Raw genomic sequence first — 72,089 nt, 5'->3', positions numbered from 1 at the left:
TTCTCAGCAACTTACTTGTTACATCCTTTTCTTCAATAGTTCCTCCTGCTCCTTTGATTTGATTAAGAGTTTCCTTTAACCTTGTACTGTATTGGATTATGTTCTCACCTTCATTCATTCTCATGGATTCAAGTTGTCCTCTTAGACTGTCTACATTTGCTCTTTGTACATGTTCATCACCATCATACACAGATATAAGCTTATTCCACATAGCTTTGGCATCATTACAACCTTCTAGATCATTAAACTCTGAGTCGGTCAATGCTGATGTTATTTCAATCATTGCTTGAATATGTTCTTGTTTTCCCTTTATCTCTTCCATTGTCATCGGGTAGGTGCTAGGTTCAATGTAATCATTCTCCAAATAATATGTTGCATATTCTCCAATTCCTAATAAGTGCAGCTTCATCCTTTTCTGCCATGTGGAGAAACTTGACTTGTTCAACTTTGGTGCATCCCTTTTGTACATCTTCGGATCTTTCCTCAAGTTCCTTTAAACTTTACTTTCAGAGTTCTAGCTCTGATACCAATTGTTAGTTAGATGAGAGGGGGGGGTGAATTAGATAATCTCGCAATACAAACTATTCATCAGATTCAACCTCAGTAGAATTTACTTGATATGCAACTATGACTGTAAATTATTCAAACTCAAAAACTGATAAACTTGAAACATCAAAACACATATAACACCAGATTTAACGTGGAAACCCAAATAGGGAAAAACCATTGTGGGATTTCAAACCCACTAAGAAAATATACTCTTCTAGAGTATGCTTGGTTAAAAGCCAATCTTGTTAAAGATTACATAAACACATTGCTAGATGTGACCCGGTCAAGGGATTTCCCTCAGATCTATCAGAATCTTGCACTTTGTTAGAAGTGACCTTGTCAAAGGATTTCAAACACTCATTCAGAATGTTACCTTTCTAGAGGATTTACAAATAAGACTGTTAGGTCCACTCGGTTAAGAGATTTCGTGTCACTTACAAAAATAAATAACAATAATAAAATATATCTACAACTTCACATCTAAAATGTTAAAGCATACTCTATGTGCTCAAAATAATCTTGTCATAAGACTTATCTTCCTCCTTCCTGGGCTTCTCAATTTGTTCTTCAATCAAATCTTCAATCTTCTGTACTCGGTAATCACCTCTGCAGTATCACTGCTCTTCTATTTGTCTACATCCTTTGTTCATCAACTATTCTTTATTTATAAGCAATTCCTAACCGCTTAATCTCCTTAATCACATTTCCCATGATTAATCTTAGCCATCAGATCTTCAAACTTGACTAGGTTCATTGAATCCGTCGAACTGAAAAACGTTTTATCTTGCCTTGAAACTTGTATTCCTTCCTTGGTACTTGTGCTCGGTTATGACCGTTCAATCTATGCTATAGATCCAACTCTTGAATTTTCATTGTCGTTGATCCTTAACAAACTTCTTGCACGACATTCCAATCTTCTATAAATCTCCAGCTCATTGGTATCCTTCATTTAATAATGTATTTATTCATCCAATGCATTCTGTTACTGCTCGGTTGATACTCGGTAAATACTGAACTTTACTCGGTAACATCTTTCTTCTTTAACCGACACTGATAACCTTGGTGTTTATCGACTAGCTCCTTGCTCGGTAAAATAGAACAGTATCAAACCTTTACTCATTCTGTTACATGAAATATTTTCTCCTTCTTATTCAATCTTCTCATACACATGTATAGGATATCTAAACAATCAAAATAATATAATCTCATCACTGTCTAACTCGGTAATAGTTGCCCATTGAATAACTTATTACTCCCCTTCATTTTCACATTCTTTCTGTGTCACTTACCGACATCTTTATACTCATCAAAACATACTCTTTAAGATATGGCAACATCATACTGAATCGGAAAATCAATTGCTTGACATCAATGACAAAATAATATTATTAAGACAGTAATCATCCTTTATCAATTATATCAACAATCTCCAAAAAACTTATTGCAATGCCAACAATTCATACAAACCTAAATTTGAGGAACTACTTAAAAGGTTATTCACAACCCTCTTCACACACTCGTTTGGCTTGAGCCTGCACAATTTGCAAGATTCACAGAGTTACGCTCATGTTTCTAGGTCATATCTCTTACAGCTTGGCAAACTTGGAGCACCTCATACTTCTCTACTACGAGCACTTGCAAATTGCCATTAATTATTACCATTTGCATTTTTCAAAATATCTTTAATTTCCTTGCAAGATAAAATCATTGTAATATGCTTTGTATGCTCTATCTTAGTTAAGCTACATGGGTTTATGCTTTACTACATGCTCTGTTTGGATGGTAGCTAGGATTGTCTTTCAGGGAAATTATATTAATCTTCTACCAATGGGAAAGAACCTTTGCTTCTCTCTTCCAATGGTGTTTGTTTTTCCTTGCTTGGAAGTGTTAAGAGCGTTGAAGGTTACCTTAGGTGAACAATGGCTCATGGAAAACTAGACGGCTCCTCCTTCCATAGTTGTCTCCAGATTTGTATCAAATGTCATGGATTTATCTTATTCAGTATATTTCTCCAAGTTTCTCATTGGGTATTTTGTGCACCCAGTTTTATTCTTATGGAAGGAAGTAAACACTCAACTAGAAGACTACAATTTCTTTGTTGGTGATATGTGGGTAGGTGGTTTCCTCTACTACCTTGATTTACTTCATGATTCAGTCTCCAGATCATTTTGGGTGTCTCTAATGAATGGTCTCTGATACCTATCATATATGCCTTTCTTCTCATGGATGCAAGCTCATCAAAACTCCATAGTTGTTCTCGGTGGCTATGACTAAGTTTCATGCATTGTCGGAGCTATTCACACACGTGGCAGTGAAACCCCATGGTTTTCCTGAACCTTTTCTTGCCCCTGCAAATATCTCCTCCTCTGCAAGAATCCACAAATGGAGTGGAATAGTCAATTTTTTTAGTCGTAGCAGTCGACAATGATCCTTTTGTAAATTAGCGACAAGATTGGGGACTTCTCATTGAATTCGACCAAGATATCAATGGAGAATTTTTGTAGACAAGGTTTTGGGCTAGTGTGAAGCTTATCGGTTCCTTTTTTTGTCCACAAATTTTGTCATGGGAAGGCAATAATACAAATATGTCTTTTGATAGTATTATGAAATTGTGAAAAGTTGTGATCTTAATATCTTTTAAATTTCCTCGTTGTATCTTAAGAGTATCTCAATCAAACTCTTCATATAGGGCTAGGGGGTATAAGGGAGTCTATTTTTGCCCTCTTCTACAATGAGGGTATGTTTTCCTCCTGGATTGTAAATATTTTATTATATTATTAATATATGTTATTATAGGTTTTGGTCTTTTGTCTTTAAAAAAAAGAAAAAAAAAGGGATCATGCTCATTTTTTTTGTTTTTCAAGATTTGTCCACTTTAAAAATTTGTATAAAGTCATATATTTATTAAAAACTAGCTAAAAATTAGGCATAAACAACATGGTGCTAGTTAATTTTTCACTGAAATGATTTTTAATATACTAAAAAATATTGTGAAGGAAAAAGTCTATATCTAAAAATTATTGACTAGAATTGCATATATATGATTATTTACCCAATGCTATACCAACATATCCATAGAAAAATATGAGTTCCTTATGCTATCAATATAATTAAACGCACTAAAAAAATCTTGTTCTAGTATCATAGGTATTTTTTTTTGTTGAAAAAGGTGTCTCTATTTATAAGCATCTCGAAACCTCACTTGTCCTCCATTATACCTATCTTGATATTGAGAGACTACTTAGAATCTAATTGAAGCCCCATATTTTGCCTAAAAAGTAATTAGTAGATGATATTTTAAGTCCTACATGAAGATCATTCATATTGAACTAAAATACCCTCTTTTCTAAACATAAAATCCGCAAGTAACATATATGTAGGGTGTGCCTACATGAATTCAAAATTAACACAATTTTAGTATCATATGCTTTGTTTGTAGATCAAAAGACATTTCTAATTATTTTTTAGCAATTCATAGATTTGTGTATAGACATCTACAAATTATGAGGATTAGAGATGCTTGGCTTGATTACATAGGAAGGACATTCTCCTTGCCACAAAATCTTATCAAAAGAAAGTACTATAATTGATTTTTTGGATTAATCCTTTTCTGTTTTTAACAAGCTACATTTATAAGATTTGTTAGATAGTTCAAATTCACACACTTCCAATAAATTAGGAATTCGGGTCTTATTAGATATTTCTCACCTTTACCCTCTCTCACTCTTTTTGACTAGGGACATTATTACTTCCTCACAATTTTACTTGTAGACATCTATAGATTATGAGGATCAAAGATGCTTGGTCTAATTTCATGAAGAAAGGTTCTCTTTCTCACAGTCTCTCACCTTTCTTTCTTGATCTCAGAAAATTATTACTTCCTTACAATTTACTTGCAAACATCAACAAACTAAAAAGTTTATAGATAATTAACCTAATTGAATAGAAATGTGTTCTTTTTGTGACAAAATCTTCTTAAAAATAAATACTCAAAAGTATAAATTTTCAAATTAATAATTTATTCTTCTCTCATTATCATTTACAAATTTTGGTCACTAATAGAAATCAGTACTTAGATAAAATCATTTCTCTCTCCCAAAATTTACTTCATCATCATTTACAGGCTTTTTTTTGTTGAAGTTTCAAATTTATCATGGGTTTCATTGAGACACAGTCATTGTAAACGAGAACATCTTGGAATCTACTAATGATCACAATTTGATCAATTATAGAAGAGTAGATAAAAAGATGATTTTTCCCTTCTAAAATAACCTCAAAGAATCATATAAAACAATTGAACCAAAATACATGAAATACAAAAACCTACTTAAATATAAACAATTTCTTTCTCCAAAACATACAAAAACTGTTGGGCTTCATATTCCCATGGTTGTTTGTCTATATAAATGACTGAGTGCAGTCATGTATGTACTGTAGAATTGATATTGGTTAATAAGAATTCTCCCTGCTTTCTGGTGGACGTAGCCACTTAGTGGTGAACCACGTTAAACTTCGTGTTATGTGTTGTTATGTTTTCTTTTCTGTTTTGTTTTCTCTATTTTACTGTTGATTGTCATGTTTTTCTGCTCGATTTAAAACTAACAAAAACTACATTAAAAAAACAGCATTTTTTTCAAAAAAAGAATGAAGTCTATTTTTTTTAAACTTCTTCATAGTCATAACCTGACACATAGAACGATTTGAAACTATTCTACAAAACCAATCTTGAATGTGAATATAATGTTCCAATTGACATCACTTACAAATCTGAAATATGGATATTCCAATCTATCATACAAAGAAACATTGACTATTTAAAAAAAAAATCACAATTTTATTAAACCTCTCGAGAAAAGTATTTTATAAATAGTCAATCATTCAGATAAAATATCGACATTTCAGACCAAATTGGCCTCTCAAACACTCAAAAAAAGTTGAAAATCAAATTTCTTGGATATAGACAGGAAGGCATCATTATTATGACATTGCGAGGAAAACAAAAGTAAAACTTGTGGATGGAAAGAAGAGTTGGTGGCCATTTTATCGCATTCAGCCACCGCCATAGAATTCTGGTTCTTTTCTTATCGCATCAAGATAACAATAATGGACTAAATCAAGATAACAATGGTGGATTGGATCAGATTTTAACTTTGGGTATCTTTCATTAGATAAGATTTAGCTTTGGGTACCTTTCATTCTGTCAAATTTGGAAGTTAAGAGTTATAAAAAGTTAGATATCGTACGCTCCACGATTACTATTTATGTTTTCTTATCATCAGAAAGAAGAGTCTGAGGGCCCTTCTTTAGAATAGGCAAAGTTTTAAGGTACCTCTTGAAGCAGACAAGCCCAAGGTATCCATCATCATCACTATCACCCATTTTAACCACATATTCTGCTACCGTCATGCGATTCTGATTGTTCTTATCACAACAAGATAACGATGGTGGACTAGATCAAATTCACCGTGGGGTGTCTTTCATTCTCTCTAATTTGGAAGTCAAGGGTTACGATTTTATGATTACTTGTATGTACGACTTCATTTGTTATAAGATTTAGTGGTCGACTTATTATTCATTCCATATAGGTAATGTTGATGAGTGAAGCATAACGATTTGTTGGGAAGTTATTCATAACAGTTCAATTCAAGCATGTTTAATCGTGGAGTTTCTCCATGGTTAAGCATGTCAAGTTGACATACTTACTCATAGAGTTTTTTCATGGTTAAGCATGTTTGAGTTGAGTAGTACTTGGATGGGTAACCTCCCAAGAAGTTCTGTTGTTTGACTTTAAGAAAACTCTATGGTCAAGCACACTTGAGTTAGAATAGTACTTGGATAGAAAACATGACCTTCCTAGTGCTACTCCGGCTCAAGCATGCTTAACCATGGGTTCATGCAAACTCATTTGTCATGACAATGAATAGTTTACTTAATATTCATGTTGCATCTAGGTGACACTCACTTTGGTGAAGCATCAGAACTTCTTGGGAGGTTTTCTATCCAAATACTACTCTAACTTAAGTTTTCTTAACCATGGAGTTTCCCCAAAGTCAAGCTGCAGCAAGACTTCTTGGGAGGTTACCTATCATAGTACTATTCAAGTCAAGCATGCTTAGTTAAGATTGCTTGACTTCAGCAGTAGTAAGATGGGTAATCTCCCAAAAAACATGTTGTTATTTGACTTTCTTTATGATTAAGTAGACAATTCATTCACATAACAGAAAACTTCACATGAAAAAAAACTATTTTATTGAATCTTATATTATACACCTTACAATTACAATGTTTAAAATAAACTTTGTATAAAAGTTTTAAATTCAAACTTATAATTAAAGTTTTGCTGCTCTAAGTCGCCATGGCAACTGTCATGTTTAAGTTTTGCTGATTATTTACCAATTTTATACGGGCAAGAAGTCCCAATTTATGAATGTTCACCCTCTTGTATTTAACTCTTCATCTGTCCATGCTGATCCCTGCATATGCTGAGTTGTAGGATAGTATTTTATTTAATATAGTAGTCTTGGTTGTGTCAATGTCAAGGATCTCTGTTTAATGTTGTATGGTGGATGCCACCTCATTTTGTTCTTCTTTTACCAACCCTAGTACCTTTCATGTATTTGGCTTATAGTTCTAATTTTGATTTTGGCACAGCTTTCACTGTCATGGAATATAGCTTTTGGTAGGCTCTTTCTTATTCAATTTATTCAATGGAAAGCTTGATCAAAAATTAGTCCCACATAGCTGCTGATTTAAGCTTCCCATAGCTAAGATGATTTAATAATATTTTTGAAATGATTAATAGTTAAATAGTCAATAATACTTTTATATTAAGAATTAAAATATTTTTCTTGTTTCTATTAGTCTGAATAGACCTTGATTTTTAAAATAATTGATGTTAAGAATCATTCAAATTGAAAGCTATTCACATGTGGATGCCTCTTTCTATGATTGAACTAAAAAACAAAACCGTCTTTATATATAAACATAAATTTAAGTTTTTATTTTATTTTTGATTTTACTTAAAATATCAATAATAGACAACTAGTTTCTATTAGACCTTGACTAATAGATGAGAATATGAAGTTTAGGAATAGACTTTTATCAAAAAAAAAATTAAGAAGAATAAGACATTACTAAAATTGTAATTTGTGTAAGATCATATTAAGAAAAGTTGGATGCATGTCACAAGTTGTTTGTTTTATATAATCTTGTCATTTAGTTAAGGATGTAAGCTTATATTATTTTAGAAGTGTGGAAGATGAAGGGATGCCATAATGGGTATAATTGGAAAACAATCAACCAATGCCATAATTGTGTAAAATAGGGATGATTTTATTAGTTTTGTGTAATAAAAATTGAAGGAAATTGAGTGATTTGTGATACAATCACGTGTTTTATGGAAGGTCTTGGATTTTTTTGTGAAGGCAAGCCATGGAATGAAGTAACACCATTACATCATTATTCCATCAAACTTTTGAATCCTCTAGATTATATGTCACTCCTTGAGAAGCAACGATCCTCGCCAAATCATTATAGAATAAGATGCTGACATTTGCTAGCAACTTGAGGCTTCATGAACCATTTTTCATACTTTAGTGAATTGTTGATGAAGAATCTCTTGATTTCTTGTGCATTTGACCAAGATATTAGTAGAGCTTTGATCTAATTTGATGATCTAGTGAAATGAGTCTCTTGATTTCTTATGTAATTAACCATGATATCAATTAATTAACACTATAATATCTCTTGATTCTCTCCTTCATGATATTCATAGTATGGATTCAACAAATTTCATCCATTCTATTGTTCTTTGCTATATTTTTATTTTCATTTTCTAGGAGACATAATTAGTTATTCTAGACTAATGATTTTATCATGATAGCCTAGTACTTTTCCTTCAATAAATTTTATTGATGATGCAAATTTTGAAAATTTTGAAGTATTGTTAAAAAAAATGTAAAAACAAGAACTAAACTTCAAAACCATTCAATCTTCTCTAAGATCAATATTTGATGCATCATTTTAAATTTATTTTAGTTAGCAACTTGAAATCATCATGCCATTAGGTAGAGTATCCACATTAACTAAATGAGCCATATTATCTCTGCAATTATAAGCAAATCAAACAAGACATTGACCTAGCATGCAATCAAATTTTGTACTTCAAATAAGTTTTTATTACTTTTTTCCATTATGATATTAATTAGAGAAATCTAGGTTGTTATCTTAGTAGGCCCTCTCCTATTTTATATTTTTAGGCTTTGAGAGCCAATAAAAATAGAAGGCAAAGATCCCTTATGCTATATGATATTTTTTTATTCTAAACAAATTGTCAATCTAGCAATGAATTGTCATTGTGCTATTGGTTGGTGATGAACACCATTGAAATGATAGGTCATTCCTTTCCATAGTTCCAAAATAATAAAGATATAGAAACTTTCAATCTTCTTTAATATTAATGGCTTACATAATACATTGAAGTTGTTGGTTTAACAACTTATAATTACAAACATAGTTCCTAAAATCCTCATAAGCACTTTAGTGATCCCACCACTTGTTCGAATAAATATGAAGAGATAGTTGACAACATTACACATCACAACTATATTCACTTTGTAGAAAGTTATAGTTAGATAACAATATATTGTTATGTCATTTGTTTCAAGGCAATACATGGTGGCATGTTTGTAGGTCTCAATCCTTGATTTCTAAAGAAAATTTTAACCAATAAGGAGGGGTAGATTGATGTACATAAGAGATACATGGTATTTTTTCATTAATTTTGAAAATGATAAATTAGTGGAAGAGATATGAATGATCTAGGCTATATGACAACATCCCGATCCACCTATTTTTTCACAAGTCTCCATAAAATGACTATAGTCCCCCAAAGAAAAATTAACTTGAGAAGTGCTACATCCAAAGACTATATAATTCCAATAATTATAGTAAGGCTCATGCCTAGCACAATAGTTATTAGTTAAAAACTAATCCATAGAGCTACTCATTTTAAATTTTAAATTTTAAATTTTGGTGTTGTTGTGTAGTAGTTTTAGCATGCAACGACTATATCCCCTATTTTCTAATAGGACATTTTTTTGGTTTTCTCTTGGGCATTTTTTCTATAAATAAGAGCTCCATCATTTGCAATTACATGAATTGTGATGTCATAAGAGATCTATAAATTTTAACTTTGTTGAGTATTTGTCAAGGGTCATAGCCTTCATATGTTGGACTCATTTTACATATTATGTGAATTGTTGATTGTTCACTATCAACAAATGAAGAGATGAATTCATGATCATTTCATCCCTCTACTTTGTTTATTTGGGAACCTTTTACTTATGTCATATATGTTTATAGGTTTTTTAATTGTGATTGTTAAAATACATTCTTTTGATAAATGAAACTCAATCCAATAAATAAACTTACACTATTCATTTACATTAGTGTTAGATTTCTAGTGATTTCTTTCTTTTTTTTCTTATTATAACCAAGAATAACTAGGTTTCAAAATCATAGAGGTAATTCACAAAGCAAGTACCACACTTGTGATCTTCCCATTTCAGTAGGTTTGCATGAGATTTTTATATAAATGAATGCTAATAGCTTTTACATGCAAAGTGGGACCCAAAAACCCTCATAGCTCAAATATATCCTAAAATCCATTATAGCTATATTTTGACCTTATTTTATTATAAAAGGCCCAAAATTACATACCCATATGCTAGTTACTCTACTCATAATTATGCCTAGAAGAACGGTCATCCAACTAGTAGCTTCACCTCAATCAGTGGCAGCTCAACAATTTCTTAATTTTTTTGTGAATTAATAGAAACAATCCACAAATTCCCCTAGTTTCTTTGATTAATTATGAATATATTAAGGCTTTCAAACCCCTTCTAAAATTATATAAGGAATATTTTAAAAATCCACATACACCTTCAAGTTATTATGAAAATATATACATTGCATTATTATAGAATAAAATATGGCCTATATGGTTAATTGCAAACTTGTTCAAAGGGAAAGGCTCCATAGCTTGGTACCAATCACTAGCATTGAATTCTACTGCTACATGGGATGAACTCAATGATGCTTTATTTGAAAATATGAAATATAATAAGGAGACAATTCCTTATAGTTTCAATAATTGATTACTATGAAGGGAGCACCAAAATAATTTATAACTAATTTTTATGCAAAGGGTTCAATAAAGAAAGAAAGGGTACCTACTTTTATATGAAATATAATTTACATATATTTTATTTTCTACTTCAAAGTTTAAATTCAAATATTTTAGTGATGATTCAATAATTGGGAGGACAAACACTCCTTGCAACATATGAGCTAGTAGTTAGAGGAGAGGCTATCATGATAGATGCAAGGAGGCTTCCTCCAACACCACACATGCCTATAAAAATAGATTACATTAGAAAATATTGATATTCTTCCCAATTAAATTTATCTTTTTGAAAATACAACAATAAACATATACTAGGAAGGTACATATTAGAAAAATCAAGGCCATGGGCCCTAGTTTCAACCAAATATATTGAAAACTAGCCTCATTTTTAGAATTAAGGTCAAGCACAAAATCAATCTAACCTATATTTTTACAATCAAATTATAGTAGTGGATGTACTATTACAAAATAGTTGTACATAATCGAACCAGAGACATTTTTTCAAGACAAAAAAAATTGGTGGAAGATACCAGTATTTGGTGTTTCCCCTCTAATGATGCTCATAGTTTCAAAGTAATTTCCCCTTAGTAAAAATATACCATAAAAAGATAAGTTACTACTGGATAAGGAGTTCCAACACTAGAAACACCATTTTCAATGATCAAGAGAAAAATATAGTCTTAAGAACTCAAATGCAAGGGATGTCTCTAAAAAAGAGGAAGAAACTACCTTGAAACATGCATCGTTTTCATGGACTAATGGATAGGAAGTATGCTAATATAAGCAACCATCTTGAAGTATCTCAAAGAATATATTCGGAGCATAGCTACTACCACATGTTCAAAAAGTCAATTTGTTAGATTAATTCAGGTTACCTCATGAGAGATCAACCTTTTGATTCACATAATATGGAAGAATAATTAAAGAAAATAACCATAAATATCTCATTTTAAGACATTTTATCCATCTCTAAGTAAATATTTTTTCTTTAGGAAGCTTTAAATATTCTATAAAATCCACTTAAAATGACAACTTAAGTCATTTATACTAGAAAGAGAATAATAGATCAACTTAAATCTATTTCAACTAATCAATATACTCCTTTTCACAATCCTAGTGTAGAGATTAGTAAAGAAAAATCTACATCCTTTTACTTAACATTGATAATTGAGAAAACAAAATATTACATAGTTTTATGATTGACTTTGATGAAGCACCATGGTCATGCTAAAAATAATCATTGATATGTTAGGACTAAAACCTACAAACCTATGGAAAGGGGATAATGCAACTAGATGGGAAGAGATTCCAAACCTTAGGCATCATCAAGTTGTTGGGATTATAGTTCCATCAACCTTGTAAATCCCGTGTAATTTAAATATTCCTAATATTGTTTCTAATTCACTCAAATTAGATAGAGTTTCACCAAAAAAGGTAATTGTGTTTTTATTCATATGGTAAATAATTATTTACTGGCCTTAGTAATTATCCATTTACCAGTAGGGAGTTACTAAGTTAAATTTACTAAACAAGCGTCATGGTAACGGTAAAAAAGTAAAATTGCAATATCTTGGCACCCACCTTGAGACTAAGCTAACTTCCTGGTTGTTATGAAAACTATCATAAGTTGTAAGAGCATATATGATAGCTATGAAACATGTCATAAGATTCTATTATGACTATGATAGCATCTATGATAGAATCTTTACCATTTTTGTCTTTAGACACCCATGCATGGAAGATACCTTATGGCAGTTACAAGAGGATCCATAACTGGTTATTATTGGCTTGAAAATGACTATCCAAATGTGGTGGAATAAGGATTAGGCCAATTTGGATGTATTTCTTCATGATTGCATGGTTTTTATTTAACAAGTGCTTGGAGGTGGAATTGTATTTAGTTTTGTTCAAGTTTTCATTGTAGGGGTTATGTTGTTGGATTGGAGATTGAAGAGGGGTTAGAGTGCATATATTGTCATTAGATTTTGTTGATAACATAAGCTATTATTTTCTTCTTTTGTGGAGTTTTTTCTTGAAATGGTTTGCGTGTTAACCACTATGTTATGTGTTCAATTTTTTATTTTATGTTTCCAGATCATTATTGCTAATTTAAAAAATTGATATGGTAAACGCATTTAGATTTATTTTATAGTTAGTTTAAAATCTTATTGTTGATGTTCACCTTTAGTTTTCTAACATTTGGTATCAAAGCCTAGACAATTCTATGTTTTGGGTGATTGGACGAAGTTTTTCAAGCTATAGTGGGAGTTTTTGGTCGATCTATTTGTTTTCATAAATTTTAGTGTTGAAACCATGTCTGGATATCCTTCTCATTTTGACATAAACAAAATTAATGGAATGGTATATGATTTATGGAAGCTAAAAAATGACAAATCTCTTTGAAGAGAGAGATCAATGAGGGATTATAACAAATGAAAAGAAATCAAAAAAATGAGTGACGAAGATGAGAGAAGATGGATAAAAATTAGCATGGTATGTTTGTAGATTGTATCCTCTTGGATGTGTCAAAGGAAAAGACTACATATTATTTGTAGAACTAGATAGGTAATATCTACCAAAAAAATCCTAGTAAAAAAACTCTACTTGAAATGAAAGTTATTTTCTCTTAAGATGAAGGAAGCTAAAAAAATAGTTGAGCATTTAAATTCATTTAAATTTATTGAGCCAACTAGCCTCTACAAATGTGAAGGTTGAAAAAGAAGATAAATGTATTAGGAGTTTTCGTTCTTTACTTGAGCGATGAAAAAATTTCATTCTTGTTATCACTATTAACCTTGAAGATATAAAGATGGATGAACTTATTACAAAATTGTTGCCTACATCCAAAAATTATAGAATTCCAAGAATTTTCTTAAAGCTCATGCCTAGCACAATATTCATTAGTTAAAACTAATCCATAGTGCTACTCAGTTTAAATTTTAAATTTTGTTGTGGCCATGTAGTAGTTTTAGCATGCAACCATTATATCCCCTATTTTCTAATACGATAGTTTTGGTTTTCCCTTGGGAATATTTTCTATAAATAAGAGCTCCATTATTTGTAGTTAGATTGTATTATGAATTGTGATGTCATAAGAGATCTATAAACTTTTACTTCTCAAGTATTTTAATGGTCATAGTCTTTGTATGTTGGATTTATTTTTTAAGTATTATGTGAATATGTGATTTCTCACTACCACAATAGGAAATTGTAAACTTTAAACCTTATAAAACTATTAAAAGTGGAACTTATATCATAAGAGGATTATGGTACCCCTAGTGTTAGAGTCATGGCCATAGTACCCTAGAGTACTAGAATCCAAGCATTTTCTAATGAGCCAAATATTTCTTTGATTATAAATAACCTAGCCCTCAACACAAACCCTAAAAATTAATATAATCTTCTTTTTAAGACAATTCACCCTCCATTATTCATAACACAACATTAAGTTTCAAACATGGCAACCTTGATCAACACATAGGTATTCTACAATAAAACCATTAGAAGAGAAACAACACCCTTTAAGAATTGAAATCGTGCAATCCCTATAGTTTTTACTCTCCTTCCCATTTTCCTATACATTTCCATTGTTCTCTATTGAAAAGGTATTAGAAATCCTCTTCTATGACCATAACCATGAAAAGTATACCTACATCTTCAATTGCTACTACCCCTAGATCTAAATTCATTTACCATATTTTATAATCTTATATTATGATAATTTTCATGACTCTTTTGATTCCATTACTTGCACACAATACCTTGATTTAGTTTTCTCCATAAGGTCTTCTCTTTTTATGCACCATTGTGGTGCACACACCACAACCACTAGGCACCTAAGTTTGCACACACCTCTTCCATATATAAATGTTATTATTGTTATAATATACCTCCTATCAAAATTACCAATGTAGTACCCCAAACATTATAACCAATATTTCTTATCCCTGCCTAGAAGTAGGTACAAAGGTAAAATGAAGTGATGGAGAAATCTTGGAAAAAAATAGAATTAATACATCTAGTCACAAATAAGTTGTCAAAGTTATAGATCTCTAGTTCTCAAGATATATTTATCTAGGAGGACCTTACTAGCCATAATTAGGGTGGGGTGCACTAGTGTCCCTATCACAAAAACTCTTTCAAATTGACCTTAGGTTAATCATAGAGCACCCCTAGTCACTATATAGCCTATTTTTAACATCAAACTTCAAGTTTATCAAGTTCTCACACATTCCTTTTGCAATTCCTTCCTAATGACCATTTCTATTTAGACTTCTTAGTTTTATGACTACAATTTATCTTTTACTCTTGTGCTAGTTGCTCATATACCAAATTAATTGCATGTTTCTATTACTACAATAGTTATCTAATCTATATGTTAATTAGAACATTAAAAATAAATAATATCATATACAATTACTTAAATAGGATAGACACTATTATTTTTGTTCTTTTTTCAATATTATATTGAGCTAAAAGTGGATCAAAGGGGATCACATCAATTTCCTTCATGCTATCAACACTAGTATATTAGATATCTTAAAGATGTTTGTGATAGTATACATCTCTCAATTAATTATTAGAAATTCTAATAATTGTTCATATAAATTGGATGTCATTAAAGGAGTTTTTGTATTTAATAATAGTTAAATTATTTTGCCATCCACCAAGGTTTAAACGCTCAAAGACGCATTTGAGTCAAAGTTCAACTCATGAATGAAGTTTTGATGGATTGCATCCCCTACACATGACTGCTTAGTCAAAGGAGGCTTGTAATTTAGATGTATGCTTACTCAAATTGTCGTAATCCACTATATTAAGATAGTGATGCCGACATCTATATATACTGATATATTTCCATAGAAAAATATTATATTCTCGCAAAAACATTGACATTTCAGAAGATTCTCATTATAATTTTGAAATAATCTGTTTAGAAAAGAAAATAACTTTGAACTTTAAATATTGACAAACAAAGCATATTCAATTAAAGATCCCTTACTTTTATTTGTGGAGTTGCTAACTGTAGAGTTGAAAAAGAACGTACGCTAAAACAAAGATTATTTATACTCCCAATTCTAGTGCATATTCACGTCCTTTTCACGTGTTTCGTTGCAATGCACGAAAAGATGATTGTGAGTGATTTGCTTTTTATTGATAACACTAGGCCATTTTTTTATTAGGGAGCTTTGAATTTAACAAAACTTTAAAGGAAATGACATATTATTTTAATGTTCCATGAAAGAATGCTTTGTAAACAATTATTTCCTCTAATATATATAGAGGAAATGAGGGGCTGATTATATGTAGCACATGCTTTTGAATTGGAAACAAATCTTTAAAAAAGAGAATAAATTGTTTATATGTGAATTAAATAAAGAGTTGAGGATTTCTAGCACATTGTTTTTGAATTGGAGAGTTGCAAAAACTTAAGTTGTGAGTTTAAAATGAAAGATTAATCATGTTTTGGAAGTATGATGTTTGTTTATGTTTTGGAAGTATGATGTTTGTTTGGTAACATTAGGACATGTTTTTAAGTGGACAAATGAATATTTTGGGAATAAAGAAATTTGTTTATATATGTAGAAAATGAGGAGTTAAGTAAAATTAATAGAGTTTTTAATTGAAGAGTTATAAAAGAAAGTGTTTTGATTTTTTGTTGAGGTCTATCATTTCATTTAAAATTTGAGATAAATTCTTATTGCAGTTATAAAAATTAAGGGCTAATTATAAGTAGCATGTGTTTTCATTTTGGTAATGATTGATTTGGAAATAAGAAATTTATCTATAAGTGTAATTGAGTGTAATCGTCAAATGCTTTCAAATTACAAAGTAGTAAGATATTTTTTTACTACTGTGAGATGAGGGGTTGAGCATAACTAGTACATGTTTATGAGCTGAGAATGAATTCTTTAAGAACAATATGGATATGTGGTTGGGCATAGCTAGTACATGCTTTCTATATGGAAAGTGGTAAAAGTTCTTTTCACAAATCTAAATTAAGTGATCAAGCATAACTAACACATATTATTGAGTTACTATTGTGATGTTAGAGCATCCAGAGGTGTAGGGAAATCTTGAATCGCCAAAATAAATGTTTAATTTTAATTTTTGTTTATTTTGAAAAATACTCATGAAACTTTTTTTCTCTAAAAAGTCTTAAAAAGGTTAGTGTAATGGTGGAAAAACTAGGGTTTCATTAATTAAGATAATAAACCACTAATTTTACCTAGGAGACCACTACATTGAAAGAGGGGTGAATCCAATAGATCTATCAACAATCCAAATAAGGAAAGGGTTGAAATTCTGATTAGATTCAATGGTTATTTATTCGTTGCCCTCTTTCTTAGTTGAAATTGAAAGGTAATTGAGAAATTAGGGCAAAAAAAGAGATATTTGAAGATAGACAATTATAACAAACTACTACTAATGTCCCACAGAGCCACAAACTAATATTTGAGCAAAATAAGAGATTTAGAACATGTTCCCAAAAGTTCGGCCTGATTTTTCAGGACCAGGTAATATAGATTCGCCCTGGTCCTCCAAATTTTGCTTCTTTGAAAGTTAAACTTGTTTTCCGTTGTCAACCTTGTCGGAACCCCTAAGTATAGCTCCCAAGACTATTCCCTACACACAAAAAGAGAGAAGAAAGTGTTGTGGTGAAGCAGTCACCGGTGAGGAGGAAACTCAAAGAGATTAATCTAAACCGCTTAGCAAGAGTAAACACAACGGAAACACGATATGATGGAGGCAATGCAGAACAGATTGTTTTATTGCATAAAATTTGATTACATCCAACTAGTAACAATCGGGTTACAACATACCGGCTCACAGGCCTAGTAGAATAGGTCACAACCGGGACATTGAATCATACGATCTATCTTCTACGCATAGTCTAGCTACTTGATTCTCTTATTCCTTCCATTCTAATGCATAATTACAAATATATATATATATATATATATATATATATATATATATATATATATATATATATATATATATATATATATATATATATATATATATATATATATCGATCCAAAGGATCCATTCGGCCCAAAAGGGATCAAAACCCGAAGAGCAAGACTTAATGTGCAAAATAAACAAGGTCAGCCTCCACCAAGAGATTCCTCCAGAAAATCCAAAGGATGAAATGTAGATCGCGGGAAAAGGTTAGCTACACACCAAGGAATATCGGAATAAATGTCAAAGGCTCCACAAGATTTGGAATGGGTTCTAGTAGATCACCAGAATAGGTCCAGGCAACCAGTAACAAAGGAACAACCGGTAACAGGAAATTGTTATGGAAATTGGTAGCGATATCTTGCCGGAAAATGATCCAAAAGCAATGTGGTCTGGAAACAAGAAAGATGATGAAGTCTTCAAGTAGAATCCAACTCCACAGGATTCGGTGAGCCAAAATCGAGACACGCAGAAAGGAAAACTAAAACTGCAAACATAAAACAAAACAGAAAGGAAAATGTTTTTGGTTGATGCAAAATTGCTATGAACCGAGGATGCTCCTGCATCATGTGGATAGGGGTTTCCCTTAGGTCAAACCTCGGTTTATGAATTAAGCTTGAATTGAATAATGTAAATATTGTTCAAAGTAAATACTAGGAGATATACCTCAAATCCATAATTGTTGATGGAAGGATTGATGATGCAATGCTCTTTGAATGTAATCACCAATGTTGAATATAAAGGAATGACAAACATATGAACATGAAAACCCAAATCACACACATTCTTCCATGAATATTGATGTAACTTTGCTCCATAATGCTTGAAGGATGAAATATTGCATTGAATCTCTGAAAATGTTTGATGATGAATGCACAAATGCTAAGTATAGAGTCTTAGATCTAAAATGAATTGATATTATGTCTTTATATAGGCTTTCCTTGGTAAATTACCAATTAGGCACAACTCTAACAGTCGAGTGTAGCCACGAGGACCGAATTCCATCAGGGAGAGAAAGAGCCTACCTCGTTTAAAATCAAGGCTTGTTTGAGGGGGACCAGGTTGTTTTGGGGAACCTTGGTCCTCCAAAAATAGGATGAGTCAATCATGAAATAGGAGAGGACAACCTTCAAGATGGGGCCCACCTAACAACATCAATAGGTAACATCAAAGTTGGAGTAAAAGGGACCAAAATAGACCCAGGGGGAATGAAAATGGGACATGCTAAAGTAGGATACAAAAAGGAGGTGTGAATTGTATCAGTTATAATTTATGACGTTACATTTATCCCCCTCTTTAATGAGGGTATGAGCCTATGTAAATACTCACGGTAAAGTAGAAAGATGAGAGAGGAGAATAAGTAGAAGTGAGATCACTAGGAGATAAGACATCACTAATTTCAAGAAACCAAGTCCCTAATATTAGGATCTTAACTCACACAATCATATACAAGGGCACACAAAACAAGGCAAAGACAAAAAGTCAAACAAAGACGAACAAAAGACACTCAACACAAGGGGGTTAGTACTAAAAATAAAAAGGCTCCAAGTCAACTAGTTGAAGAGACCTCGATAATCAAATGTCTCAGCCACTAATATCCTTCTCAGAATGTTATCACAAGAACACAAGTGGTCACATAAAAAGAGAAAGAGAATGCATCAAATAATGAACCATATTCCACAAATAGAAAATCTATGAGCTTATGGAGAGGAGAAAAGAGAGAACATGGATGCCATAGGCTAGCAATTTATGTTATTCTAGGTGATCCATGAGAAGAAGAGCAAGAGAGGCCATGGAATAGACAACCTAGCAAGCTGTGTTATGCTAGGTGACCCACAAGAACATGAATACTCACAAGACAACAAGTTGTGTTAGGTTGTATGATTCATGTAAATGAGAGTCGAAATAGTCTAGCCAGTTGTATTATGCTATTTCCACTCTCTGAAAAAGAAAGAGTTGAAAGGTCTAGAAAGTTTTATTATTCTAGTCAACTCACCCTACTACATAAGTTGATGTTTGGTTTCAGGAGTCAAGCATATCGTATAAGAATTTTTGGTGTAGCTTCGAGCTTGAAACAACCTATATAAGACATGCAATAAAAACAAAATATGTCTGGTTTCAGGCATGAAGAATCTCATATAAGACTTGTTGGTCTAGTTTCAAGAATGAAAACCTCATATAATACATATAAAAGGTTGTGTCTGGTTTTGGGAATGAAGCATCTCGTATAAGATTGGTTGGTCTAGTTTTGAGAATGAACACCCCATATAAGACATGCAAAATAAAAAATATAGTACAAAGAGGGCATTATGTATGCCCCCACTTAAAATATCAACATAAAGGTATGTTGATGTCTTAAGGAAGCTAGAAACAAGGATACACACCTTCAACACCAAGGAGATATCCGTTATGCAACGATGTACATAAATCCAAGCTAAATATATCGTACTCTTAGAAGAAAGAAAAAGATAATTGTAAAAGATATATCTTGCAACAAGTGTAAAGGGAATCCTTTAGAGGATAAGGAGGAAGAGATCTTTGCTTAAAGATATCTACCTCCAAGAGGAGATTTTGAACAAAAATAACATCAGTGACCAAAAGGAAGGAGAACAAAAATTCATACCTTCCTCCCATTGCTAGGAAAAGGAGATTCTTGATAAAGGATAACACACTTTTGACCCAAAGTGAAGGGTTTGTTTATAATAGATATGCATTGCTAAGTGAAGAAGAGGTTGTACACAAATACACACACCTGTTGCATAAGAGAGAATCCTTCAGAAAACAAATAACTTCACACAAGGAATAACATCGTACCATAAGCAAACACCACTCAACAAAGGAAAAGTGGATCTTTAGAAAGGATAGGAAAAATCAATGCCCCCCAATCATAGGGGCAACGAGAAGGATTACACAATTTTTAAAGAGAGATTAAAGATGTAGCACTTCAAGCAAAGAAAATATCATAAGAAAGAAACACATATGTACTCACATGAATGAATATTCAATGCAAGAAAATACATCAATATATTCAAGATACAACTCAAAATAAGAGGTGATCTTTGAAAAGGAGAGAGGATTGAATATATTGTCTTGTCTCCTCAAGAAAGGAGACAAGGATGAACTACGTTGTTGTCCAAATATGAATGAAAACTAAGATGCATCACCACACATGACAAAGATCCCCCAGTAAGGTTAAACTACTAGTTCCTAGTGCCATCGGGTGAGGAGCAACATAATAAAGTGAATGGAGTGTTAAGGCACTACTTCACCAAGAAAAATTGCAAGATCGTTTGTAAGAGCTATGCGAGCTCAATCATATTGGTCTTGAATAATTCTTTAAAAGATTTACAATTTCCAAGAGAATGAGAATAACAACAATAAAAAAAGAAATGTTCATCACCATCTTTATTCTTATTGTTATATCTTATGAAAAGAAAAGCAACATTCTTATCATACTTCAATCTTCAAAATATTCTTGTAGCTAATTTGTCTTAATTGTCAATAGGGATAGGTCGTGTCTCTTGATATATAGGACAACGTGTGTTAGAAGGAGAAGGATTGTTTTCTATTATTTTGAGAGTTCCATTATCAATGAGTCCTTGTTTTTCCTTTTCAAAATTGGGACATTCATTTGTATTATGGTCATTATTTTGATGGTATGTGCATAAAGTATTATTTGAAGAAGCACCTTTAGATGGACAATAGAGTTTATGTCTTGCAAGATACTCCTTAAACCTTTGAATTTTAATGAGATAATCCATAGGTGAATGATGAGGATGTCCTATACCTTTGGCACTAGCTTTCAAAGGAGGGTTTATAGGGACTTTGATTCCTTGTTCATATTTTCCAAGTCCTTATCCACTATAACCTTGTTTTGAGACTATATTATAACCACTCCTATAAGAATGTTTCAATTATGAAGAAGGACCATTATCATAAATTTCTTTAAAATTTGTAGTGTGAGGGTGCATGGAGGGATCAAAGTGATGATTAGATGAAGAAGGGATATCCTTTGTAGGGAATTTCTTGTTTCTAATATCATTCATGTCCTCTTTGATAGGCTGGGAAGGAGGGTTTTTGTCATCTAAAGCCTCATATTTGTTTAATATTATATGAAGAGATAGGTCATGAATGAAATGCATAACATCATCTTGTCTACAAATATGTTGATGATTGAGATAAGCTCTAGGAGATTAAGGAGGATCTAATGAGATTGATATACTAACATTTTTTATCTTGCCCCTCTTGCACTAGTTAGAGTATGCATATGAGAAGAAGAGGGTTTCATGTTGCTCTTCAATGCTTTCTCTCGATTCGAGAGATCATTGGTAGGACTATTGACTCTTTCCACATTCACATTAGATTCCCTAGGAGAGGTACAAGTGTTAACTTTATCAAAGTCATCTCTAAGATTATCATTGTCCATGAAAGATTTTATGCACGATCTACATATGTAATGCATTGTCTTAAAAATATCATCATAAAACAAAATACAATATGGAAAAAATCTTTGAGAGATGATTTGCAACTAGGAAATATATTTGAAATTCTAAAGATGCAATATCCAAGAGTACTTTGGATGAAAAAAAGTAATGTAAAGTGAAGGAAACCATTATCCAACACATGATTTTGATAAATGTAACTAAGTAACAATGTAATCATATGTGAAATAGAAAACCAATCAGATTTAGTAAATTCCATTATGAGACACCCAAATCAGATTTGAAAACACAAGTGAAAAATTATGCAACCCACAAGTCAATTTTAGAATGATAAATTAAGGTTTTAATGAATTTAACCATTAAATTTATGTAATTTAATTACAAATATGATTTATGACTGAAAAATTTAATGTTTAAATGTCTATGAATCAAATATAAGACCATAAAACAGAAATAAGAATGCAAGAGTCGGGTTCACCAAAATGTAATGGTTGAAAAACTAGGGTTTTACCAATTAGGATAATAAAATCACGAATTTAACCTAGGAGACCACTACATTGAAAGAGGGGTGAACCCAAAAGATCTAGACACAATCCAAATAAAGAAAGGGCTGAAATTCATATTAGATTCATTGGTTATTTGTTTGTTACCCTCTTTCTTAGTTGAAATTGGAAGGTAATTGTGAAATCAGGGCAAAACAAGGGATAATTAAAGAGAGACAATGATAACAAACTACTACAGATGTCTATCAGAGCCATAAATTGAGATTTGGGTAGAATAAGAGATTTAGAACCTATTCCCAAAAGTTTGACTTGATTTTTTGAGACCAAGTAGTATAGATTCACCCTGATCCTCTAAATTTTACTTCATCAAAAGCTAAACCTGTTAATTGTTGTCAACCCTATCAAAATCCCTAAGTATAGCTCTTGAGCTTGTTCCTTGCACACAAAAAGAGAGACGAAAGTGTTGTGGATAGGGATTTTCCTTAGGTCAAACCTCAGTTTAGGAATTAACCTTGAATTGCATAATGTAAATGTTAGGGTTCCCACAGATACTGAGAGGGGGGGGTTGAATCAGTATCTGACCGGTAGTGTAATTTTCTTGAAACTGAATATGCAGAACATAATGTAACTATATACCGGTATGCAAGAATTAATGCAAATAACAGAATCAAAAACATCCACATGAAAAGAACACCATAACACAAGATGTTTAATGAGGAAACCCAGTGTGGGAAAAACCTCGGTGGGATTTGTGACCCACAATATTCACTTATTGGCCAATAACAGAATATTACTTACAATAGGGGCCTGCACATGCAGGAAGGCCAACTGCCTAGAGCTCACTGCTCAATAAGAAGTCACACTGACTTACAATGAGGATTTACACAAATCCAATATTCTGTACTGCTTTACAATAGCATCTTCAATGCCAGATTCAGTATCGGTTCTTGCTCTGTTCTTTACATATACCCTTGATCTACAATTCGCACATTAGATCTGCCTTATAATTTATAATGCTTCCTATCCATATCCTACAAATGCATACAATGATCTCTTTTATACACAAGAGTCATTTTACAATTTGCCAAGTCGGCTTACAATAATAAACAAAATATTACATATCAAAAATCCTATCGGCCTCTGTGTCGGTATACATATTTCCTTCTATGTTGGTGCCGGTTTAGATTGATCTTGCTGATGTCGGTGCACTATCTTGTTTGAGTAATGCTTTGCCCGTATAATGTCTTACTGGTGCCATAGGATTGCAAGGTTGCTTGAGTAATGCTTTGCCGGTATAATGTCTTGCTGGTGCCATAGGATTGCAAGGTTGCCTAAGTAATGCTTTGCCGATATAATGTCTTGCCGGTGCCATAGGATTGCAAGGTTGCTATCAATGACAAAACCTTCAATCACACACAATGTCTCATTGGAGTGTCCATATGCCAACAATCTCCCCCTTTGGCATTGATGGCAACACTCATGAGAAATTTCAAAAAGATATCCAAAAATGTTACCAAAAATGTGAGAGCTCCCCCTGAGCATGTGATCCCTGTGCTTGAATTTTCTCATCTACTACTCCCCCTTTGGCATCAATGACAAAGGTTAGTAGATTTTGTAGTTGTACCAATTCATAACCTCAACCTTGTAGTTGGGTAGTTATTATCTGAAGAATATCTCCCAAAATTAAGTTTATGCCATCCATAAACTTCTTGCTCTCCTTTATTGCTATCTCAGTTCTGTATACTGTATCGGTGAGATGCTGCAAGTGCTCTGCCGGTGTTTTGCTAACCTGTTTTAGTGCCTCTGAGATTTCCTTCCACAGAGATGCTAAATAGTCCAATCTTGGACTTAGTTTAGATCTCAAGAATTTTGCCTTGTTTATTATTTTCTCTTTCTCTCTTTCTAATTTGAGCAATTCTTCCTCAAAATTTGTTATCTTTTCCTCAAAAATTGATAATGTATCAGGTGAGTTAACAAAATTATCAGCAAGTTTATTGATCTCTTCCTGTATCTTGCTCATGTTTTTGTCTACATCTATGGTCAAAAGGTTTATCTTACAAGTGTCTTTGTACAGAGTTTTGTACTCTTTCAATAAATTGCACAGTTCCGGTAGAAGTGTGTCAAATTCCCTAATACACTTCTTTATTCCTTCCTCAAAGAATTTCTGTTTCTCTTTTTCTACACTTTCCTTTACATTTTCTACCTTTGTTTGCTCAAAATTTCTAGAAATATATTTACAAAGTGTATCCAACTGGCCTAAAGAATCTTTGTTGGCTATATTACAATTTGGAGCTATTGATTTCAAAACTGGAATTGAATCATCTATCGCTTTATAGGCTTGTGAGCTATAATCAGTTATTTTCTTGATAGATTCGAGCAATACCTCTGTTATATTTGATGGTGACCCAACAAACTGAGTGCCGGTGGAAGTGACCATGCTAGTATTGACCTCTGGTAGGTCTGTTTGTGTCTCCATCTCTTTAAGCACTGGTTTTCCTGCATCATTTCTTACCAGTGGCATCTATTCTGGAGCCTTTAGTTCTGCTGGTTTCTTTGTTTATGTTCCAGATTCCATCTTTTTCTCTAAATCTGATGTTGGTTGCTCTTTGTTTCCTATTGTCGATTGCTCTTTGTTTCCTGATTTATATGTTGTATCCTTATCTACCACTATGTTGATTTTCTGCATATCAACATTCACAGTATATAGGACTTTAGGATTAGGATTATTAACCTCTGTGTCCATGCTCTCAGCTGCCGGTTGATCTTCTGTAGTTTTTGTTTTTACTGGTGGAGTATTTAAAGGAGGTGGGGGTAAGTTGTCTCTAATCTTGATACTTGGTGGTCCACCACCTTTACCTTTCCCTTTATCCTTTTGATATACCAGAATGGGCTTGGGATTCCTATATTCTTCTTGTTTTTCTTTTTCAACCAAGAATGTATCCCAACCATTTTCTGTTTCCTCTGAAACTTCAGTAACTCTACCTACCATTAGTGATATTTGTCGATGTGCAGTGGAAAAAACTGTCCGGTTGGCCTGAGCTATCAAATCATCAATTTCCTTAGGTGAGTTGATCGAGTATACTGCAAGTAATTTCTCTATTTTTATTTTCTTATCCAACTCAATTATTCCTTGCCTTCTGGCCTGAAGTCTTTTATATAGTTCATCAGGAATTTCATTTAGGACTTGCATCAAAAAAATTTTATACATGTCCATGTGTAATATAACAGTCTCCTCGACTTGTCCTTTCTCATCATTTGATAGGGTGTCATAGATTTTCCCTATGTTTTTCAATTTACCTTCCTCTGTGATCTCATTCAGTAGTATGTCAAGAGGGGAAAAGTCAATGTTTGTCTTCTTCTTCTTTTTGGGGGTCAGCTTCTTCTTAGGTGTGGCTTTCTTGACCGGAGACCTCACAGCTTGTTGCTTATGTCTTGTCCTTCTAGGTGAAGGAGTGGATACCGGTGAGGGGTCTCTTTTCCTAACAACTCTTTTGAAAGTTGCTGGCATATCTCCTTCTGAGGAAGTATCTACCGGTGATAGATGAGTTTCAGGTTGTTGGGCTGCCAACTCATCTTCTGTTATGCCAGTTTTCTTTAATACATCTTCCTTTATGGCTTTTGCTTGTTTGGTTCCTTTCCTCACAAATGCCTCAACTTTCTTTACTCTCTTTTTAGATTGAATTTGACTTTTGATGGTCTCAACACTACCAAATACTTCTTCCTTTGGTTCATTGGGGGGCTTCCAGAAGTGCTTTGGCATAAGTTTCCACTATGTGGTCATCTGTTTCATACCCCATCTCTGTAACCCAGATTGTTCTTGGGATGACTGCTTCCATCCAGATCTCATCCTTTTTTATCACAAAGCATATATCATCCTTGTATTTGTTGACAATTTCTTGTGATAGTCTGATTCTTTTATTCATTCTGACCTTTAGTGCTTGAAAATACTCATTGATATTCTTTTCTCTATTTTCACCCATGTTGTTGAATAAGTCAGACAATTGTTTTCCTACCGGTATGTCGAATCCAAAATCCTTGTTGCCTATATCAGGAGCCTGTTTGGTTATGTGTAGCATTAAGCATACAAGTAAATTTCCAAATCTAAAGGTTCCTTTCTTATCCTTCTTGATTTTTGCTAAGTTGTCAGTTAACTCAACTTTTAACCATTCACAAATATCAATTTTTACATTATCCTTAACCATGTCATAAGCACTCTTTATGCATAAACTGGAAACAGAGTTAAGCCTATTAGCATGAGTTGCTTTGTAACCTAGAATCATGCTAACAAATCTAACATTTGTATCGATCACATCATTAACCCTCAATGATCTCTTGTCGAATGTTGCACCAGTTAAGTTTGTTACCAAGTCATTGGAGACCTTCTTGGTTTTGTCGGGTCTGTTACCGGTGGAAGGTAACCCTGTTACTGCTTTCATGACTACCTTTGTAATTTTATGCACTGAGTCAAGCCAAAAGAATGAACCATGTACCCTACTTGGAACTATCCTAACCACTTCCTTGGGAAATTCAGGAATGTGGAGGATTTCAGTGAATCCTAGGGTTTCAACAATTTTATGTTCAGGTTTCACATTCCCGGAGTTGTCACATATAACAGACTTATACATGTTTTTTATTTCTTCATCACCTAATTCCTCTATGTTGCAATGAATATACATTCTAGGGTCTTCTGCATAAACAACACCTTTTGGAATTTTTGAAAAAGCACTTGTGTTGTCATCTTTCTTAGCTACCTCGGGAACTAGCTGAAACACGGGCCTAGGTCATTTTATAACCTTGACTACTGTAGGGTTTGCTATTAATTCAGGTGCAAAGGAGGATGCCATGATGATAAATACCTTTTTCTGCCTTTGGATGGATTGATTGCTGAAGTGCTTTGCCTCTTTGCTCGGAATGCCTTAGCTCAGAAATCTTCGTGCTCTCTGAAATTTTGAATTCACGGTGAAATGAAATGGAGCCAAAAACCTTATTTTATAAAGTCTTTTCTGCTACCTACCACATTAATTTCTTGCCGGTAATGTATTAACTCAACTTTATTTGCCGGTAATGAAAGATTTTCAACTTCTTTTCTCTAACCGAGGGAATAATAGCACATGTCTCATTTGATTGCCAAACCCTCAAGATAATTTTCTTTAATTTGATGAAGAGCATCTTGTCGGTGGAGCATTGCTCTGTCCTGCCGGTGGAGCATCATATTGTCCTGCCGGTGAAGCATTTGTTGGTTCTACCGGTGGGGGAGTAACCCCAATATTTAGATCACCTTTTCTAATCCATTGCTTTGAAAATTCTTGCTTAACCTCTTCAACCTTTTCTTTACCTTTCAAGCTAGTACTTCTGTTATCTACTGGTGTACCTTTACTTCTACAAAATTTACCAATATGACCAATCTTGTTACATGCATAACAGGTTACATTATTTTTCTGAATAGCTTTCCCATAACCTATGCCGGTTTGTGTTTTGCATTTATTTGATAAATGACCAAATCTTCCACAAACATAACATCTTACATTCATTCTGCAATTTTCAGAGTTATGACCAATTTTGTTGCATTTGGTGCATTGACCGGTGGGAGGATTGATGTTTTGATAACTCCTAGATCTACATTCATTCACCCTATGACCATATTTATTACAGTTAAAGCATTTTCCATTGAATTTGTAAGTATTAGAAGGTCTTACCGGTTTGTTGTGATCCTAGGTATTTGCAGTACCGGAGCTTTCTCCAACTTCAAATCCAATTCCAGAAGTGTCACCTTTGGGTTTTTGATTCTTCAATAAGGTACCAAGTTCTTCTGAGCTTTTCTTGAATTTTTCTTTGTGTTGATTTGCAGTTTCCAATTCCCTTTCCAAGATTTCTTTTTGTCTCATTGGTTCATTCGAGTCATTCTGAGTATGCATCAAATCTGTCTTCAATGTGTCATTTTTATAGCTAAGTCTTGTGTTCTCATTTGTTGCATCACTTAATCTTCTGGTCAATTCTTCTTCATTCTTCTTTCTGTCCTCAATTTCTTTGCAAAATCTCATAGTCATATCCTGCATTTCATTTTTTGTTGTCATGATCTCTTGTTTCAATTTGCTTATCATATCATTTAGTGATTCTTTTTCATCATTCTCATTTTGCAATTTTTCACAAAGTTCTCTTCTCTTATTCCTTGTAATAGTAAGATTTTCTTGAAGTGCCTGAATAATGTCCTGAGCTTCTTTTAAATCATCTTCTAATTTGATATTTTTTAACTTCTCTGCATCATAGTCAGTAAGAGCTCCTTCAAGTTGCTTCATTAGATTTTCCATCTTTACCGGTGTCAAGATCTTCCTCAAGCTATTAGGCTTCTGAAAATAGAGGACCATGCTCTGATACCAATTGTTAGGGTTCCCATAGATACTGAGAGGGGGGGGTGAATCAGTATCTGACCAATAGTGTAATTTTCTTGAAACTGAATATGCAGAACATAATGTAACTGTATACCGATATGCAAGAATTAATGCAAATAACAGAATCAAAAACATCCACATGAAAAGAACACCATAACACAAGATGTTTAACGAGGAAACCCGGTGTGGGAAAAACCTCAGTGGGATTTGTGACCCACAATATTCACTTACTGGCCAATAAGAGAATATTACTTACAATAGGGGCCTGCACATGCAGGAAGGCCAACTGCCTAGAGCTCACTACTCAATAAGAAGTCACACTGACTTACAATGAGGATTTACACAAATCCAATATTCTGTACTGCTTTACAATAGCATCTTCAATGCCAGATTCAGTACCGGTTCTTGCTCTATTCTTTACATATACCCTTGATCTACAATTCGCACATTAGATCTGCCTTATAATTTATTATGCATCCTATCCATATCCTACAAATGCCTACAATGATCTCTTTTATACACAAGAGTCATTTTACAATTTGCCAAGTCGGCTTACAATAATAAACAAAATATTACATATCAAAAATCCTGTCGGCCTCTATGCCGGTATACATATTTCCTTCTGTGTCGGTGCCGGTGTAGATTGATCTTGCTGATGTCGGTGCACTGTCTTGTTTGAGTAATGCTTTGCTGGTATAATGTCTTGCCGCTACCATAGGATTGCAAGGTTGCCTGAGTAATGTTTTGCTAGTATAATGTCTTGTCGGTGCCATAGGATTGCAAGGTTGCCTGAGTAATGCTTTGCTGGTATAATGTCTTGCCAGTGCCATAGGATTGCAAGGTTGCCATCAATGACAAAACCTTCAATCACACACAATGTCTCATTGGAGTGTCCATATGCCAACAATAAATACTTAAGTAAATGCTAGGAGATATACCTCAAATCTGTAATTGTTGATGGAAGGATTGATGATGTAATGCTCTTTGAATTTAATCAAAAATATTAATGTAATGGCATGACAAACATATGAACATGAAAAAATCTAATCACACACACACATGCTTGCATGGAGATTGATGTAACTTTTTTGCATAATGCTTGAAGGATGAAATGTTGAGTTGAATCTCTGAAAATATTTGATGATGAAAGTTTGAATGGACAAATACTAGGTATGGATGTTGGACATTGCTTCTACTAGGATATTTTGTTTCTATTGATGTCAACATATTCCTATTATTTTCTCTGAAGATTGCAGATTGGGAAGATCTTATGATCTGGTTTGCAGTTTTGTTTTTTTGTATTGGTGCTTTGCAGAGTTCAGTATTTCGTCTAGTATATTTTGGTGTGATTAGATCATGAGCTGATATTTTGGGAGATTTTTTTGGATGCTCTTATGTATTTTTCATTTCAGATGGTACATGATTTGGTGCTCCGCAAGTTATCTTTTCTTCGTGATAGTTGTTGATTGGCTATGTTATTGAGTTCTCAGATGTTGATCGATGAAGATTTGAAAGGTGGTGTTGGTGCAGTTGTTTTTGATGGTTCTAACATGCTTGCTGGTGTTTCCTAATTGTATCCTATTTGTTTTGATGATCCACATTGATCATTGTGCACGGTATTGATGGTTTTCATGATCCGATAATGTTCTTCGTGTTATGCGGTTTTCTTGGTGGTGTAGCATGTTGCGGTTGATCTTGGCGTGATTACTGGTGGTGATGAGCATTTGGAGACTTGATTTAGGTCCATGTTATATCATGTAAATCATGAGATTGGTCCAATGGTTGATCTTTGTATCGTGTGATGTAATTTTATAATTGTGAGTTGAGGGTTTAGCCGACCTTGTTGTCAAGGTTGATGAATTATATAAATAGGTGATATTGTCATGTAGTGGTTGTGGTTTTGGTTGTGTCTGCATTATCAGAGAGTGGTATATGTGTGAATAAGGATTCATCTTTTAGTGTTAGGTATTGAGAAAATATTGGTGTTGCAGAGCAAACATATGTGCTTAACTATAACTATCATCGATCATTAGTAAATGCTATTATTGTAGTTCATTCCTTCTGGGCTATAGTCCAAATCTTGTTGTAAGTCAGTGAGACTTCCCTAAGGGTTGTAGCCTTCCGGTTCATTATCTTTTGAGTAGTGATCTCTAGGCATTGTTCTTGAATGCATGTGCATTCCCCATTGTAATATTTTCACATACTACGAGAATCATCTTATTGTGGGTAGGTTCCCACTGTGGTTTTTTCCTTAAGTGGGTTTTCCACCTCAAAATATTGGTGTTGTGTGTTGTGCTATCTACTTGCTTATCTTTGTTATTGTTGCAATTTATCAGATCTATTTTATGATTAAGTTTGTAGATTCAGTGAAAATTGATTCACCCCCCCCCTCAGTTTTCTTCATTAGTGTTCCCAACAAGTGGTATCAGAGCTTGGTCACAGGTTCAAACCCCTCGCTTGTGCTAGGGGGGTGAGATTCTAGCAAGGTGTGTGCCCTTGGTCTCCTTGTGTTGTGTAGCATAGCGCTCGAGTTTGTGACATTTCTTAATTGTGTCATGTGTTCTATAATTCTAGTTGTTGTATTGGGCATTAACAGGTCGATCTTTTGGTGCAACAACAACACACTTGTAACAATGGAGTCTTAGATCTAAATTGAATTGATAAGATGGCTTTATGTAGGGTTCCCTAGGTAAATAACCTATTAGGATAACCTCCAATGATCAAGTGTAGCCATGGGGATCAAATTCCATCAGGGAGAGAAAGGGCCTACCCCATTTCAAATTGGGGCATATTTAAGGGGGACCATGGCATTTTGGGGTGCCCTTGTCTAGGACCAAGGCGCTCCACACCCTAGTCCTCCAAAAACAAAACCAAACAATCATGAAATAGGAGAGAACAAACTCTAGGATGGGGCCCAGCCAATAGTGTCAACACGTGACATCAAAGTTGTAGTAAAAGGGACCAAAACAAACCTAGGGGGAATGAAAATGGGCATGCTAAAGTAGGAGCACAAACATGAGGTGTGAATTGTACCGATTATAATTTGTAATTCTACAATTATATTAGTAGGATATTTATGTTTAGTAAGTTTGCACTTGAGCAAGTAGGGGCTTGGAAATTTGACCAAAGATATAAAATTTAAAATTATGTAATATGGGTGAGTTTTGAGCCAAGATCAAGTCTAGATGGGAAGATATTATAGTTTTTGAAAGTCTTGTAAAATTCCTTCAAATTGAGTTATGAGGCCCTATAATTGATGAAGTGTCATTTACGATACTTTTAGCACATGGAACACTTTGAAAAATTCAATTTAAAATAATGGACTCAATCAAGTGTCTGGATTAAAAGTTATGACTCTTATAAGTTGCAATTATTTTTGCCATCAGAGATAAAATTTAAAAATGTGCTTGGAGGTACCAAAACCCATTAAAATTATATTTTTGACATATTTTAGGACAGTGAAAAAGAGGAGAAAGTGTTAAGTCATGAAAAAGGAAGGAAGAAAGAAAGAATGTATTTTTGGAAGATACAGAGAAGGAAAAGGTTCCAAAAGCAAAGGAAATAAAATTACAATGTGTTGTATTCTATTGAATATTTTATCCTCTATTTCATTTTATATTTTTATTAAATAATCAATAATGTTTTAAAAAAATAACTCATATTTATATGAAAAAAATTGTGTTATTATGTGTTACTTGAGTTAATTCCTATCATATATTTGATTCTTTACAATAAGAAATTTTTCTTTAAATAGAAGAACTGAAGGGTTGAGAAAAACTAACTCATACTTTCTTATTAAAAAGTAATCACAATTATTTTCATGACTTGTAAATGAAATATTCAACATAACTAGCACATATTTCTAAGATGCTAATAAATACTTTTGAAGGAAGAATTTTGTTTATGGGTGGATGGAAAGAGGGTTCAGCATAACCAACACATTCCTTCAAGTTAGAAAGTAGTAGACAAAGCTTGACTTCAGGATTAGAGATTCAACACAGCTAGTATATATTATTGAGTTGGTAATGTTTTTATTGGAACAATAAATTTGTAGATATATGAATGAAATAAGGGGATGAGATTAACCAACACTTTCTTTTAAGTTGAAGACTAATTGTGACTTTGAAATGAGGGATTGGACATAACTTGTTCATGCCTTCAGGTTAGTATTGAATTCTTTGGAAAAATTAATTTTAACTATATATAGATAAAATGAGGGGTTACATATAATGAGGACATGTTTTTTGATTGGAGAGTGGTAAAAACCACACAACTTCTAAATGAAGTGATAGTAGGACTAACACATATTTTTTAGTTGGCAACTAATGCTTTGGAAGTAATAAATTTATCTTTATATGGATGAAATGAGTGGCTTAGCATTGTCAATAAATCATTTCAAATTAGGAATTGGTAAAAATAATTGTAATGACTTTGAAATGAGGAGATAAACATACCTAACATATGCTTTCAAGTTGTTAATAAATGATTTGAAATTTTATTTTTTTTATGAACAAAATGAGAGGCCAAGGATAACTAACAAATTATATCAAGTTAGAAAGTGGTAAAAATTCTTGTCACAACTTTAAAATGAGAGGTCAGGCATAACTAGAAAATGTTTTCAAGTTAGTAATGAATGTTAAAGTAAGAGTTTTGTCTATATATGGATGAAATGGGATGCTTAGCATTGTTAGTATATGATTTTCATTTGGAAAGTAATAAAAAAACATATATTTGACATCCAAAATAGGGATTAAGGATAACAAGTAAATTACATTGATTGAAGATGAATATAAGGTCGAGCATGACCAACATATTGTTTCTAGTTACAAAGTGTTAAAGTGTTGTCATAATTCTAAAATAAGAGGTAAAGGAGAATGATTCATGTTTCGGAATTGGTAATGAATTTTCCAAAACAAGAATTTTTTTGAAACATAAAAGTTGGTTATATGTGAATAAAATGAGGGGATAACCATTACTAACACATGCTCTTTAGTTAAAAAGTCATTAAATTTATTTTCATGACTTTAAAATCAAAGGTTGAACATAAATAGAACATATTGGGAAATCTCTCTTCATACCATTACACTCTACCCTTTAATATTATTTAACATATAATCAACATTTTAACAAAAAAAATTATATGTCAATATTAAACAATGACCTAAAATACATTTATCAAACTATGATCCTCGATTTTAGCATTGTGAAAATCTGAGGATGCCCCACAAATTTTTGCCCATTTGTGATTTTGATGCTCTATGCATGCTTTACAAGACATCATTGTCATCACAAGAGCTTTTTTCCCCCTTGTTGTTCCCTTTTTCACTAGGTGTGAAATTCAGGTACAAATCGGGTTTGTAAACCTGATTTACACCAAGTATGCTTTTTAAGTGTGAATTGGGTTTATAAACGCGATTTACACCTCTTCCTATTTTTTTGCCCCCAAGGTGCAAATCAGGTTTATAAACCCGAAATGCACCTTGGATTTGCACCTATTAATGGCACTTGAGTTATTTATTTTCCCTTTGCACAATTCAATTGGGAGTTTTTTTACTAGATTTAAGTTGGTTTTTTCAACATTTTAGACTGTGTTTTTTCATTTGCAAGCTGCTTGAGGTTGTCGGAGTAAGTTTCTTTCTAATTTAATTCAAATATTTTACATCTTTTTTGGGTATGTTTTCCTTTCTCCTTGTTCTTCTTTTTGAATATGTGCTTAGAGTTTTACATACCTTCGTTATTTTCCAAATGATCATCGATTTTGAATGCATTTTACTCTTGATTGATTTGTTTATGTTCTTCCCCTTAGTGGTGTCGTGTAGGTTCATTGGCCCAAACAACATCACGTTTGTGTTGTTGTTCAGGTCAATAGGCCCGAGTGACACTTGTTGTTACCATGTTTTTATTTACGGTATCGTTTTTAATAGTACCCCAAGCATGGTGAGGTGTGGGTCCTTGGACCCAAGCTCCACCAAGTTTTGGTGGAGTTCGGGTTCAAAGGACCGCACTCCACCTATTTTTCTTGTCGCAGTCTCTTTTGTGGTGTAGAGTGGGGCCGTAGGCTCACCACACACCACATTTCATAGTCGTGTGTGGTGGGTTTGCGATCCCCGCTCTGCACTGTGTCAATGTTTTGACCTTCACACTTTGTCAAACAACAATATTATTACTATGTCTTTCCTTTGGTGCAAGGTAGGTTTACAAACCCAACCTACACCAAAGTTGCCAAATTACTCGAAGGTGTATGGCAGATTTGTAATCCCACCTTGCACCTTATTTTATCATTTTCTTTCTTAGGTGTATAAACCTGCCATACACCTTGATCTTCCTAGTAAGTGTAATTTGGGTTTGTAAACCTGAATTACACCTATTTTTACACTTTTTTCCTAAGTGTAATTTGAGTTTATAAACCCAAATTACACCTATTAGCCACACCTTCTCATAAGTATATTTCAGGCTTATAAATCCAAATTGCACTTATTGCACACATGCAAATGGGGTTTTTAATCTTGATTTACCTCAAAACTACCAAGATAAAATGAGGGATTTGGAAACCCTAATGGCCTCAAATGCATCACTTTGAGGAGATTGTTTAATTCAAAGTGAACAAAATGGTTGATCAAGTTGCACTTCTACATTACTGATGATTTTTCATGTCACCATGTTTTCATTATATAAATAATACAAGCTTCTCCAAGAAAAAAGGCAATGAAGTTCAAGAAACAAGACCCCCATCTGGTCTTCCCTCCTTCTTCAGTCACATCAAACATAGATCATATAAGGGATATAGAGATAGGTCACATTGACCTATCAAAGTTTATAAAGAGGGTTGAGCAGCCTCCATCATATTACAAAATAAATCTATTATTAATAGTGGGATCCATTTAGTTGCAGCTTTCCCAATGTCTGCTCAAGACCCTAAGTTTTTTATGGTGGCCACAAGTCACTTTGACCCTTCAAGCAAAAGTGTAAAAGATACTAGCACTTGGTAAGAAATTGATCACGTTTGATGAGGATTTCTTCGACACCATCTTCAAGTGTCCCAACATTGAGAAATACTAAGACATCACCATTCAATCATCTCTAGCCTACTATGATATAAATTCTAACAAGTGTAGGTGGAACATGAATGATAATTGGTTGAAGACCCCAAGGCCTACCATTACCAGCCATACCTAGGGACCTGATGGAGTTCAAATGAAGAATGCCTTGTAGAAGTTAGAATAATTCTAGAAGTGAGAGTCAACTTGAGGAAAATGATAATTAGTCATTTTCATGTTTTTTCCAGTGGCATTTTGTTATGTCAATCGACACCTCAGGTGTCATTTTGTATATGCTCATGTGCACATGTTGAGTGCACAAGTCCTAAGTCAAATCAAACTCTTCTTTTGACTTGATCTTAGAATTAGTTGTAGTTTCCTATTTTCATGCTACACCCCTCATCTATATATATAAAGGTTATTATTGTAATAAGGATCTTTGATCTTTTTTCCATCATTCTTTATGCAACAAAACTATGCCAAAGTGAAGAGAAAGTTGAAAGTTGGTGTTCATTTTGTAAAATTTAAAATTTAAGCAAAGAGAAGATAAGTTTGGCATTCAAACTTTGTTTTGAGAGAAAGCTTGTGTATGGTATGAATGTTCTTATGTCAGTTATGTCATATTTTCTTAAAAGATAAAGTTGAGTATAGTTCTTGATGCTAGATATTGAAAATTTATTTGAGTCTTTGCAAGTAATCTTTGAGTTACTTTGAAAATTCAAGAATTGGAAATTGGTTGAGAGGGTTGTTTAAAGTCTTTGAGCTTTTACAAGTTATCTTTGAAGTTTGTATTGGAAAGATAAAAAGAAAAGTCTTTGTGTTTGTACAGATTATCTGGTTAGAGTAGAAAATATTTCAATATATTTGTAAGTCTTTGAGCTAACAATATATTTGGGTTACAGTGGTTGATAGGAATTAGGTATTCAAAAGAATGTTGAGTTCTTGGTGTACACAAGTCCCGTCCCCAAAGTCATTTTTCAGAAGTAAAAAAGAAGAGAAGTAACAGAAAACTTTGTTCTTTCATGAACACTTTAATTTTTAGTTATCTTAGTTTTCAATACTACTACAAGATTAGAGTTGTTTTGGTTAAGGAAACATGTTCTTCAAAGAGATTTAGATAAACTAGTTCTGAAAAAAAAGGACCAAGTTGTTGTTTCATCTTGGAATAGTGTAAAGTTAGCAGGTAGATAGAATAGAAAGTAATTGTAGTAGAAAGGGGGAGTCTTCCCTTACAATTAGGAGGGATCATATCTTGCCTTCTAAAAGATATTATCTCATGTGTTGTTGTGAAAATCACATTTCGCGAACCTTCATCAGTTTACAAAATTTTCACCCAATAGTTTTTTCACAACTCTATTGGGGATATGAGTATATAACCAGTTTCTACTCTGGTCGGTCAAAGCTACACTCAAGGGCACATAAATCAAGGTGTTGTTGATCTTATCTTTGACCTTTTCCAAAATCACCATTTTGATCATTTACTTATGCATTCAAGTTCTTCTCTTTAGAGAACAACGATTTTTCCACCTACAAGATAGAGATCTTATAGTCTAAGTGAAGCTTCAAGTGCACCATAGTCTTTGGTAATTCCACAAATACAAAGGCTTGTAATTCCTCCATATCAACCAGTACAGCTAGTTTCAATGGTCATTCAAGGACCATGGGGACAAAATTTTGGTCCTCTTAATTTAACTCAACCACTACATCCTCTTCCACACGGTTCGAGGAAAAATATTCCCAAGTTCTTTGGGGATGGAAAGAAACACCCAGATGAAAACATTGCATCTTTCCATATTGCATGTGGGATTTTGGAATGGAATTTGAAGATGTAGCAATATGTCTCTTATTGAAACTTTACAAGGTGTTGTTTCTGATTGGTTCTACCATTTGGCACCTCAAACAATTACTATCTTGGATGTGCTTAAGACTCAATTAGAAGCACATTTTAAGTTGGAAGAAGATGTGTATGCCCTTTTGGCCCAGTTGAATTCTAATACAAAAGAGCCACATGATCCCATGAGCGATTTTACGGAAAAATTTAACAAGTAGAAAAATAGAATTCTGACTACTTCTCAGCCAATTGAGGAAAATTTGAAATGTTTCTTCATAAATGCACAATCGCCTAAGTCAACTTCTTGCGAAGGAGTACACTTCTGACAAATTTGGCTATGACATAGTCTTAAGTTATGGAGATTGAAGATCACTTAATCTTAGTGGGAAAGATTAAAAAAGATCAAAACAAGGCTAAAGTAAGTTTCTCTACCCCAGAAGTCTCAAGTTTTTCTCTTCCAGGTACTACTGATTCCATGGTCCAAAGACTTGCAAATGAAGTGCTTGCCTTGAAAAAGAAAATGTCTTAGATGTCCTTCCCCACTCTATTGGGAGTGTCAATTTTCACCATAGTTATTGCCCTATTTTGTTTCTTGAAGTCCCTATGTTTATGGTTTTGGAGTCAGGATGAGAGGATTTAATTTCTGCCTTGGAGAATCCTTGACTTTGTTATATTTTTTCATTGAATGGTTGCAGTAGGTCACAGGCCTTTTAAGTTCTCGATGGGAGGGTTTTATGTCATCAAGTTATCAAACCTGTGTCCTAGTCTTTATTGGTTCGGTCAATAGCCTTTTATGTGTTGAACGGTTTTATAAAAATGTCATGTAATAGTTCTAAGATATGAATCCCTCGCAATGTTTTAAATTTCCTAGCACTTCTACAACTTACGGCCCCTTCACCCTTCATTTGCGTCAACATGCTTAAAAGGTTACTTAAGTAATGCCTATGTATGCTCTAGTGATACAGGATAGAGGGGGGTTCATTAAGCCAAAGCAAAGTCTTACACCACAACAAAAAATCAGGAGTGAAAATGTCAAGTGGGCTGGCAGGATTGAAATGTCTATTGGTTCCTACTACCCCACATGGTGGAAAATGAACCCATGAAACAAGACACTTAGCATCGAGGAGTCAACAATAGGAAGCACAGGGGGATGGTGGATGCAGTATGCGATGAGGAAATCCTTACCCCATGGTGGTCAGAAGACTACATCATGCCTCATGCAGGATAGAGGGACAACTTGTTGATTCAAGAATGGTCTTTCCCCATAGGCCACATAAGGATCGAACGAATATGATGTGGGCTAGAGGGTATAAGGAAGAGAGTCTTCCCCGCCATCCCACATATCTTAGGGAAGGAGATATTTCTAATGGAGGAACCTAATATGATAGAAGAAGAAAGGAGAATCTCGCAGGATAGCGAGAGATACTTTGGCAACAAGGAAAAGCTTATCCCACATGATAAGATGGTCATACAAAATTTGGAGCGATCTAGTGAGATTAATACAAGATGATGACCCTTCCACCCCGCGAGATAATAACAGATATATAATTTGTTTGTGGGCTATCGGGAGAAGAAAATAGGGCAATCACTGCCACCCCATAGGAGACAAGGCAGAAAAGAAGTAAGAAAGAGTGGCCCAATCCCAATGAATAGGCACAACAAGAAGAAAAATCTCGTGGGATATCAAGAAAAATTCAAAGCATAAGGATAAAATTAATCTCACGGGGATAAAGGCAGCTAGCGAAGATAAATGTGAGTCAGCGGGGCAAATGTGTGGTGTCTACCCCGCCATCCTGTGAGCAAAATGGAAGGAGAAAAATCATTGTGCGAGGTAACAAAGAAAATAAAGGTGGTAGGGGTGATAGAAAAGGGAGACCGTGGGGTAGCAACAGAAAGAAGAGATAATGGGTCCCGCTATCTCATGGCATGAACAATGACATAATGAAAACCTTGCGAGATAACAAATGGCAAGGAGATAAAGAACCCTGCTATCCCACAAGGAGGCATAATCTTATAAAAGGCAACAGAATTTCACCAAAATTGGAACCGTAGACATTATTGAAATATCAAAGGTGATGAAGAATTAAAATAGGGACGCCATGTCACCAGTCAAAGATCTCAAACCATAATCTCAGCTATCTATTTCATGATCAATGATGGAGTTTGAATTTTGGTCCACCAACCTACTGAAGCATGCACATATGGAGTAATGGCAACCCCTCTGTGAGAATTAAAGGTAGAATCCGTAGCATCATTCTTCACCATGTATTAAAGAGGTGATCCCAGAGTGATTTTCAATCTTCCAAAGGTAACCTAGAGCATCTCCCAAGCTTACATTGCAATCAAAAGCATGCAGAAAACCAGTAAGCTAGCTTGAATTTTCCTCTCTATACTTTTGATAGGAAATTTGCGAGTGTTTGCGGGGGGTTTTGTGAAATTTTTCATATTCTTTCCCTAGGTGTAAGGGAAGGGTTTATTTATTTGAGAATTTAGTAGATTTAGCAATTTAAAGCAAGGATAAGGCTTGCCCCGCTAAAGATTCTGCTACCCCTACCACTAAAAAGACTCTCAAAGCAGGAGAAAGCTAAGTTGAACCATAAATAACCCATGTTGTCTCACTTTTCGATGTCCTACTTGTCCATACAATTGTGGACAAACCAGTAGCTTAATTAAGTCCATTTGTCCTTGCAAATACCTCATAGGCTTCTCCAAGCACTGAATCAAATGTACCTCCTCAAAAGGATCCTACAAAGCCAAAGAGGAAGAGGGATACCAAGAATGTCATTGCAGTTTATTTTGATAGCGAGTATTCACATTACCCAAGCCCTGCTACCAAGGCAAGGAAGCCAACACCAAAAAGAAGGAAGGATGCCCCTAAAAAATCATAGAATCGTCTGCTCAAACCCCTCCTATTCTTTGAAACCCTCAAGGTGAAGCTTGAAACCCATAGGAGAAAGCTCCCAAGCCCAAAAAGAGAAGAGCTCCTACTAAAAAGGTTGCTTCCACAACATCAAATCAATCCACCCCTACTGCTGAAAATCCATCCCCTACTCATCATGAGCATCCTGTAAAAGCTCCATCCTCATCAACCCTAGCCAAGAGTGCTAAAGAAATATACAAGGAAACAAAGGATAAATTGGAGGAGATGGAGAAGAGAAAGAAGAGGGAAAGAAGAGGTCCGCATCAAGACTTATTGGAATTATTCCCTGGCTCAAACATGCATGAGTCATGAGAAACAACCTTTAGTGATCACAACTCTGGTTGCAGGGATGCCCACACCACTAACAGAGGATGGGATATTTTCTTCTATTTAATGGGAATAGGGATAAGGCCATCCCAATTTCAAATCCTTGAAACTTGAACTTGGGGAGGTTGGTTGTGCCTAATGTTTTTGTGGAACCTATGTTAATCATGGAACTAGAAAAGCATTACCATCCACTAAGCATGACAGTCAAAATGGCTAGTGTTAGGATAACTGGTGAACAACTGAGAGGGGGGGTGAATTAGTTGTTAACAAAGTATATCAATTAAACCACTTAATAACCTTTAACCGGATCACATATACATTAAGTACCAGAATAGTAGAAATAGATACCGGTAAGCAATAAAACTTAAGAATAAAATAGATAATCAACACAATGCAACCATACCACATAACACCATGATTTGTACGTAGAAAACCCAGAAAGGGAAAAACCACAATGGGAAGCCTAACCACAGTCAGATGATACTTCTGCAAAAAGTATGTGATCCAATGAGGGGCCTACACATGCAGGAAGGCACACTGCCTAGAGCGTACTTCTCATTACAAAAGAGTCTTACTGACTACAGAGAGGTTATAACCACCTCAAGATAAATGGAAAACAATCCAAGATAATGAACTGCCAGAGATAGCATCTACCATGCCTTATTACAGTCCCAGTTAAGCTCAATACCAGAGGCCTTTGACCTCTTCCTTAATCCCAATGCAATCACCTATGATTGACCAAATCTCCTTCGCATATGATATTACATTCCACGACCATGATACAATATCTACAATGAGATCTTTCATCAATTTATACCAACCCTAAGGCCTAAACCAATTAGGTCAGCCACCTAAAAGATATTACAATAAGATCATTACATATATCCATATTACAATGATATGCCATGTCGTCTTAAGACCAAAACAACAATAACCAATCTATAAATCATCTCGGTAACGTGTAGAAAACACGTTAACATGATATCGGCCCATAACCTAGATAGGCATCGGACCTTATCTGGGTCCACCACGCCAAAGCAATATCTTCAATCAATTGAGGCATGATCAAAGAACATCTTAAGCATCCTAAAATCTATCTAGAAGCCGCACCAACACCACTTATGCATTCTGCCAATATTTCTCAGTGAAAGCTCTATCGGTTAAACCATAAACCCATGTCGGTAAGGGTTTACAAGAGTGTATGATAGCATCCGATTACCAAATCAATACCAATTGACCAAAACATGCTCTAGAAGCATGTAACACATAAAATCAATCATAATTCATAGATCCAAACATGTCGGAAGTGTCCAACAAATATTCTCTTCTGTCGGTAACACTAGATCTTCTACCGGTAACCAAAACCTATCTGCTGGTAACCAACCATAACAGCTAGTGTTGACATCAATGAAAAAACATCAATGCAACACATAATCAATTCATCCATATTATCAACAACTAGTGGATATGTTTTTCTTGATATCACAAAGAAATCTATAATTTAGTACTTTGACCTAGATAATAGTTCTCTCAAGAGCATTGACAAGAGGAGACTATAGGCAGAGTTTGCCTCAAAGAAGAGAGTCATTAGAGATAAGATATTGCCTTATTTCTTGAAGAGAATGTACAAAGGAAGGTAGAGATAACTCGTGGATTCTGAGTCCTTTGGTATACCTCTTTTTGAAGATTATTTTGTGAGGAAATATTCTACCCTGTGTCAGATTTTTGGAGAGGACTGTGGGTTAACTTGGATACCTGTTGAATACATGTGATGACAATTAGGATCCAACATTCTGATACCAATGAGTTATATGATTTTTCCACACTTCTCCAAGAAAACCTACATGAGAGCTTGATAGAAGCTAAAAATTAGAAAGAAGATCTGAATTTGAGGCATTATTATTTGATTTGCCATATACTTCTTTTTCAAAAGAGAACGAAATGGGATGAGGCCTTTCAAGTAAAGAAGATTGATCCCAAGATAAGATAGAAGTGGCCAATCCAAAAATGGACCCAAATATGGGATAAGGGATCCAGGTACTCAGATTACAAAGTTTTCTTTGACCATTTTGTTGTAAAGGTCTTAGGAATTTGTGTGGTAAATTTTCCAAGGCTCCCAATGCATATAGTAAAGGTCATGAGAGTAAAGAGTGCAAGGGTAGAAAATGTTGAGTATCCTGAGGGAGAATTCTCCCATAATTTTGGAGACTTGTTCTATTCAAATTGTACAATAATTAGGGTATACGGGTGCCCTCAGCCACCCCATATCTTGCCAATCATAGTCTCATCTAGACTTGCCTTAATAAAATTCATGTGGCAGGTGATGTGGATGGAAAAGGAGATAGTCAAGACTGAAAAGAAGGGACAACGCCTCCCTAGAATGATTGCATATGAGGAATTTTGTGTGGGAAGTGACACACTAGAGAAAGTGCAGTAGTTCTTGGTAAACACCTACCAGATCAAAGTGAGCTAGGCAAAAAAAATGATCTAGAAGGATATATCAATGATTTGAGAACTCAAAAGCTCAAGGTAAGAGGTTATTCCCACCATTTTGGTGAGCAAGAGGATTTGATAAGGAATGTCAGCCCCCCTATGGCAATGCAGATGAGGAAAAAGTGGGAGTATCTCCAAAAACTAGAAAGGGAGAGAAGGGCAAAAGATCCCAATTTTCAAGGATTTTACTCTAACATCCAAAATGATTTTACCAGGATGTTATGCAAAATGAGAACCTTTGAGGAAATCATTACCACTAAGAAAAAGAGGAAACAAACAGGGCAGCTTGGTGAAATACTTGAAGAAAGACCTACATAGGATCCCCTTGCTACCTTGAAATCAAAAGGAAAAGAAATTTTGACCAAGGGCTCTTCACAAGATGCCTCCACACAACCTCCCTCATAAGAGGAGCATCCCATAGTAGGCATAATAAGGAAAATTGAAAAGGGAAAAAGGCTAAAATCTCAGATTTTTCAAAGGTAATTGATATTGAGATGAACTCAAGTGTGCAACCACCTCCACCTAGAGAAACATTCAAAGAAGATGAGGCTACAGAAGTGCTTATAGACCTAGACTAGGAAACTCTCCCAAATGTCATCCCCGAGGAAGAGGCCAATGATGAAAGGGTGATTGCATCAATGCAATTCATGATGGATGACAATTTTATTAACACTCTGGAGTTTAAATTATTTTGGATGAGGGAAAAGTTGAAGGACTTTTCCAAGGAAGAAATTCAAAATTTTGACAAGAATAGTGCTAGGATTCCCAAATATATTGAGAGGGGGGGTGAATTAGTATCTAACTAGTTAATGGATTTTCTAAACTTATTAAAATGAATTGCATGCCAAAGCAGTGTACCGGTAAACTAGAAATAATGCAGTAAATAAGATCAATAAACACAACATAGAAAGCACACCATAACACAATATTTTTAATGAGGAAACCCGGTGTGGGAAAAACCTCGGTGGGATTTCTGACTCACAATATTTGCTTACTAGCCAATAAGTGAATATTATTGATACAATAGGGGCCTGCACATGCAGGAAGGCCAACTACCCAAAGCTCACTACTTAAATACAAAAGGGAAGTCTCATTGACTTACAAAAATGGATTATGTAAATCCAATATCATGTACTGCTTTGGTTCAGCATCTGCTATGCTAGGTTTAGTACTGTTTTAAGTTCGTATAACTTCCATAAACCTTATTCCAAAATCTGCCTTAATATTTGCATCTTCCTATTACATTTCTTCCATGCATTTCTCTTCTTTTCAAATGATTTGCAAGATCTCATACTTATATGAGTCCTAATATTATTCGCCTTGTCGGCTTACAAAAGTATTTTACAATTAAATACAAAATACAATAAACAAAATCATGTTGGCTGGGGTGTCGATAAACATCTTTGTCGGTGCCGCTGCCGGCGTCTATGCCTGTGTTGGTGTTTGTCAGTGCCATAGGATTGTAAGGTTGCCATCAATGACAATACCTTCAATCACCTACAATTTCTCATTGGAGTGTGCATTTTCCAACAATCTCCCCCTTTGGCATTGATGGCAACACTCATGAGAAAAAGCCAAAATTGTATCCAAAAGGTGTTGACCAAAAAATGTTACCAAAATTGTGTGCTCCAAAACTGTGTGCTCCCACTGAGCAGATGATCTCTTATGTATAACTCCTTTTTCTCATCCTCTACTGCTCCCCCTTTGGCATCAATGACAAAGGTTGTCATTCAATGTCAATTGAGTGTAGTTCTTGTCTTGATCCCTGTAACTGGTTGGTTACAGTCTAATATAACTCCGCTAATGCAAAATTTAGGCTGATATAGAATCTCTCACTGTCCTTTAGTGTTGCTTTTGTCCTCTGGATTGTACCAGTGAGTATGTGAATTTGTTCTTCTGGTGTCTTAAGTCTTGGAACAAGAAACTCAAAAATCTCTTTTCTCAAAGAGACGAGGATATCTAGTTTAGGACCTAGTCTACATTTCAGTTCCTTTGCCTTAAACTTTTATCTCTCTTTATCTTTTTCAATTTTTTCAATTTTCTCTTCAAAGCCGGTAATTTCTTGTTCTACTGTCGATATGGAGTCTGATGAACCTATTAAATTATCAGCAATGTCATTGATTTCCTTTTGAGCTCTGTTGATCTCTTTATCTATATCCTCTGTCAAAATGTTTGTCTTACATGTGTCTCTCTACAATTTCTTGAAGTCCAAAATTGTCTTTCCTAGTGTCGGTAATAATGTATCTATATGTTCCTTACTCTTCTTTACTCTCTCCTCAAGGAATTTTTCCTTCTCTTTATTCATTTTCTCTCTGAAAGCCTCCTCATTGATTTGATCAATTGTTAGAAGATTGTCGGTTATGTACTTAGACAATGTGTCTAATCTGCCTAAAGAATCTTTATTCTCTATGTTACACTTGAGTGCAATCATCTTCAAAATTGGTATGGTGTCATCAATTGCCTTATATGCAAGTGCATTGCAATCAATTATTTTCTTAATTGAATCAAGCAATACCTCTGTTACATTGATTGGCCGAAATTCTATCAATGAAGAATCAGATGATTGACCAACTGTCTTAACAATCTGTAATCTGTTAGTGTGAGGAACCTCTTTTCTTATGGTGACCTCTGGTAGATCAGTTTGAGTCTGCATTTCTACAAGCAAGGGTTTAGGTTTCTCAGCTGATGTTGGTGGCACAGTCTCTGTCTGAACCTTTAGCTCAACCTTCTTCTCATCTGATTTCTCAGTATGTACCTCAGTCTATTTCTTAGAGCTTTCCACTGCCGTTTTTTCTGATTGTGACTGTGTTTTCTACCGGTTTCTCTGTGTTTACCTCTGAAATTTCTACAGTCAGTATCTCAAAAGATTTTTCATTGCTATCAGTTGTCAGTTGCTCAGTAGATACATCAGTATGTATACTAGTGGTATCTGCCTTTCATGTATCTGGGGAATCAGTTGCCTATTTAGATTGTTGTTTAGTCCCAATTTCAATGTTTCCAACTATATCCTCATTATTTGTCTCAACTGTAGTGTCTTCTACCGGTGGCTCAGATGCCACATCTTTCTTCTCACTTGATTCCTTATCAACCACAATGTTGACTTCTTGTGTGTCAATATTCATTGTATACAACACCTCACAATCAGTATTTGTGTCCTCATGTGTTGTCTCCATACTCTCTGTTGTCGGTCGTGTATCAACATTTTGTGCCGGTGGAGTATTAGAAGGAGGTGGGGGTAAGTTATCTATCACCTTTATACTCGGAGGACCACCTACCTTACCTTTACCCTTATCTTTGTCCTTTTGGTAGACTTTAAAAGTCTTTGGTCTCTTAAGCTCTTCTTGTTTCTCTTTCTCAACAAATAATATATCCCACTTGTCTGCAGTTTCTTCTGATATCTCATTAACTCTGCCAGCCATTAGTGCTACATGTTGGTGACCGGTTGAAAATACTGTCTGGTTAGCCTCACTTATCAGTTCATCAATTTCTTATGTTGAATTTACTGGGTGAACTGCAAGTAGTTTCTCTACCTTTGTCTTTTTATCCAATCCAACAATTGTTGCTCTCCTTGCTTCTAGCCTTCTATACAATTCATTGGGTAAATCATCAACACTCAATAATTTCTTGTGGATATCCATGTGTAGGATAACGCTATTTTCTATGCTTTCCTTTTCATCACTGTTAAAAGTATCATACAACTTGCTAATGTTTGATAAGTTACCATTTTCAGTTATCTCATTCAAAAGGTTGTCAAGTGGAGGAACAACTTGTTTTTCTTTTCTTTTCTTTGGTGTTAACTTCTTTGCTGGAGGCCTAACTACCTGTTGTTTCTATCTTGTTCTCTTAGGTGTAGGAGCGGGTACTAGTGAAGGTTTTCTTTTCCTTACTATCCTTTTAAACTCTATCGGTATTTCACTGTCAGAGGAGGTAGCAACCAGTGAGAGATGTGTTTCCGGTTGTAATCCTTCCAAGTTACTCTCCTTAATACCAATTTTATTCAATATGTCTTCCTTGATTGCTTTAGCCTGCCTTGTTCTTTTTCTAACTATTTATTTAGTTTTCTTTATTCTTTTATTTGATTGAATTTTGCTTTCAATTGTTTCAGCACTACCAAATATTTCTTTAGTTGGTTCTTTAGGGGCTTCTTGAAGGGCTTTTGCATAAGTTTCTATTATGTTCTCATCAGCCTCATATCCCATCTCTGTAACCCAAATAGTCCTCAGAACCACTGCCTCCATCCAGATTTCATCTTTCTTTATCACAAAGCATATCTCCTTTTGATATTTATCTACTATAGATTGAGATAGCCTTTCTCTATTTTTCATTCTAGCCTTTAGTGTTTGAAAATGTTCATTTATGTTCTTTTCTCTATCATCTCCCATGTTGTTTAGCATGTCCAGAAGTTGTTTTCCTACCGGTATGTCAAAACCAAAATCCTTTCTACCAATACCGAGTACTTCCTTGGTAATATATAACATCAAACATACAAGTAGGTTGCCAAATCTGAATGTACCTTTCTTATCACCTTTGATCTTCCTCAGATTGTCTATCAGTTCATCCTTCAACCATTCACATATGTCAATCTTTGCATTGTTGTTTACCATGTCATAGGCACTATAAGCTAGAAACAGAGTTTACTCTATTGGCATGTGTAACTATGTATTCAAGAATCATGCTGATGAACCTTACATTGATATCCTTTACATCATTTACTCTCAAGGATCTCTTGTCAAAGGTTGCACCGGTTAGGGTCATTACAGTGTCATTTGAAACCCTTTTAGTCTTGTCAAGCCTGCTACCGGTGGAAGGTAAGCCTGTCACTACCCTAACTGCTTCTTTTGTTATCTTGTGAGTGGAATCCAACCAAAAGAACTCCCCATGAACTCTACTTAACACAATCCTTATAACATCCTTTGGAAAATCAGGGATACTAAGAATCTCCACAAAGCCTAGTGTTTCAACTATCTTATGTTCCAGTTTCACATTTCCATTTATATCAGAAATTAATGTTCTATACATGTTCATAATCTCTTCAGCTCCTAGTTCTTCAATATGACAATGTATGTAAATTCTAGGATCCTTGGGCATAAGCAACTCCTTTGGGTATTTTAAAAAAAGCTCCTAGGGTATCATCTTTCTTCGCAATTTTGGGAATAATTTTAAATATGGGTCTAGGGCGCTTAACAACTTCAGTTACAGTAGGGTTTACAATGAATTTAGGTGTAGAGGAGGAAGCCATTGATATAAATACCTTAATCTACCTTTAGGTATGAGTGCTTGAATGATTTGCTTCACTTCTCATTGTGGATGCCTTCGCTCGAGATTTTCATGCTCTTAGGAAATTTGAATGCTCGGTGAATGAAAAAGAGCCAAAACACTTGCTTTATAATGTCATTTCCTTCAACTACCACATTAAATGCCTATTGGTTAAGTGAAACTTAACACATCTACCAATAAAGAAGTATTTCAACTTCTCACCATCAACTGAGGGTAAATTAGCATATTTTTCAATTCATTGCCATACCCCCAAAAAGGTTTCTTTTCAGTTAGATGAAGAATCTGTTGCCAGTGGAGTGATACTTTGTTCTACTGGTGAAGGAATAGCTTCATTAACATTCATATTTGACTTTCTGATCCATTGTTTTGAAAATTCTTGCTTTATTTCTTCAACCTTCTCTTTACCTTTCAAACTGGGTCCTTTGTTATTTGTCGGTGATGCCTTCTACAAAATTTTGCAATATGTCCAATCTTGTTACAAGCATAACAAGTCACATTGTTTTTTTCTGAATAGCTCTTCCATATCCTATGCCAGTATGTGTTCTACATTGATTAGATAAGTGTCCAAATCTTCCACAAACATAACATCTTACATTCATTCTACAGTTTTCTGAATTATGACCAACTTTGTTGCATTTAGAACATTGACCAGTGAGTGCATTGATGTTCTGATAGTTTCTATATCTACACTAATTTTCTCTATGACCATACTTGTTACAGTTAAAGCATTTTCCATTAAATTTGTAGGAATTAGGTTGTCTTACCGGTTTACTATGATCATGATTGTTTGCAGTACCGGAGCTTTCACCAACTTCAAAGCTAAGGCCATTAGTATCTCCATTAGGTTTCTGATTTTTCAACATGTCATCAAGTTCCTCTGAACTTTTCTTGAATTTTTCTTTGTGTTGATTTGCAGTAGCCAACTCATTTTCTAAGAAATCTTTTTGTCTCATGAGTTTAGTTTTATCATGCTCCAAGTGAATTATATCTATCTTCAACATATCATTTTCATGACTGAGTCTTAGATTTTTATTTCCAGCATCATTGATTCTCCTAGCCAAGTCATCTTCATTCTTCTTTCGGTCTTCAATGTCTTTACAAAACCTCATAATCATATCTTGCATTTCATTCCTCAAGGCCATGTTTTCCTACTTTATCTTGCTTACAAGATCATTAAGAATTTCTTTTTCATCATCATCACTTTGTATCTTCTCATGAAGTTCTCTTCTTTTGTTCCTAGCAATAGTGAGATTTTCCTGAAGTCCTTGAATGATTTACTGTGCAGCCTTCAGATCATCTTCAAGTTTCATATTTTTCAACTTTTTTGCATCATAATCTGCAAGAGTTGTTTCCAATTGCTTTCTCAAGTTTTCCATCTGTACCGGTGTCAGAATCTTCCTCAAGCTATTAGGCTTTTGAAAATAGAGGACCAAGCTCTGATACCAATTGTTAGGATTCCCAAAGATACTGAGAGGGGGGGTGAATCAGTATCTAACTAGTTAATGGATTTTCTAAACTTATTAAATGAATTGCATGCCAAAGTAGTGTACCGGTAAACCAGAAATAATGCAGTAAATAAGATCAGTAAACACAACATAGAAAGAACACCATAACACAATATTTTTAACGAGCAAACCCGGTGTGGGAAAAACCTCGATGGGATTTGTGACCCACAATATTCACTTACTGGCCAATAAGTGAATATTACTGATACAATAGGGGCCTACACATGCAGGAAGGCCAACTACCTAAAGCTCACTACTTTAATACAAAAAGGGAAGTCTCACTGACTTACAAAAATGGATTATGTGAATCCAATATCATTTACTGCATTAGTTTAGCATCTGATATGCCAGGTTCAGTACCGGTTTAAGTTCATACAACTTCCATAAACCTTATTCCAAAATCTACCTTAATATTCACATCTGCCTATTACATTCCTTCCATGCATTTCTCTTCTTTTCAAATGATTTGCAAGATCTCATACTTATATGAGTCCTAATACAATTCAACTTGTTGGCTTACAAAAATATTTTACAATTAAATACAAAATACAATAAATAAAATCCTGTCAGCTGGGGTGTTGGTAAACATCTTTGTCATTGCCGCTGTCGCTACCGGTGTCTGTGCCTGTATCAGTGTCTGTCGGTGCCATAGGATTGTAAGGTTGTCATCAATGACAATACTTTCAATCACCTACAATTTCTCATTGGAGTGTGCATTTTCCAACAAATAGCATCCAATACACCCCATAAGAGGTGAGGGAAATTGAAAAGAAAAGTGACATGCTGCTTATCCTGAGGTGGTATTTAGAGAAAAATTTTGTATTAGATCAAATTATGAGGCAATGAGACCCATTTATGCTCAAGAATTTGGTGACCACGGATCTAGATTCAATCCAAGTGTAAAAAAAATTGCACTATGGAGTAGAGACCCAAAGACTGATAAGCCTATTGTTTTGCATGCTCTAGAGCACAAATTTGGGGATGCAATTGTTCGGAGTTTAGCAGATACAACAACAGTTGAAGTTGCAACAATAAAAATGCATGTTGCACATTTTGCAAAGGTTGTAGTAGAAGACCTAGAGAAGAGGCATGAGACACTCAAGAGGATGCATGTGGCTCTGTAGATGAATCGTAATAAATTATATATTGAAAATGCCAAATTGAAGAAGGAAGTGGCTACAGGGGAGGCTACCAAGCTAACAAAGCAACAATTAGAAGAACTGCGAAAGATGTAAGAAGAATCATAAAGGCTCATAGAAGAGTCAAAAAACAAATACTTGGAACTAAAGAAAACAACAATTTTGCAAGTAGAAAATAAATTACTTTCCAAGTTGGAAGAAGTACCTAATGTTGAGGAAGAAGACAAGAAACTGCAAGAGAAATTGGATTTCTGCAAAGGCCTACAAAAGGAAGATATACCCTTAATTTTGAAAGGAGAGGGGAAAATGAAGGACCTTGACAGGTGGCGGATTGACTTTCAATAATAAATTGATGTAGTTCTAAAGTTTCTTGTTGGAGATCCAAATAAGGAGGATTCATACCATTTGATTATTGAGAAAATTCTTTATGTTGACCTATATCATAAATTTGTTGTTGAGGTAGCAGCTTTACCCGCCCACAAAACCAAAGATGCCATGAAAAAGCTAAAGAGTTTTAAGTATTTTGTTTGGCCAATGAATTAAATTTATGGCTAGCACAAAATGTATTGTTCATTGGAAGAATAGCAACCGAAAGGGGAGGAGGAGTAAATGCTATCCCCTTTTTGTATCCCGTCTATTCTTTTTGACAGGTTCTATTTTGAGAAAAGGCTCAGGTCACACAACTAGCACGAATGAGGTCTAGTATAGTACAATCTCCAGCATCAAAATTTTGACAGTGATAGGTATTGCATCAAGAAAGCATCTCTATCATATTCTTTCAGGCCCACTCCATAGTTTTCAAGGAGTTAGTTATGATAGTTGCCTCCAACCCCCTTCACTAGGGTGATTTTTTTTCAATTTACTTAAGAAAGATAACTTTGGCATATTCTATTGTATGTAGAAATTATTTTTTAACAAGTGTCTTACTTGGCCTAAAGCTTGTTTTTATCCCTTCTCCTATAAAAGGGAAATCAGGGCCAATAAGAAGGATTCCTAAATTTTGACGTATTATGTATTAGGATCTAAAACAAATAGAAGACAGTTCTCTTTCTACAAATTTTTGAAAAGCAACTTTCATGTGGTGTATCTCATATTTTCTAAAAATCAATAAAATAGACCACTTTCAGTTTGCTCCTATTTCTTGTGTTTATGTTGTATGAATTGTAGTATTAATGATGCTATGATTTGTCTTCTCTGAAGTAGGGAATGTATGTTCTTGATGATGGGTTTCATTTAAAGAAAATGAATTAAATTATGTCTTAGGAGTATTGCAATATATTTGTGAGAAAGTGTGAGGAAATGCAAGGTAGTTTTAGTTAAGTGTTGTATGCAAGGCATAGAATATTTGACAGATAGTTCTAATATTGAGTTATCTCACTGTTGTTCATTATTGATTTGTATTTATACTTTATTTTTCATAAGATAAGCATTGGTCATACCTTCATCTTCAGGATCATTCTTATTTGACCTTTTATATTCTGCAATAGGAGTAGTTGTTAGTATAGAAAACTAATCTCAATGAGTACATGAATGTTGTAAACTAAGGTGTAGCCAAAACTAGAAGTTTATCCATCTTTCCTTGGTATATTTTCATTGAGATAATCTATTGGAGCATGAAATGTCTGAGCATAGAGTTGTTGTAGGTCATTAGAACATTGTAAGGAAGACCCACCTTGGTTTTGCAGAGCCTAAAGTGTAGAAGTTTTTAGTCTTATGACTGAATCTAGATCGTTGGCCAAATCCTATTCCAGGTTTGTTGATAAGTAAGTGGCTAATCCTTTAGGACATAGAATTTGTTGATTTGGCTACCAATAGGTTGGTGACTCTACTAGGAAATTTTAGAAGAAAGTGTTAAATCTCACCCTAGAGTCTCTGGTTAAGACATGTCTAATCAGAAAGAATCCTCAAAAGCGAGTTCAGTAAAGGAACTCAGAGTGATTCTGTTGTTGAAGCTGAACCTTGAAGTATTGAATGTTGGACTAAGTATTTTTCTCTTCAATCATTGTTCCTTTTCAAGGAGGTGGTGACTTTGATAAAAAGAAAAAGCAAGCAGTTTCACTTTGGAAGTGAAAAGCTCTCATGAGTAGTGAGAGAATCCAGGACACTACTGCAAGAAGAAGTGTGAGGATCCAAAATCAAAAGTCTTCAAGGAGCTTCTAGAACTACAATCAAGAAACAGTCCAAGTAAGAAGTGTTGATCATCCCTCAAGAAAAACAACCACAAGAAAGCGATGGACTGTTAAAAACAAAGGTACCCCTAGATCTCTATCAGTTTCAGATTTGGTGAATAATATCTCTAGAATTCCTATAACAAGTTTAGAGTGTAGTTTATATTTGTAAAATAATCAAAGGGAGAAGGGCATTTCTAGTAATTATTCTAGTCTCTCTTATATTACTTCTTGGGATATTGAAAGTACAAGTAGTGAGGATTCATCCCCTAGAGAGACCCCTTCTTTTTGTAAAATACCTCCTATGGCGGGGGAAAATCATCCCAGCTCATTCTTTCAAGACCCTATTCAAGCTAAAATGACCCAAGATAGAATATATCAAAGTATTGCATGGGATAGGATTGAGAAAGAATATGAGACTATGTATGCCGAGCAGCTTGCAAATGCTCAGGGTGTGCATAATCCTAAAATAGCCATCATTGTACCTATGGTGGTAGGTAATCCTGGTAATTGTGTCTCGTATCAGACCTAGTTCATCTATGTTCATGCTTGTTCTACCTCAGGTACCATACATGAGAATCCTAGTGAGAAAGACTTGAAACTAGAATTAGAATAAATGAAAGTCAAAAGACCAGGCTAGAACTTATGAGAGAGAGAGAGAGAGAAAAGGTGGCACAAGATATTTTGAATTTAGCAACGCAGTCAGCAATGTCTTTACCTCTCCCTTCTAATGGAAATAACATTGGACAAAGAAGACAAACACTTGGTGTGTCAAATACTATAAGTTGTCCTTCAACCTCATCCGCTCCAATGATATATGTTTTTGTTGCCCCAGCCTCTTCTATTACAAGTACGAGTGTAAGGGCTCTAGTGGTTAGTGTTGTTTGAGTGCATTCTACAAGTGGTGTCCAACCAAGTACTCAAATACATGTGTCAAGTGTTTTAATGAGAACTTTTACTATGATTTCTCCCTACACAACTAGAATGCCTAATATCTCACATGCTTCGGCTAGTGTGAGCCTGCCCCAAATAAATTTTCAACACACTTTTGTTGGCCAAGAAATTGTTAACCTATGATAAAAAGCACAACAATAGCAACAAGGTATAAGAAAAAATTTCATCAAAATATGCAAAGTCAGTTTGATAGACCTGGCCTCCAGTATGACTTTCCTCCCCCACAGTTCCCTCCAAATAATCCCATGCAAGGAAATAATACTTATCAAAAATACTTGTAGTATTTGCAAAATAAGAAAATAGTGAATTAATATCAATAGTTTAATCAGGTGCCACATAATTTATTCAATCAAGGGAATGTGCACCACCAACAACAACGAATCCCTCATCAACCTCATAATCTATTTGCTACAAGACCAATGCAGTTGGATAGATATAGGAAGATTGACTTCATTGGGATTCAAGGTTTCCCTAATACCATTTGTAATGAGTTAAAAAATGCTTTGCCAAAGTTTTCAGGGAAGAATGCAATCACTGGCGAAGAACATGTCAGGGCATATCAAAATGTTATGGATACCTTCAAAGTAGAAAATGAAGATGTCTTCATGAATATTTTCATGCAATCCCTTAACGATGATTCTCATGAGTGGTATAGGAGTTTGCCTAATTTATCAATAAGGTTCTTTTTTTATTTCAAAAGGATGTTCAAGGATCAATATGGAGACCATTCAGATCCTAAATTCGCCCTACATGAATTGACTAATATCAAGAAAAATCAGAATGAGGAGGTGTCATACTTCAACAATCAATTCATCAAATTATTTAATAAGATTCCTCCCCAGTTAAAACCTATTGATCATATGTGTTTGGTTTTTTAGTATGATGCTTTTGATCCAAAGGTTGAATATGAGTTGAGGTCTAGAAATCCTCCTACTCTTAGTGAGGCATTCAAATTTGTACTTACTATAGAAAATAAAAGAAAGGCTTTTGGTAAAGTGGATAGAAGGGATGATGTTAGAATCTTACAAAATCCTAAAGGGCGCCATAGAAAGAATCCTAAGGAAGAAGACAAAATCGATAAGGTCATGAGTGCCCTTAAGGACTTAAAGTACAAGATTACAAACAATGAAAAGGGTTTACTCATGATAAGCCTAGATATTAGAGGCATGACAAGCCAATGCTTCATGATATACCTTATAATACTAATTGGAAAGATGGCAGACCGCAATAAAATCATCAGAGACCAATAAACAACAAGGAAATTACTGATCCCTTGAAGAATCCAAGAGTGCATTTTGTGGAGTAGAACCCTTGATGTGATATGTAGTTTACCACATTCCCAAGCTCAATGTGCCATTGCCAAAGTGATAGATGATGATGAAGTTTACGCTAGCTACAGGGAGGTTTGTTTTGAACCCAGCCATATGGTCAATATGTTGTCACTTTATAACAATGATTTAGGGTATGCTTCCTCTGAGGAAGATGGATCATAAATTGATGTGGACAATCAGAGGCGATAGAGCAAAGGATAACACTAGGAGATATTCTCTTATAATAATGATGTGGATGAGTACAAGGTGAATGCCTCTTATGATTAGTTTATGTATGTGAACATGAGGAATCTGAATGTAGAATAAATCAAAGAACTCACTGTGGATGCAATTGCCTAGGTTAAGAGTGATTACAAATTGAGATCCAAAGGTATTGCACCTGATCAAGGAAGACTAGGAGGACTATTTATCAAAGAGAAGAAATCAGACCCAAAGACACAACCTTCAACACAAAAAGAGGAAGAAAGGTGTAAAATTCTTAAGGCCCCTCAGGCTCAGCAGTATTTCCCCAAAGTTAATCCTAGGGGAAAGAGACTTGACAAGGAGGCTATTGTGGGAGGTTTACCAAATCCCTCTACAACTACTGACAAGGAGATGCAAACAAGAGAGGTGGCCTACAAATATGTTGTCCCACGTATTCCTAGAACATTTATTTTTGATATGGTTCAAACATTATCTCAAATAAAAATATTTGTCCCCTTTCTTGAAATGATGAAGATAGAGGAACATAGAAACGATGCTATGTCTTTAATGTCAAATGTTGCATCCACATCTCAAAATGTTAGAAAGGAAAAATTATAGAAAATAATGATATACATGTTAATGATGTTGAGAAAAATGTTATGAAAGTTCCTGAGGTATATCTGAGAAATTTTATAACAAAGAACCCATCCTTGGTTGACCCCTTCTATCTGACCCTATTAATAAGCAACATATTTGTGAAAAACTCTATGATTGATTCTGGTGCATCCATTAATGTTATGCCCTCGGGATTGATGAAAGAGCTAGGGTTAGGAGTTGATAATAATTATGGGAGATGATATGCCATGGATAATAGAGTTATCCTAGTCATAGTAGTCCTAAAAAATAGTGAAGTCAAGTTGGATAACTTTTCTGAAGCCATTTATAAGGTTGATGTAATAGTTGTAGATGTACCCCCTAACTATGTATGCTTCTATCTAGGTAGTGGACAGTTGTTGTGCGAGGAAATTTGAAATTATATTTATCCTTTGCAACTATCTCAGTGAATGGAACTAAGGTCAAATTAGAAAGAGAATCAAGAGCTGAGACCATAGTTGAAACTATAGATCCAAATAATGTAATATGTTTCTGTGACATAGACATGGGGAATTTCAGAGTTGAAGAAACACAACCCCAACTGCATAATGCAGATCCAATCTACAATGCGATACAAAATAGCCATGATAATCTATGGCAGATGTTTTTTGATGGAGCTTTTACTAAAGAAGGATCGGGAGCAGGGGTGGTTTTTATTTCCCCTAGTGGGAAGACTTTCAAGTACTCTTTTCAGTTGTTATTCGAATGCACTAATAATGTGGCTGAGTATGAAGCTTTTCTGTTAGGGATTGATCTTGCCACAAATTAACATGGGATTAAAAAGATAACTATTTGGGGTGATTTCGAGTTGGTGGTGTCTCAAATTAGAGAAAAATATTCTTCAAAAAATAAGAGGCTTAAAAAAAAAAAATGTGTTGTGTGGGATTCTATTGAAATGTTTGATGCTTTCTCTGTTGGATGGATTGAAAGGTCAAAGAATGTAATGGCATACTTTTTAGGTAATGTTGCCTTGAAAGAAATAATGTTACACTTGCTAGAATTTCAAAGGTGGAGGTGAAAACCAGGCCATCTATCCCAAACAATATTTGCAGCTGGCAAGTGTTGGATAATGATAATGATTTACTCAAGTTTCTACACTCTATAGATGAGTATGAGAATCAAGAGATTTAATTCAATGCTTTTGTTGAGACAGTTGATGGAAAGCAAATAGTATTTGGGAATGGAATTGTTTAGCTGAAGATAAATAAGATCCCAAAAGGTCTTGTAGCATTGGAGAGAGTATTCTATGGGAATGATAACAATGTCATGAAACCAGCTACAATCAATGTGGATGAGTTAGAAGAAATAAATTTAGGGACCGATTCATCACCGAAAAAGGTATACATTAGCAGGAAGATAAGCTTGCAGATTAGAACAATGTTGATAGCCTTGTTAAGAAAGTATAAGCATGTGTTTTCCTGGTCATATGATGACCTAAAGGTTTATAGAGAGGACCTATTCCAACATGAAATACCATTGGATCCTAATGCCAAGACTTTCATACAGAAGAAAAGGCCAATAAATCTAGTGTTCAAGCTTAAAATACAAGAAAAGCTAATGAAACTCAGAGAAGGGGGAATCGTAAAACCAATCAGACACTCTTCTTGGGTATCTAATTTAGTTCCAGTAAGGAAAACTAATGGTGATATAAGGTTATGTGTGGATTTTAGGAACCTAAATATATCATCCCTTAAAGATAACTATCCACTCCCAAATATGGAGGCCATATTGTAGAAGGTAACTATTGTGAGCTACTCTCTATGATGGATGGATTTTTCAGATTACAATCAAGTCAAGGTGAGGGAGTTAGAGCAATATAAGACATCGTTCACTACACCATGGGGGATATATGTTTATGTGAGGATGCCATTCAAGTTGACCAATGTTGGAGCTACATTTCAGAGAGCCATGGACATAGCATTCTCAGACCTAATTGATGTCATCACGGTAGTTTATTGGGATTATTTAATAGCATTCTCTAAGAAGGTTGAAGAACATTGTTTTCACCTAGAAAAGGTATTTACCAAAGCTTTAGAATTTGGGATTTCATTACATCCTAAGAAATATAACTTTGTTTTTACTAAGGGAAAAATTTTAGGCCATATTATTTTCAAGGATGGGGTTAGAATAGACCCTGAGAGAGTGACAACCATAGATAGAGTGCCTATCCCTAAAACAATCAAATCCATATAGTCATTTTTTGGCCAAATAAATTTTGTAAGGAGATTCTTCCCTAATTTTGCCAAAATTGTGAAACCTATCTCCAAGATGCTAAAAAAGGGAGCTAATATTGAATGGATTGCTAAAGCCTTGAGTACCTTTCTTTCTATCAAGAAAGCCATTAACGAAGCACCTATTTTGAAATCTCCTGATTTTAGTAAATCCTTCTTGATTTTTTCATTTGCTTCATTCCATACAATAGTAGTTGTAATGCTCCAAAAAAATTAGGAGGGAATGAACAACCCATAGCTTTCTACATCAAATCTCTTTAAGCAGTTGAGCTAAAGTATGACATGATGGAAAAAAAAATTATGCATTGGCCAAGGCTGTCAAAAACTTCAGGCCCTATCTTGTAGGAGCCAGAATCACAACATATGTGCCAAATGTTACAATCAAGAATATTTTTGTTCAGTCAAAAGTAATAGGTAGAAGGTGCAAATGGATCAACAAGATTCAAGAATTCAACATAGATATCTAGATCAAAAAATTGGTAAGAGGAGATGGCTTAGCCAAACTCATGGCATGGGAAGATTTGGAAGTTTCTCAGGTAAATGTCTTATGTACTTCTGATGATAAAATATGAATCTTGCAACATACTTCATGGTATACCAATATCTTGTTTTTTTCTAAAACACGTGAGGTGCCCTGAAGACCTATCAGATGCCCAAAAAATAACTTTTAAATTACAGGCTCAGAAACATGTTTTTATTTCAGGAGATTTATACTATAGAGACAGGGATGGTCTTTTGTTGTTATACCTTGATGAGAACCAGATTCAAGTGATACTAAAATAAATGCATTTAGGGGTATGTGGAGGTCACTTCACTACAAAGACTACTACCCACAAGGTGTTCAAGGTTGGATATTTTTGGCCCACGTTGTTTAAAGATGCCCATCAACATGTTAGAAGGTGTGAGCCTTGTCAAAAAAATTATGGTAAGCTGAAGTACTCAGGTGCACTACCTCTTAGGCCTATGCAGGTTGAAGCCCCTTTCCATCAGTGGGGTATTGATTTCATTGGAGAAATGAAAGATAGGTCTAGTGGAGGACACAAGTGGATTCTTGTTGCCACTGACTATTTCACAAAGTGGGTAGAGGCTATCCCAACAAGGCAGGCAACCACTAAGGTTGTGATTGATGTTTTGACATGCAACATCATCACCAAATTTGGGGTCCTAGTGAGAAGGATAATGAATAATTCCATGTGTTTCAGATCTGAAGAGTTCACTGATTTTTGCAACTCGTATAGCATAAGCATCTCTTATGCATCCCCATATCATCCATAAGGAAATGGACAAGTAGAATCCAGCAACAAAAGTCTTTTGAAGATTATCAAAATGACCCTTGAGAAAAAAAAGAAAGCCTGATATTCAAAATTGAAGGAAACATTATGGTTCGATAGGAGTACTATCAAGAAAGCTACAAGGAAGTCACTATTTGAGTTGGTCTATGGAGTACAAATTAGATTTCCAATAAATAACCTCCTGCCCATGTACAAGTTTATCCAAGCGAATGATTGGGATGTGCCTGAGCCAATGGAGGAGAGAATGGAGAAGTTTGCAGAGCTTGATGAGTTAAGGGGTGAATCTCACAAGAGAAATATGAAGTTAGAATAGTAGAGAAAGTATCTATTTAACAAAAGAACCTCAGAATGAAAGATTGACATAAATGATTTGGTTCTAGTTTCGACAAAGGAAAGAATGAAAAGTTTGATGCTTTGTGTCTTGGTCCTTATACTATTGTAGATAAAAATGGAGAAGATTCATACTTCTTAGATAGCATGAATGGAGAAATGTAGGAGACACCAATGCATGGACAGTTCCTGAAGCATTTATTTTCTTAAACTCTTTTTCATCCACAATAGGTTAGGGTATGTATATTTGTAAATATTCACTATGTTTTTTGAATTGTTCTCCCCCAAAGTAATCTGAATTCTTTCCTTGATTCTGAGTATCAAGTGTCCCCAACTAGAGCCATTGTTGGGAGTGTCATTTTTTGCCATAATTTATGCCTCATTTTATTTCTTGAATTCCTTGGGTTTAGGGGTTTGGAGTTAGGATGAGAGGATTTAATTTTTGCCTTGGAGAATCCTCAACTTTGTTATATTTCGCCATTGACTGGTTGCAATAGGTCACGAGCCTTTTAAGTTCTCGACAAGAGGGTTCTATGTCATCAAGTTACCGGCCCCATGTCCTAGTCTTGATTGGTTTGTCTCGTTGCCTTTTATGTGCTAAACAATTTCATAAAAAATTCATGTAATAATTCTAAGGTATGAGACATTCGCAATGTTTTAAATGTCCTAGCACTTCTACAAATTATGGCCCATCCACCCTTCATTGGAAGCCCCATGCTTAAAATGTTACTTAAGTGATTCCTTTGTATGCTCTAGTTATGTGGGATAGCGGGGGGTTCATCAAGCTAAAGTAGATTCTTACCTCGCTATAGAAAATTAGGAGTGAAAATTTCAAGCAAGCTAGTAGGATTGAAATGTCTATTGGTTCCCGCTACCCCGCGTGGTGGAAAAGGAATCCATGAAATGAGATTCTTAGCATCAAGGAGTCAGCAATAGAGAGCACATTGAGATGGAAGAATGCAATATGCGATGAGAAAATCCTTGCCCCGCAATAGTCAGAAGACTACAAGATGCCTCATGCGGGATAGCGGGACAAGTTACCGAGTCGAGAATGGTCTTGCCCCATAGACCACATAAAGATAGAAATAATATGATGTGGGCTAGCGAGTATAAGGAAGAGAGTCTTCCCCACCATCTTGCATAGCTCGAGGAAGGAGATATTTATGTTAGAGGAACCTAATGTGATAGAAGAAGAAAGTAGAATCTCGCAGGATAGTGGGAGATACTTTGGAAACAAGGAAAACCTTATCATGCATGATAAGAAGGTCATACAAAATGTGGAGTGGGTTGGAAGGATAAATGCAAGATGATGACCCTACCACCCTATGGGATAAGGAAAGGTAGATAATTTTCCTCCAGGCTATCGAGAGAAGAAAATAGGGTGGTCCCTGCAACCTTGTAGAAGAAAAGGTAGGAAAGAAGTAAGAAAGAGTAGCCTCATCCCAATGAATAGGTGCAACAGGATGAATCCTGCAGGATAGCGAGGAAAAGTCAAAGCATAAGGATAAAATTAATCCCATGGGGATAAAGGAGGCTAGAGAAGATGAATGTGGGTTAGCAAGGAAAATGTGTGGCATCTATCTAACCATCTTGTGAGAAAAGTGCAAGGAGGAAAATCATCATGCGGGGTAACAGAGAAAATAAAAGTGGTACAGCCCTATTATCCCACAGCCAAGGAAGCAATAGAAAAGGGACCCTGTGGAGTAGCAACAGAAAGAAGAGATAATGGGTCCCGCTATCTCATGACATGAAGAACGAAAGAATGAGGACTTTGCAGGATAAGAAATGCAAAGGAGATAAAGAACCCTTCTATCTCACAATGAGGCATAATCTTATAAAAGGCAACAAAATTTTACCAAAATTGGAATCTTAGAAATCATTGAAATATCAAAGGTGGCAAAGAATTAAAATAGGGATGTCATGTCAGCAGTTAGAGGTGTCAAAGCATAATCTCAGTCATTTGTTTCATGATCAATGGTGGAGTTTGAATTTTGGGCCACCAACCTGTCAAATCATGCACCTATGGAGTAATGACAACCCCTATGTGAGCAATAAAGGTAGAATTCAAAGCATCATTCTTCACCTTGCATTCAATAGGCGATCCCAAAGCTATTTTTGAGCTTCCAAGGAAGACCTAGAGCATCTCCCAACTTGAATTGTGATCAAAAGCATGCAGAAAACCAGTAAGTTAGCTTGAATTTCCCTCTATGTTTTTCATAGGAAATTTGCAAGTGTTGTGGGGGGTTTCATGAAATTTTGCATAATCTTGCCATAGGTGTAAGGGAAGGGTTTATTTATTTGAGAATTGGGTAGATTTAGCAATTTAAAGCAAGGAAATGGCTTCCCCCACTAAAGATTATCCTACCCCTACCACTGAAAAGACTCTCAAAGCCGGAGCAAGCTCTGTTGAAATAGAAATAACCCATGTTGTCCCGATTTTCATTGCCCCTCCTGTCCATGAAATTGTGGACAAACTAGTAGCTTATTCAAGCTCATCTATCCTTGCAAATACCTCATAGGATTCTCCAAGCACTGAATCGAATGTACCTCCTTAAAAGGATCCTACAAAGCCAAAGAGGAAGAGGGCTCCCACGAATTTCATTGTAGTTTCTTCAAATAGTGAGCATTCAAATGAACCAAGCCCTGCTACAAAGGCAAGGAACCCATCACAAAAAGCAAGGAAGGTTGCCCCTAAAAAATGATTTGCAGATTCTTCTACTCAAACCCCTCATGTTACTGAAAACCCTCAAGGTGAAGCTTCAAACCCGTAGGAGGAAGCTCCCAATCCAAAGAAGAGAAGGGCTCCTTCTAAAAGGGTTGCTACCACAACACCAAAGAAATCCACCCCTAATGCTGAAAGTCCATCCCCTACTCATCATGAGCATCTTGCAGAAGCTCCATCCTCATCAACCCCAGCCAAGAGTGTTGAAGAAATATCCAGGGAAATAGAGGAGATGGAGAAGAGAAAGAAGAGGGAAAAGCAGAGGCCTACATCAGGACCTATTGGAATTATTATTGGGCTCAAACATACATGAGTCATGAAAAACAACCTTCAGTGATCACAACTCTGGTTGCAGGGATTCCCACACTACTGATAGGGATGTGATTTTTTCTTCTATTTTTATGGGAATAGGGATAAGGGCATCCCAATTTCAAATCCCTGGAACTTAAACTTGGGGAAGTTGGTTGTGCCTAATGTTTTTTGGAATTTATGTTAATCAGGGAACTATTAAAGCATTATCATCCATTAAGCATGACAGTGAAAATGGCTAGTGGATATGTTTTGCTTGACATCACAAAGGAATCTATAATTTAGTGATTTGACCTGGATAATAGTCCTCTCAAGAGAATTGATAAGAGGAGACTATAGGCAGAGTATGCCTCAAAGAAGAGAATCATCAGAGAGCAGAAATTGCCTCATTTCTTGAAGAGAATGTACAAACAAAGGCAGAGCTACCTCATGGATTCTAAGTCCTTTAGTATACCACTTTTTGAAGATTATTTTGTGAGAACTTATTATGCCTTGTGTCATATTTTGGGAGAGGACTGTGGGTTAACTCATATACCTATTTAATACATGATGATGGAAATTAGGTTCCATCATTCTGATACCAATAAGTTATATGATTTTTCCACACTTCTCCAAGAAAAGCTAGATGAGGGCTTGATATAAGCTTAGATGAGAGAAGATCTGAAGTTCAATATTATTCTTTGGTTTTCCATATGCTTCTTTTTCAAAATAAAACAGAATGGGATGAAGCCTTGAAAATAAAGAAGATTGATCCCAAGACAAGACAAAAGTGGCCAATCCAAAAATAGACCCAAATATGGGATAAGGGATCTAGGTACTCAGATTACAAAGTTTTATTTGACCATTTTGTTGTAAAGGTCTTAGGAATGTGTGGGGTAAATTTTCCAACACTCCCAATGCATATAATAAAGGTCTTGAGAATAAAGAGTGCAAGGGAAGAAAATTTTGAGTATCCTAAGGGAGCATTCTCCCATAATTTTGGCGACTTCTTCTATTTAAACTGTACAATAATTAGGGTGTATAGGTGTCCTCAGCTACCCCATATCTTGCCAATCATTGTCTCATACAGGATTGCCTTCATATAATTCATGTGGTAGGTGATGTGGATGGAAAAGGAGATAGTCAAGACTGAAAAAGAAGGGAAAACACCTCCTTAGGATGATTGCATATGAGGAATTATGTGTGGGAAGTGATATTCTAGAGAAAGTGCAATAGTTATTGGTAAACACCTACCCACTCAAGGTGAGCTAGGCAAGAAATTTTGATCTATAAGGATATATCAATGATTTGAGAACTCTGAAGCTCAAGGTGAGAGGTTACACCCACCATTTTGATGAGCAGGAGGATTTGATAAGGAATGACAGTCCCCCTAAGGCAGTGCAAAGGAGGAAACAATGGGAGTTTCTTCAAAAGATAAAAAGGGAGAGAAGGGAATAAGATCCCAATTTTCAAGGATTTTTCTCTAACATCCAAAACTATTTTACCAAGATGTTATGCAAAATGAGAACATTTGAGGAAATCATTACCACTGAGGAGAAGGGGAAAGAAGCACGACAATCTGGTGAAATACCTAAAGAAAGACTTGCATATGAGCCCCCTGTTGCCTTGAAATCAATAGGAAAAATAATTTTGGCTGAGGGATCTTCAAAAGATACCCCCACATAGCCTCTCTCACAAGAGGAGTGTCCCACAACAGGCATAATAAGGAAAATTGAAAAGGGAAAGGCTAAAATCTCATATTTTGCAAAGGTAATTGATACTAAGATGGACTCAAGTGTGCAACCACCTTCTCCACCTATAGAAACATTCAAAGATGATGAGGTTGCACAATTGCTTATAGACCTAGACTGGGTGACTCTCCCAAATGTCATCCCCAAGGAAGAGGCCAATAATGAAAGGTTAATTGCATCAATGCAATTCATGGCAGATGAAAATTTTGTTAACACTGTGGAGTTTAAATCTTTTTGGATGAGAGAAAAGTTGAAGGAATTGTCCGAGGAAGAAATTCAAAATTTTGACAATAATAGCATCGAGTGCACCCCATAAGAGGCGAGGTAAATTGTAAAGAAAAGTGACATGCTTCTTATCCTAGGGTGGGACTTAGAGAATTTTTTTGTAGTAGATCAAGTTATGAGGCAAAGAGACCCCATTTATGCTCAATAATTTGGTGAGCATGAATCCAGATTCAATCTAAGTGTAAAGGCTTTTGCACTATGGACTAGGGCCCCAAATACCGATAAGCCTATTATTTTGCATGGGATGGAGCATAAAGTTGGGGATGCAATTGTTCAGACTTTAGCAGATACAACAATACTTGAAGCTACATCAATAACAATGCATGTTGCACATTTTGCAAAGGTTGCGAGAGAAGACCTAGAGAAGAGGCATGAGACACTTAGGAGGATGCATGTGGCTCTTAAGGTGATCATAATAAATTATATATTAAAAATGTCAAATTGAAGAAGGAAGTGGTTGCAGGGGAGGCTACCAGGCTAACAAGGGAACAACTAGAAGAAATGCAAAAGATGCAAGAAGAATTGAAAAGGATCAAGGAAGAGTCAGAAAACAAATACTTGGAAATAAAGAAACAATAATTTTGCAAGTAGCAAATAAATTACTTTCCAAGTTGGAAGTGTTGGATATTGCTAAGAAGTTTGTTGAAATGATGTATTCTCATTGATGTCAACATATTCTTCTATGTATTCTAGTGTTGCAGTCAAATTGGATGATTTGGTTTGGCTAGTGTGTTGCAGATGAGTTATTGCAGTTTAATGGGTTTAGAGATACTTATCTCTAGTTGATTCAACAAAAGTTTCAGTTTTTTGCATGATGTTTTGATTGAATTGTGTGATATAGTATTGAGGTTATTATTCAGTTGTTCGTGTAATTCAATATTCTAGATTTTTCTCCGTGTTGCTCCAGAATTGCAATATCTTTGTTTGTAGATTTGGAAGAGTGTTTGGGATGTTCATATGTGTCCTTGATTTATATGGTTCATGATTTGAAGGTCAACAAGTGAATCTTTCAGTTTGACAATCAGTATAGTGTGTGTTCTTGAGGTTTGGTATAATGATTATGTAATGCCCCGCCAAGAACCCTAAAGGAAAACAACACAACTAAGCGACTAAAGGGTGAAATAAAAAAATTTTGTTAAAGACTAAGTGTACTAACTATAATCATTGTACGTTTATCAACATAGCGGAAGCCTATCATAAGTTTTCCTAAGGGTAACCAACGAAGATTAATTTCATAAATTATATTAACACCACAGTTAATCCATTTAATTAGATAAATTGAATACTTAAGTTTAAAACTACACATACATCCAAATTTCACAATAAAGAAATAAAAGAATTCCAATGTATCCAATTTCCATAAACCATTTAAACATAAGATCAAAACAATAACATTCATTTCACTGACATAATAATATTACAATATCCATAAATACATGGCTTCCAATAAAACCACTGGTTACAAAGATACAATATCAAGGTTACATAAAAGTCCGATACAATGATCACAAGGTCTCAATTGAACAATGATCTCGAACAAGAGCTGGTACATAAACCACAAACCAAGAAACACCAGCAAAGCCTTTCCTCACCTAAAGATACAATCTAGAACATCCGATGGGAAATGGCACTACCACCCGACCATGTGATCCCAAAATGGAACCACCCCACCGTGCTAGGAGATAGTAGAAAACCCTCAAGCAAGCAAAGTAAGACAAGTACAAAAGGACTACAAGACTCTGCAACCATCCATGTAACACAACTCACAAAACACTAGTGACTCTAAGAAGAGAGTGTCATCACATAGCTTGATGGTTACCATGGTACAGCCTCCATAGGTCTTGGCCCCCATACTTGGGTTTCTCCTGGTAACCTCTCCCGAGCCTCTGATTCCAACAAAGTCTCATGCGGACCCTACCAATCCTTTCGTGAAGACAAGGTGGTAAGTTTTCCATTCCAGGCCTTCTCATAACATCATGAGCCCTGTACAAGAAGTCATCTATGCACGAGGCACATTTATCTTAATTAATATTAAATCTACCCACCCCCTAATCAATTATTAGGTTATCACTTTTTAACTAACTTTCGACAGGTTATCCTATCATCCACTTTGGGCACAACCCCCGCTCAAAAGCCACTCTCTCTCTTAGGACACTAACAGGAAATGTTTCTCTCTACGAGAACTCTATGGCGAAACAGGCAACCATAAACAATCCTGACAAGCACAGGTGATGGATACATAAATACCAACCCAAGATTGACCATTTGGACAAAACACACAATGGCTCATATCAAATAGGTTATACAACAACACCTGGTCTAGGAGAAATAATAACATAGGACACAATGACAATTTAACAAAAATTGCAATGAAATAAAACTTGACTGAGAACACGATATACGCAAGATCCTATTACAGGCAATCTTTCCTTAAAAACAATCAAAGCATGCAATTTTACTAATTTCCAGATAACAAGAATTTACAACTTTTTAATACCAAAAACATTCACTGTCATTTGTCCAAAAAGATTTAAAATACAAATAATTTTCCTAATGTATTTTCAACATATTTATTTAAATTAACATCCCAAACTGTAATTAAATAATAATTTAAATAACATTTAAAATATTATAATAACTACCAAAAGAAATATATCTAATATTATATATATATATATATATATATATATATAAACCCATATATGAATATACATATATTTGTTTACATACATACATATAATAATAATATTTAATTTATTTAATTCCCTGGGTACGAAACTTGAAACAGTGAACAGGGTTTAGAAATTAATTAAAATTAAAAAACCACTTTAATCATTGCAAAAAGGTCTGTCACAGTAGCCTATGCTACCACCAGTAGCTAGTACTACCGTATGGTAGCACTGCTACCGTCAGTAGTACTGTGTACTACCGCTAGTAGCGAATGCTACCGTGCAGTTTGTTATATATATATATATATATATATATATATATTTTATTTTTTTTAAATAGTACAAAAAAAACAATATTTTTTTTTTTACAATCATTTCATTTTAATAAAATTTTAACAACAATAATAACAAATCTCCAATAATTCCCTTTTTACAAAATTTCAATCCTTCTTCTTTTTTCTTTTTTTTTAAATTTAATTAACTTAAATAAATTTAATGTATAATTAAATTTATTTCCTTAAGGTAATTAAAACCATTTCTCAGGGAAATACCCTTTTCTCACAAATCTTGCAAATTTCCATGCATCGTAAAATCCAACAAATTATCTATAACAATTTTCCTAATTTCCACAAAATTACATACTTCCTATAACTTAGAAATTCCCATCAGACATGGATTTTAAAACAAACTCAAATTCACCAGAAGAGGGTTTTGAATTTGACAATTATTTTACACACACATCAAGCAGAGAAAAATAGAAATATTTTAATAAAACACAAAACTAAGAAATCATCCAACCTGGTATAGCTTTCCTGGAAGAATTTTGTAGAAGAGCCCTAATACCCTTCAATAACTTCCAACAAATTTTCTTCACCTAAATTCTTGACTTGTTCCTGTGTGTTCCTGTCTGTGTTCTAAAATAAAGACCTAACCCCTATTTAAACTAAAATTCTAGGTTCAATAGCTTTTTTCACAAAAAACCTAAATTTAGAATAATAGAAATTTATTTTATTTTATTTTCTAAATTTATCACATGCAATAATTAAAAAACATTATTCCTTCTTTACTTTTCTCATGCATATTAATTAATTTCCTAAATAAAGAATTAATACAATATTTTAATTCTAATTAATTAATTTTCTAAATAAAGAATTAAAACAATACGTTAATTCCAATTAATTAATTTTCTAAATAAAGAATTAAAACAATATTTTAATTCCAATTAATCCTTTTATTCATTTATTTAATTATAACTTTAGAATACAATTAATCTAATTTATTTCTAAAATAAAAAATATATTTTTAATACCGTGCAGCTTAATTTAATAATTTTTTTAATTAACTAAATTTATAATTTCAATGCATAAACAATACAATAATGAGATAATTTCATAAACTTAATTAATTAATTAATTAAATCCACTAAAACACTCAAATTAAACAAATCTCGAGCAATTACCCATAAAAAATAAAATGACAAAATACGAAGACCGAACTAATTGACAAAATGACTAACTGACGACACTCATACGAGTGTAACTGAGTTAAAAAAATAGGGTCAACTACTATCTCCTCCACTTCAATCAGAAAATATAAGGCATGCTCAGACCTCTAAAGCCAGGTGGAGACGATACCCCATACCTACCCGGTACTTGTACCTGCAAAATCCTGCATCACTAGACCACACATGCATATATATATATATATAGAAAACACGGCATACACACCGATGAAGGAGAATTGCGACGTTCCCTATCTCACCGAAATGAGTGAAGGAAAATCGTCCCCTTACATCCAATACACTCGCAAACACACAACATATAATTCCACATTGCATAAATAAAGTAAAATATCAGTACATAGCAATAATACATATAATGCCATAAATCACAAGTACTGAAATACTGCAAATAAATTATACATCTCATCTCCAAATAAATCATAATGTCATAAAAATCTGAATAATATGTCATGGTAATGTATCCACTGAAAAACAACCAATAATAAAATATGTGTCTAATGAGTTCAAACTAGTAGGGGTACTACCGATTATAGAGATTATAGTACATGGTGATGTTAAAATTGTTGTTGTGGTGATTCACATTGCTTGTGGATGTTTATAGATCATTTTCTATCCATGTTGATGGTCTACATTGATCATTGTGTGTGTTGTTGATCATTTTATTGATTTGGTGGTGTTCTTCATGTTGATTGTAGCGTGTTTTGGATATTCAAGGTGCAATATTTGGAAGTATTTTTTATGTGCGATGTTGGTTTAGATCCAGAATATGTCTTAGCTGACATATTTTTGGTCTGCATGTATTGTTGTAGCATGTGAGGTTATTGTTTTGTAATTTGTGTTGAGGGTTTAGCCGACCTTGAAATTCAGGTTGATGATTTGTATAAATATATGTAATTGTCATGTTGCAAATAAATCTATTTGGTATCTGTGTGTGCGAATTTTGATTTAATCTTTCAGTAACAGAGGAGAAGTGTGAATAAGTGCAAAGAAGTGTGAAGAAGTGTGAAAGAGGAGTTTGAGTTTGTGATTAATCATAATTGTAACAAGGCATGAGAAGATTCTATTCATCATTCACGATCCTCTGGATGTAATCCGAATGTTTATGTAAGGCAGTGAGCCTTCCCTAGGGTTGTAGCCCTTCTTGTTTTGTGATTTGAGCAATGAGCTCTAAGTTGTATACCTGCATGCATGTGCATTCCCCATTGTAATATTTACACTTACTCCTAACAGGGTATTATCTCATTGTGGGTAGGTTGCCATCGTGGTTTTTCCCTTAACCAGGTTTTCCATGTCAAAAATCTTGGTGTTATGTGTGTTATTGATGTGGTGTTGTTTTATGCTTTCACTATTTATTATCAGATCTGAATTTGTGTTTAAGTTGTGTAGAGTTTGAGGGCAAACTGATTCACCCTCCCCCTCTTAGTTTGTTGCATTGTTGCCAACAATTGGTATCAGAGGTAGATCCTTTGAAACAAGTTTGATCACTTGAGGAGATCCAGGATGAAAACCTTTGCTTTTAAGAAGGGTAGTCTGAGATTTGATGGAATGAATTACACACTCTGGAAGAACTGGATGGAATGTCATTTGAGATGCATCAGTGAAGACTATTGGAAGATTACTAAGAATGTGTATAATTATCCTCTAAATGGTCCTACTATGCTGGATGAGATTTAGGAAGCTGAATTCAATATCAAAGCTAAGGAAGAATTGTTGAGTGCCTTGTCTGATTCTGAGATGACTAATGTGATGGATTTGCAGATTACTCATGTCATCTAGAAGAAGCTAGAGACTTTGTATGAAGGTGAAAATAATTTTAATGTTGCTAATATGTAGACATTGAAAGGAAAGTATGAGATGTTGAAGATGCACGAAGATGAGAATATTACCTCCTTTATGCAGAAAGTGAATGATTTGGTATTGAACATCAGATGTGTCGGTGGATTATTGGAAGAATCTAAGATCCTTTCCTCCGTCTTACAAGCACAAGGTTGTTGTTATTGAGGAGATTTGGAATGTGGCAGTTGTGACTAGAGATATGTTGACTGGTAATCTTGCTACTTTTGAGTTGAGAGAGTTTGGTGAGACCCCTCCAAAATCTCAATTTGCATTCAAAGCCACTATATCCGGGAAGCAGAAATATGATCC

The sequence above is a fragment of the Cryptomeria japonica genome, chromosome 3 (genome assembly GCF_030272615.1).
Source record: "Cryptomeria japonica chromosome 3, Sugi_1.0, whole genome shotgun sequence".
In the NCBI taxonomy this organism is placed as follows: Eukaryota; Viridiplantae; Streptophyta; class Pinopsida; order Cupressales; family Cupressaceae; genus Cryptomeria; species Cryptomeria japonica.
The sequence above is the reverse complement of the archived record's forward strand: the minus strand, read 5'-3'. Positions refer to the sequence as shown.